A 54369-nucleotide genomic window follows, 5' to 3' on the forward strand; every position below is an offset into this window, starting at 1 on the left:
CATCAATATTCATACCTAATGCTTTAAGTTTTGCAACTTTGTCAGTCATATTGAGGATGTGATCATGAATTTCTCGAGTGCCATCATATTGAGCCGTAGTCAGTTCTTTTATTAGTGTGTCAACCAATGACTTATCAGCAGATTTAAATATATATTCAATATCCTTTAAATATTCCTTTGCGCTAGTTGCAATCGGTAATGAAGTCTTTATGTTATTTGCAATCATCATTCTTATGAACATTAAACTAAGCCTATCAGATCTTTTCCAAGCTTTTATTTCATTAACTTATTCCATAGTACTTTCATTAGTCAACTCTACGAGCTTTTCAACAAGTAATGCTAAGTCAAGATATAATACACCCAATGTAAATTGGATATGCTCTAACCATTCTAAATAATTTGATCTAAAGAGTACATGGACACTAGAAGCATAATAATATATGGATGGAAGTACCACTATAAAATATAAAATAATATTAATATTTTGATTTTTTTTAATTTGATAAACAATTGATATTATCTATATTATACCTTTGGGTGAAATATTGACATATCTAGTATTCACTCAAGATCATCTATGGATGATCGATATCATCTTTGTAGAATAGTATTATTACATTTAGGTATACAACCATAAACTGCAAGGATATCCAAAACAATATCATCATATCCCATCACATAATTATTTGAAGTAAATTCTCTTTTGGGATTATCTAAATCTCCTAATTATGTGTGTCATTGTGAATATTATTTTCTTACTATCATTTAGGACTAATTTCTTAATATTATTTTTATAAGTTATTGATGTATATCACTTTGGTGGCTATAAGACCAATATAATAATATAAAATATAATTTAAAATATCCTATAAATGATAAAACTTTTATTATAATTCACATCACAAAAACCTATCATCCCAAGCCACTTTGGCAACTATAAGTTAGATAAAACTTAGAGAGAAGAGTTACGAATAATATTTATCAATTTTTTTTAATTTAATTTATGCTAAGTAGTTCAATAATAGAATAACAACCATAATAATTATTGAACATTAATCAGTAAAAGAAAAAAGTCATATGATAATCATGATAACATATAAATCATGCCTTCATGTGAAAGATGAACATTATTTCATAATTTCAAATATATACATGTGAATAACCAAATGAATATCCAAGAATAATAATTAGATTTTATTTACTACATGTAAAAATATAATCAATAATTCATATGAGAAAACTATAAAAGTATACTGTGATTTATATTTTTTAATTAAAATTAAATCCAATCAAATAATCAAAATATAATCATCATTAAATTCAATCATAATTATAATAAATCATATTTATTAATTTTATAATTCAAAATATAAATTAAAATTCTCAATTTCATTAGCGTAAAACTATAAATATATTGGTAAGACATATATTGGAATTATGAAATTTACAAAGGGTAGAACTGTAATTTGACAAAACATAGCCTCTAGGGTAAAATCGTAAATATGTCAAAACCCTACTACTTGCGCCGTCGTCGCTTGTGCATGTGGCACTGCTATGCCGCTGTGGCATTGCCTCTACTCGTGCGCGGCCGCTATGGCGGTTCCTAACCGCATGTGATTGTCGTTGGTGTGCGGCTTGTGCTTGCGCGTAGCTACCACGGGGTTGTATGCCTTCGTGCGACCGCCGTATAGACGCGGGTTCTGCCCGTGTGCGGCCGTCGCATGGGTGCAGTGTTGCCCACGTATGATTGCGGCCTACTGCGCTACGATTGGCACGTTGCCCAGCGTAGCCTCTACCGCCTACAGATTCACTAGATGTACGTAGCAAGATCGACAACGACCATTGTTGCTTCGCGATCATTGGAGAATATGGATCATTCATGCAACGTAAACAAAAAAATAATAAATCTAATATATTTGATCTGAAGAACCTAGGCTCCGATATCAATTGTTAGCATAAAATCTGTAATATGCTATATTAAATATGAAAACAATTTTTTATGCGAGGATTGAAATTAAATAAAATTAGATATGGTTTTACGATACATACATTTTGATGTCATCTAAAAAGAGATCTCTGTGTGATCTACAAGGGCATCGTCTTTATATCTAAGATCACTGTCAATCTACAAGAGAACTAGATCATTCTCCTCTCTTCCTATCATTTTAGAGGACCACTTAGATTGATGATTCGGGAGAAGAGTTGAGAGAAAGACTATAATCCCTCAACTGAATCTTTATGAGATGCATAATCTCTATTATACAGTTTCTAGAGATCATCTATTTATAAGTGAGAGCAAAAGGTCTAAGATAAATAATTATGAGAGTTCCTCCCATTAATGACATCTCCTAACGAATCATACTGAACTTCTTTTTTATTGATCAATATATGTCATAAGAATCTAATTAGTTATATATATATATATATATATATATCTTATCTAATTATATAAAGGACTATAAAATGTAACAATAAGTGTAAACGTTCGCCTCGTATTGTACTTACCATTATCAACGATGATATAATAAAAACAACAAAATTCTTTGATCAAATTCCAAAAGAAAACATATATATATATATATATATATATATATATATATATATATATATATATATATATATATATATATATATATATATATATATATATATATATATATATATTCTTAAATACTCAGGACTATATTTGGTTTAGCTAATTCAATCAAATATATTCGATCCCGCTCCAAAATTTACAAAATAATTTAGAATATATATTAACATAAATTATAGATATTTTAAAATAAATTATTGTGTAATATTTTTAAACATTAAAGTAATCATAAAATAAACTAAAAAAGGATAAATTGATAGCATATATGACTAAATGGAGATTTTTAAATCAAAATATTAAATTTTAATATATATCGATTTAAATATTATTTAAAAATAAGAACTTGGATTATATTTTTCATGTCATTCATAATATTTTTCTAATTTTTATAATTTTAATAGAATTTTAATTTTTACATATTATTGTTATTAATTTGGTATGGTTCAATTTGTTGTTCCAATCCTTGATGTATCAAACTAAATTTATAAAAAAGAAAAAAAATACCGTAAAGATAGAAAAGGAAACGTAAAGGAAGGATAATATTAAATTCAAAAACTGAATCAAATGTAAATGATCATGTTAGAAATTCGATAATGAGTCTTAGGTCTCTTGAATCTTGAATTTTGATAATGAAACCAATTGATAATGTTATGATCTAATGTGCATTTAAGTGACACAAGACTAGTTTCGATCAAGGAGAGGCAAATTGATTGATGCAAGAGGAATCAGATGTTGGGCCGGAGTTGAACATGTTAGAAGATTGGACGTTAGACCGGAGGAATAGTCGACGTGTCGGCAGAAGGCTTTATGTCGTGAATTTGGGCATCGAACCAAATGATCGGACATTGCGCCAAGGAGATCGGAAGTTACGAGTGTCAACATGCCGATTGGGCAATACGCCAAAGGAGAGAACGATGTGCTAGAAGAACCAATGATATGCCGGACAACAAATAATTCATATTTTATAATAATTTGTCTAGATTAAGTTAATTTAGGTCATAATTGGGTTGATTTAGAATGTAATTAAGCCAACTCAATTAGTGGCTAACTAGGCCCAAAGTGGGGCTATTTTGTGTTAAGAGAAAGGCTCATTCAGTGATCCAAAAGTTGGGTCAGGCGGTGGTACCGCTAGTGGCTCAGTCTTCAAGACACGATCTCCAAGATTGTGTCAAGCGGTAGTATCGCCAAGCTAGGTGGTGGTACCGCCTAATGTCAGGTGGTGGTACCGCTAGGTTGGGTGGTGGTACCGCCTAGTGTTAAGCGGTGGTATCACTAGGCTAGATGGTGGAACCACTTGGATATAGTCTTCCAGACTACGTCAGGCGGTGGTACCATCCAATGTCAGTGTTGTAGGCGATGGTACCACTAGTACCCCGAAAATAGGGTATGAGACACTTTTAAGCTCCAAGTTTGAATCCATTTGGGGCTTATAAATACCCCACTCATCCCTGCTCAGATACACAAGAACTTATAACAAAAACAAAGAAAAATTCTATTATAATCTTGTGAGAGTTCTTCTCCTCTAGTCTAAGTGTGATTTCTGTTTAGAGAGGAGTGAGTGGGGGTATAAAAGTTCTCTCCTGAGCCTATCAAAAGGAGAATAGAGTTGTAAGGATAGTTGGTCTTTGCCCATTGAAGGAAGACCGTTAGTGGATGTCGGTGGTCTCGACGGAAGAGGAATCGGGAGTGAACGTAGGTCACGACAACGGAAATAACATGCAAGGCACATGATGAACTTGATGAACATGAGAATAGCCTTCCAAAGGACAGGAAGGATTCTGCACTTAGAACAAAAGAAGACCACTCGAGCGAAAGTTCATGTGATGATGATCTTGAACTACTAACAACAAAATTTAAAAATTTTATAAAATAAGAATAAAAAAGTAAACTTAAAAGAAGAAGTTGCCAAAGAATAAGAAAGTATTCAAGATAGTTTGGGATAAATCGAGCTCATCCGAAGACGAAAAGCAAACTAACAAAGACAAGATGACAAACTATACCTTAATGGGTTTCGACGATGAGGTAACCAAAACCCTTTTAGTTTATTATGAAATTACTTAATACATTTCATAAGTTGTTTTTAAATTAGTATATAAAATATTTAAAAAAAGGGATCATGCTTTTCTTTCTAGTAAATTCGAAAAATTAAAAAATTGACCATGACAATTATATTTCTTTATGATAAAGGAATAAAATGTTAGATTTAAATCTAATACTTAAACCTAATAAGATTAATCCTATGTATGTTTTTAAGAAGCAATAATGTGTATCTTGATGATTTTCATATTGCTTTTTTATTTTGATTTTGATTGAAAATGCTTTATGTTTAATGAAATCATGCTTGATGTTTTAATGATGTAATGAAGTAATAATGTGTATCTTGATGATTATAAATGATGATGCATGGCCTTTGTATGAAAAACTAGAGTATAAAATCAATCATAAAATTTGGAACTAAAAGAACTTGAGCTATGTTTAATCTTATAGGAATCTATCTATGTTACTTTCATTGAATTTTTTGAAAAGTGATTTTAATGATGATTTTAGATTTTTTTCATATGATTCATTTTAATAATGAGATAATATATCCAATCGAATCATTTATCGATATTTATGACTTGAGATGTATTTTATATGAAATATTTTTCTTGATTCACGTATGATTTACTCCTCTAAGAGAAGATTTATCCAAACAAATCTTGATTCTTGACATTAATAATTTAAGATTTATTTGAATCAAGATATCTTATTTGATCTCCTATGATTCTATTCATTATTTACTAAAAAGGAGATTTATCAAGATGAATCATTCACGAATTGATATTTCATATTGATATCTTTCGTGTCATCATTTTTATATGACTCCTTTATAATTATGATTTGTATATCTCATGATATAATTGAATAATTGATGAAAAAAAATGAGAGATTAATGAATGTCTTTTTTTTATGAATCTCTTGAAAATATTTTTGATGATTTGACAATTTGAATTTGAATGAGTCTTATCTATAACATGATCTTGATTTCTTTTGAAATTATAACATGAGATTTTTTATAAATCAAGATCATTTACTATGATTCTTCTTTTCGCTATTTGAGTCCTAAAAAGAATCATAATTTTTCTCTTAGTTTTTTGATATTTATAATTTGAAATTTGGTTCATGACTCCCTTGTATTAATGAAGTATATATCTCATCCCCAATTAATTTTTCTTAATATTCTTCATGTGATGATATGAAATTATGTATGAAATACTCGTGATATTATGTTAATGCATACAAATGAGAATTTATGTGGTAAGATATAATATAATTTGACATTTTGATACTATAATAAATATTTATGATTTAGAATGATGTATACAATACTTATGATTTTTTGACGAAATGATGTGAAAGTCAACAACCATCATTTTCTGAAATGATACCTTATTTCAATATGTTATATTGAAATAAGATTGATACTTTATCCTTGTCATGATTTGAAAATTGATGTAAAGGAAAAATAATTATAATATTATATTCTTTCCTTCTTTTTGATAATGACAAAGCATAAGATAAAATTGCTAGCTTGCATATTTTAAAATATTATAAAATTTGCTAGCTTGCATATTTGAAAATGATGTAAAGCTTGCTAAATTTGCTAGCTTATATATTGCAAAAGGAAGAAAAACTTGCTAGGAAGCAAAATTACTAGCTTGCACTTCTCAAAAGAGAAAAAGAACTTGATATCTTAAACATCACCAAAAATTACTAGCTTACAATCTCAAGAAAAGCAAAAGTGTCATATTGCCTATCTCAAGAAGCAAAACTTGTAAACTTGTATATCTAAAAAAAGAAGCTAATTTTGTAAACTTGTACAACTTAAAATTGTTGCTAGCTTGTGTGTTGTAAAACTTGCATATCTCAAAAACTTGCTAGATGCACTTCTCATTTTTCTTGATGACAAAATGGGAGAAGTAATGATGATAATTTAAATCATATGTGGTATGATGTATTTTTATATTTTGAAACATTGCATGATTTTCTGAATTTAAAGATTCTATCAATATGGCATATTGATAGGGGGAGTTAAGGTTAACTCCGTCATCAATTGGTTGTCATCATGAAAAACAAAGAGATTGTTGAATCTCAGATTTTGATGATGAAACCAATTAATAATGGTATGATCTAATGTGCATTTAAGTGATGCAGGACTAGCTTCGATCAAGAAGAGGCAAATTGATTGAAGCAAGAGGAATCAGTTGTTGGGCCGGAGTTGAACATGTCAGAAGATTGGACATCGTACCAGAGGAATGGTCGACATGTTGGCAGAAGGCTTCATGCCATGAATTTGGACATTAGACCGAAGGATCGAACATTGCACCAAGGAGATCAAAATTTGCGGGTGTCAACATGCCGATTGGGCAATACGCCGAAGGAGAGGATGATGTGCCGAAGGATCGGACGAAGTGCCGGAAGAACCAATGACATGCCGGACAATAGATAATTTATACTTTGTAATAATTTGTCTAGATCGAGTTAGTTTAGGTCTAATTGGGTTGGTTTAGAAAATAATTAAGCGAACTCAATTAGAGGTCAACTAGGCCTAAAGTGGAGCTATTTGGGGCCAAGAGAAAGGCTTACTCAATGACCCAAAAGTTGGGCCAGGTGGTGACGCCGCTAGTGGCTCAGTCTCCGAGACACAATCTCTAAGACTATGTCAGGCGGTAGTACCACCAAGCTGTGCGGTAGTACTGTCCATTGTCAAGCTGTGGTACCACCAATTTGGGTGATGGTACCGCTCGAACACAGTCTTCTAAACTGTGTCAAGCAGTGGTATCGCTAGATTAGACGATGGTACTGCCCGGACATAGTCTTCCAGATTGTATCAAGCATTGGTATCGCCATACTAGGTGATGATACCGCCCAGTGTCAGTGCTGCAGGCGGTGGTACCGCCTAACACATACTAACATGGACTTAGCTGGTTTTGCCTAACTCGTGCGGCACCCTTGCGTGTCCGTCCGCAAAGGTCAGCCTCCCCGAAGCCTCCCATTGTCCCTTAGGACCACCAAAAGAGAGAACGGGTTAGAGAGAATGCCTCAATCGGGATCCACAAGCAAACTTGTCCGAAAAAATATTTCATAGACAATGCAAATTACAAACAGACTTTACAAGCTCTGAACAGTGGCACAACAAAGGGTAAAATGGTCCATTATAGACCGAAAATCTCTCGCACATGTCCACATGACACAACCTTTATTTACAAGCCTAAAGAGGCCACCAACCCAACTAGAATGGGACTATTAAGCCTTCGGCCGCCCCTTTACATTATGTACAAGGCATGAACATACCAAAAGACACGGACATACATAAGCATTACATCAAACACCCTGTTTCGAAGTTTGTCCGTGACATTCTCCCCCACTTATCCCTTCGACGTCCTCGTCGATGCCTTTGTGAACATTGCAACTCTTCGCCTTTGCTGAGTCTTCAATCTTCTACTCCAGCTGCAATGCGCCTCCTGGCTCCCAGCTGCTCTCCGCTACTGTTTTTGAGTAGTCGAACCTTTAATCCGCCATGCTGCTTCAACTCGCCAATGACTTTGACTCTGGTGTGGGGTTGGCTGAGTTGTGTTGATCCTCGTTGATTCCTGCGGATCCACCAAATGAAGGAAAAAGACCATTCTTACTGCGCTAGTTTCTCAAAATTTCCACATGCTGCTTGAACTGGTTGGATGCTTGTTGGAGCTTTAACGAGCATCGCCTCGCAAACTTCTGAAGTTTTGGGTCCTTCCTCCACAAAATCTGCTCATTGACTCTTCTTTCAGTTAGTTGTCACATCCAAGTAGGTTCGCATCACTTCCGCTTTCGATTGGCATTTCGTTGGGAAATGAAGCGGACAATCTACTCTCAGTAGCACTGATCACCGTTGGTGAGGATTTGACAACTATTGTCTTCCATTATCCTCGAAGGGTCTTTGAACTTGTGCAGAGCTCCTCTGCTGGATAAATAAGAGAACCAGGGTACTCGGTTTCGCCCATTCTCTTAAGAGTTGAGAAGGCAAAGGTTACTTGACTTCGCCCGCCTCCTCGAGGTTGTACTTCATGCATCGAGCTGGTTACTGGCCTTCGCCTGCTCTTTGCTCACACTTCTGAAGTACTTGAAGTGTTTGCACTCCTTGCGTTGAGTTAGCTACTGTGATTCACCTTCTCAATGCCATTGAACTTCTGGAATGCAAGAAGTTTTCACCCCAACTTGGAGTAATTCTCTAATAGATGAGGTCGCCTCTGGGATTGTACCGTCTTCTCTATCAACCCTGCCGCCTACTCCACTGAGTAGCAAAGGTACAGCACTGCGTACTGCCTGCTTCGTTCCTTGGTCGTGCACTCTTGCATAACCCGAAGTCCTTCACTTACGGCTATCTTGATAAGAAGCTCCTTGACACTGGTCTTACGAAGTTCCTTGGCCTCTGCCCTTCAGCCTTGTCTCGGTACTTGGAGATTGCCTCTGCATGCTCCACCTCCTTGGCCCCTTTCACGACCAAGCGCTCTCCCTCCATGAGAGCAAGGGATCAATGACTTTTACGGAAGTCCCGCCTCTACGGTACCATGGCACTGTCATGCTCATGGCACTACTATCCGTCGCCTCGCATCTGCATCCATTTTCTTCATGATCAGTAGATATGTTTCCGTGGCACTCCTTTGAGTCCACCTCCATTCTAACTGATGCTTGATTTTGGGTAGCTAAGTCCCTCTGGACCCGTCGTCGCTTCCTCGCCCCTTTCGACCCCCTGCTTCAACACCTCTGTGTTCTCCAAGCAGTCTGTTTGGTCGATGGAAAGACAGACTGCAACTCCCATGCATGGCCTCTGCCATCGCGTTGTAGGGTTTGCACCAATTCTGTTCTCCTTAGCTTCCTTGGTAGCAACGTTCGCTTACACGACCTTGTCCTCTAACTTGTCGGTTTCCCTTAAGCGAATATGAGCTCTGGAGCAGTCCAACTCTCCAACTGCTTCGATCATACCTCTGCATGATCAAGTCCCTCCCCTGGAACTCACTAGTACTTACATTCGAACTTTTCCCTTGGTGGAACCCAGCCCCCATATGTTGATGACCAAGGTTTTCATCCGATGCAAAATTCGGTGCACGCCCGGAAGACCCGCCTCTATGGTACCATGGCCTTCACTCCTTGAATCCATAGCCCTTCTTGTCGTCGTGTTGTTCACCAAAGCGGAGCTCCCAGTAGCTCCCGATCATACCTCCATATGATCTCATCCCTCACGGGACAAAGTCGTGTGTATCGCATTACCACGAACTGTTCCACCACGATCCGCTGCACCATGTCGCCTCCTGGTGACATCTCTATTGCATTTTGATCCTTGTGGAATAAACTCGAATTGTGAACCCTCCATGTGTGGCCTCTGCCAATACATCGCAGGGTCTCTTCCACCTTCGATTTTGTTCGCTCCTTTGGCAATCGACCTTCATCCACCCACTCTTGGGTTACACCTAGATGAAGCACCACTCTAAGATAGTCCGTCGCCTAGTAGCTCCCGAAGTCCACCGACTTCACTGTAATTTGTGCACCATTGTCTGGATCCTGGGTCTCTGCCCCTACCAGCACAATCTCCACTGCGCATTGCTTCCTTTATGGCAACTTGAATGGCAACACTGTGGCATATTCTTCAAGAGTACCCACCTCTGCATCCTCTTGCCCCGTGCTAAGGCCTTCTGTACCCAACTTCACCTCCGCAAATTGAGTCGCCTTAGTTCCTCCATCAAATGCTTCTCCGAGATAAGGTGCATGTGCCCCGAAGCTCCCTTCTTCTTTGGCACCATGCAAGATGAGTCTGCTCCATCAGAATGAAGAACCCCTGGAACAACATAATCCTACTCTTGCCTCTGCAAGGGTTCATGTCCTTGACCTCTGTCTAAGGAAAGCACTATGCCTCTGCTCCACGTTCCAACTTCTATGCTAGCTCCCTTCATGCGGCTTGAGTACTTCGCCAAGTTACACCCAAGTTGCTCCGCTCCTCGTTTTCACATTGAGTTGATGGTGGCCCTCGCGCCCACCATTCCACGGGTCAACCCTCCCTTGAGTCCGATCTCCACATCGACTCCAAGTGTGCCTTCATTTAAGTTGCTTTAGGTCGCTCCCCCACTTGATCTCGCAATGCATCCACCAATGCATTCTCTCGAGCGAGATCATGCGACAACTCATCGCCGCTTGCTCAGTCCATCGAGCTTCGTGGAGTTGTTGTTTGTTGAGGTACTCCTCCTCAACATGTGAGGTCCGTCTCACATGATTCTCCCTTTGGAGAGCCGGGACTTATCCCTCCTGGATAACTATCCCGTTGGAGCAACATCTCTCTTCATTTTGGAGACCACCATCCCCTTGGACTACTCCGATCTGCTGAACAAAATGTGCACTGTTCTGCCTCCTGCAAACGCACTTGCTATATTGCGACTCCATGTCAATACAGCCCCTGCTGCACCCCTCAAGGCCTAGCAACATGCTGAACTCGTTGCACACTTTAGCCTCCGACGGACGTATCCTTCACATGCCGAAGAGAAAGTTTCAATGCTCCATGGCGCCGAGTTTCGGTCGCCTTGGGATGGCCACGAACATTCCGTCGTCCACATACAAGCCCATGCATGAGTACCAAATTCTTCGAGTTAGCAATTCCCCTCACCTCTATGAGCTTTGCATAACTCTTTTGGTCGTTGAGCAACTCATTCCACCTTGCATGGTCTCATTCTTGCCAAGTGCCTCGCTTGCCTAGAGCACCATCAAGTATAGTTGTCAACGTTGACCCGTAGCTCAAACTCAACCATCCCAACCTTTGTGCGCTCCAAATTCTTCCAAGCTTGCCTGTTCTCGTGGTGCCTCTTGCGCGAAGGATCGGCCGTTCCTCTGAATGCCAATCTCAGATGCCCGCTCCTCTGAGCGACTCTTTTCCCTACATCTCCATGCCCGTTTTCCCTCAAACGGTCGCGCGTGTGCTGACTGCCCTCAACGCAGCCCCGCTAGGTCCCCCAAGTTTGCATGTCAAGTGTTTCTATGAGTGCTTGTCTCGCTCTAATACCATATGACACGGACTTAGCTGGTTTTGCCTAAGTCGTGCGGCACCCTTGCGTGTCCGTCCGCAAAGGTCAGCCTCCCCGAAGCCTCCCATTGTCCCTTAGGACCACCAAAAGAGAGAACGGGTTAGAGAGAACGCCTCAATCGGGATCCACAAGCAAACTTGTCCGAAAAAACACTTCATAGACAATGCAAATTACAAACAGACTTTACAAGCTATGAACAGTGGCACAACAAAGGGTAAAATGGTTTATTAAAGATCGAAAATCTCTCGCACATGTCCACATGACACAACCTTTATTTACAAGCCTAAAGAGGCCACCAACCCAACTAGAATGGGACTATTAAGCCTTCGGTCGCCCCTTTACATTCTGTACAAGACATGAACATGCCAAAAGACATGGACATACATAAGCATTACATCAAACACCCTATTTCGAAGTTTGTCCGTGACAATACGGTACCCCAAAAACCGAGGATGAGACACTTTTAGGCTCCAAGTTTGAATCTATTTAGGGCATACAAATACCTCTCTCATCCTTGCTCATATGACACGAGAACTAAGAACAAAAATAAAGGAAAATTATGTTGCAATGTTGTGAGAGTTCTCATTCTCTAGTCTAAGTGTGATTTCTGTTTAGAGAGGAGTGAGTGGGGATATAAAAGGTTCTCTCTTAGCCCTATTAAAAGAAGAATAGAGTTGTAAGGGTAGTTGGTCTTCGCCCATTGAAGGAAGTGCTAGTCATAGGTGCCCAGCAAGCCAATCACGTGAGTGATGGCACGTGTGACTTGATACAGAATCTTTTTGCTTATTATATTTTGGCGTATATCACTTTATAATTATTGCATAAATGCATACATATATTGTGATGTCCTTGGATTTGTGCAATGGGAATCGGATCGTGATGAGATCACGATAATGAGATCGATTCACCTTTAAATACATATCCTAAATAATCCCGGTCATAGGTTACTCGAGAGGGACATCGTGATAACCGGATAGACTGGTGTGCTGTATACCCGTTCATATGATGGATGCAGCTGGTCTCATAGCTACTCGTGTAGGGACACTACGGATATAGTATAGGTGCTCATTGGAGAATGAGTTCACTGATTGATCCGCTTATGGAATGCTGGATGGTTGATGATGCCTTATTGTCAGACAACGATTCCGTAGTCCTAGTGGTGTATCTGGTCCTTAGAATTGAGACACCAAGGATGTCCTGTATGAGTGCTCCACTCTTTGATACCAGACTTATAGGTTTGGCTGTCCCAGATCTAGTACAACTGGTCATTGGGAGTGGTAGTCGACCTTACGAGGGCTATTGAGTGTCGATAGAGGATCATCCACACTCGGCGTCATGAGAGGAATATCTCATGTGTTCTTGCTCAAACAAATCTCTGGCCAGGGTCATTCGGGTTGAGAGAGAAAGAGTTCTCCGGGAGAATCCGATTAGAGCGAGACTTGAGTAGAAACCGTATGGGTCTGACAGTACCATGCTCGATATACGGTCTCTGAGATATTAGATGGATGAGGGACTATAGGTACATGGTAACTGAGGACAGACATGTCCAATGGATTGGATTCCCCTGTATCGTCTAGGGACTACGGCGTAGTGGCCTAGTACGTCCGTAGTCGATGAGTCGAGTGAATTATTACAGAGATAATAATTCACCGAGTTAGAAGGAGTTCTGACAGGTATGACTCACGGCCAGCTCGATATTGGGCCTAGAGGGTCACACACATATGGTAGGCATTGCGATGAGTAGAGGTTCGGATATGAGATATCCGACGGAGACCTTGTCTTATTGGATGCAGATCCAATACCCACTAGGGAAGGACCCATTAGGGTTTGACGCGGGATCTCTATAAATAGGAGGGATTCACAGCCTCATAGGCTAGAGTCTTTGCTTGCCTTTCCTATTCTCCTCTTCCTCTCCACCTCAGAGCAGGCCTGGAGTCTTGAGGAGCGTCGTCGCAACCCTGCTGTGTGGATCACCGCTAGAGAGGAGGACGCTTGACCTCCTTCACCCTCTCCTAAGGATCTGCAAGGAAACAGGGATATACGATCTCCCTAGGTAACACAATCTCTATACGCAGTTTTGTGTTTTGCGGATTTTTTGCGCACCAATCTTCGCACGACGACGAACATCTTTTTGGGAATTGGGGATTTTTGTTTTCTTGTTCTTCCGCTGCACATATGATGTCGCCCCCCATGATTTCCCAACAGTGGTATCAGAGCCAGGTTGTTCGTGCGAATGATTGATTTTGAACTGCGTGTGTTGTGTTTAGGAAGAATATTGACGTCAAAATCGTTGACGCAAAAGCGAGAAAGGGCAGCAACAGTTGCTGCCCTCGATCTGCGTGCGTGCAGCGCAGGGGCTGCGTCTGCAGCAATCGGTCGGCGGCCTGCTTGCAGCAGGCTTGCTGCCGGCGGGGCTGGCAACCCACGGGCAGAGGCGCCGCAGGGCAGCGACGCGCGACGCTTGCCGCCGCTGCTCCCGCGGGCGAAACCCCCCCACAGGGGCGGCTGCCCGGCGGTACAGCACCGCCTGTGGAGGCAGCGGCGCCCGAAAGGGGCACCCACCCGTAGCGGCATCGCCGCCAACGGGCGTGCCGCCTACAGGCGAGGGCAGTGCCCTCGCCCCGCCGCACAGGCCGTCGCCGGCAGGGTGGCGGCGGCGGCAGTAGCGAAAGGGGGAAAGGGTATTAGGGTTTTGGGCAAAAGACAGTTTTGCCCCTCGGAATTTGAGAAATTCCAGTTTCTGTCTTTTTTTGTCCAAATTACGAAAATACCCCTATAAATTCAGAAATTCCCTACATGTCCTTGATTTCAGAAAATATTAATTAATTAAAAGGTTTAGTTGATTATTATTTTTATTATTATCTAGTAGTCCTACATGATGATGATTATTTATACATGTGATGTATGATGTGTGGACGGATGATCATGGACCGTGTGATGTGTGTACTTGTGATTATTATTATTGAGGTCTGGGAACCTCCATTATATTTCTCGTTTATTGTTGGGCTTGCGTGCCTATGATTAAGTTGTAATCACATGAGGAGGCACAGCGGGAGCGTGGATGCAATAGCGGGACCCACGAGACGGACGATCGTGATGCATGGAGATGCATCAAGATGTCGACGGAACCAACGAGGACGAGATGGACGATCACAGGGCATGGAGATGCACCGTTGCACACATAGATCTTGATGTGAGTGATTAGGCCTACTGGCTCGGGCCTAATCATATTAGGTTGTGGTCCATGATCATCTGATGTGATTGCTTATACACATACTAGATATGTATATATATTTGCATGCGATGTAGATATATATTAAATATGTATATGTGTGACATGTCATATTAGGAGACCAAATTATAGAAACATCTCTCGATAATATTAAGTCGGTAAACGTGAGGCAATTAGATTGACCCACGTGGCCTTCCATCGTTATGAGTAGGAACCGATTCCCGGTGTAGGTTGAGTTGGTCGAGTCCCTCGAGACTCACCTATATCACGATTCGCTATCTTGCTTACGACATAGAGATGTCACCAGTGACCTAAGGGCATGGTATGCTTGGTCGAGTCCCTCGAGGGTATATCATCAAATCAGACTCATCTTGTAACGAAGGTGTTGACTTAATCGAGCATCATGGTTGGTCGAGTCCCTCGAGGCCATGGTGATTCGGAGACCGAACAGGACGGGAATCACAAGGAGTTGTGATCGGCAAGAGTTGCCTACCTTTTAGGCTTAGTGTGATTGGTCGAGTCCCTCGAGGTTACACTAAGACGCTGATTGGATCCTGATCCCCACTAGAAGTCTGTCGGAGACTTCCGTTTCACGTGCTGAGGGTGTCGCGTGACTCGTTAGTAAAATAGTGGGAGCATATTAAGATAGAAGTCCATATCTTGATAGTTTATTTCTTGCAAAATCTGCATGTTATTCATTTCTGCTACATCTTTATTTTCAGAAAATGTCGCTTTCAAATCCCTTACGTGGCATACTTGATGTCAACCGCCTCACTAGTCCAAATTATACGGATTGGTTCCGTAACTTGAGAATTGTTCTCACAGCGGAGAAAATCGTGTACGTCCTTGATACAGTGATGCCTACGCCCGAAGAAGGGGCAAGCGAGGATGAAATCGCTCGCTACGTGAAGTACATTGATGACTCCACTCTTGCTCAGTGCTATATGTTGGGCTCTATGACTCCAGAGTTACAGAGACAACATGAAAAGATGGATGCCAGATCCATTCTCCTATATGTCCGTAAATTGTTTGAGGAACAGGGAAGGACTCAACGATATGAGATATCCAAGAGCCTTTTCCGCGCTAGGATGATTGAGGGGACACCGGTTCAGAACCATGTCCTAAAGATGATTGAGTGGATAGAGAAACTCACAGGTCTAGGAATGGTCCTAGGAGGATAACTTGTGTGTGGACATTGTGCTTCAGTCCCTACCAGATTCCTTTTCAAAGTTCATAATAAATTTTAATATCAGCAAGCTTGAGGTGACTCTCCCAGAGCTCCTCAATATGTTGAGGGAGGCAGAGAGTACTATTAAGAAAGAGAAGCCAGTTCTCTACACTGGTGAGACCAGAAAGAAAAGGAAAGCAGAAAGGTCCCTTAAGAAGGGAAAGGGCAAGGGCAAACAAGGTAAAGCAAAGATTGCTAAGAAAGACCCAGCAAAGGACAAAGGCCAGTGCTTCCACTATAGTAAAGATGGGCATTGGAAGAGAAACTGCAAAGAGTACATTGCAGAAAGGGCAAAACAAGAAGCTTGGTGAAGCTTCAAGTACATTCATGATCAATCTCCAATTGTTAGATTTTTGTGATAGTGCATTGGTATTGGATACCAATATTGCTTATCACATCTACAATTTATTATAAATTCTAGCAAAGCTAAGGGGAGATTGACGAGAGGAATATTGCATAAAGGTTTGTTTATGCAAGACACTACTCCACATATCATGAATGTAAGTGTTTAAGAGGAAACGAGATGAGGTGAATAGTGCATACCTGTGGCATTGTAGGCTAGGTCACATCCATGAAAGAAGGATTCAAAAGTTGCTAAATGATGGATATATAGATCCATTCGACTACGTGTCATATGCAACTTGTGAACCTTGCATTCGTGGAAAATTGACCAACTCTCCATTTAGTGGAACCGGAGAGAGAGCCACTGAGTTGTTGGAACTCATACATAGTGATGTATGTGGACCCATGTCAACTCATGCCATTGGAGGTTACTCCTACTTCATTACATTTACTGATGATTTCTCAAGGTATGGATATGTGTACTTAATGAAGTACAAGTCCGAGGCCTTTGAGAAATTCAGAGAGTATAAGAATGAGGTGGAGAACCAGACAGGAAAGAGTATCAAAACTCTTCGATCAGATCGAGGAGGTGAATACTTAAGTACAGAGTTTACTCAGTTCCTCAAGGACCATGGGATATTATCCCAATGGACACCTCATTATACACCACAGCTCAATGGTATCTTTGGAAGGAGAAATTGTACGTTATTAGATATGGTACGGTCCATGATGAGTTTCGCTGACCTACCCATCTCATTCTGGGGATATGCCCTAGAAACCGCAGCTTACCTTCTGAACAGAGTTTCAACTAAGTCAGTAGTGTCTACACCATATGAGATATGGAAAAAGAAGAAGCATGATCTTAAGGTTGTTAAGATTTGGGGCTGCCCTACCCATGTTAAAAGATACAACCCCGATAAGTTAGAATCAAGGACAGAGCGATGCAAATTTGTGGGATACCCCAAGGAAACTTGTGGGTATTATTTCTATCATTTCGAGGACCAAAAGGTCTTTGTAGCTAAGAGAGCAGTGTTCCTTTAGAAGGAACACATTCTTGGCGGAGATAGTGGGAGAATGATAGAGTTGAGCGAGGTTGGAGAACCAAGCTCAAGCACCACTCTACAGCCCGAGTCTGTTCAGGTACCTAATACACAAGTTTCAACTTTACGCATGTCTGATAGAGTATCCCATCCTCCTGAAAGATATGTGGGACATATTAAAGCAGAGGATGTAGAGGATATTGATCCTCAGACCTACGAGGAGGCTATTATGCGTATAGACTCCGGGAAGTGGAAAGAAGCCATGAATTCTGAGATGGATTCTATGTACTCCAATAAGGTTTGGAACCTAGTTGATGCGCCCGAAGGTATTATACCCATCGGTTGCAAGTGGATCTTTAAGAAAAAGATCGGAGTAGATGGAAAGGTAGAGACCTATAAAGCAAGGCTAGTGGCTAAGGGGTATCGTCAAAGGCAAGATGTTGACTACGACGAAGCTTTCTCACCCGTAGCAATGCTAAAATCCATCAGAATTCTACAGCACACTATGATTATGAGATCTGGCAGATGGATGTGAAAATCGCATTCCTTAACGGGAACCTCGAGGAGGAGGTGTATATGATGCAACCTGAGGGATTCGTGTCCAAGAACTGCCCTAATAAGGTGTGTAGGTTGCTTAGATCCATTTATGGACTAAAGCAACCTTCCCGAAGTTGGAACATAAGATTTGATGAGGCAATCAGATGTTATGACTTCGTTAAGAACGAAGATGAGCCTTGTGTATACAGGAAGGTAAGTGGGAGCACTATCACCTTTTTGGTGTTATATGTGGATGACATCCTCATCATTGGGAATGACATAGGAATGCTATCCACAGTAAAGGCTTGGTTATCTAGACACTTCTCCATAAAGGACTTAGGGGAAGCATCCTATATCTTGGGGATTAGAATCTATAGAGATAGATCCAAGAGGATGCTTGGCTTGTCCCAGTCCAGGTACATAGAAACCATTGTCAAAAAGGTTTGGCATGGAAAATTCCAAAGGGCAAACATGAATATGATACCTTATGCCTCAGCAATAGGGTCTATCATGTATGCCATGCTATGTACTAGGCCTGATATAGCGCATGCTCTGAGTGTCACGAGCAGGTATCAAGCGGATCCAGGCTTGGAGAACTGGAAAGCAGTAAAGTGTATCCTTAAGTACTTGAGAAGGACTAAGGATCTTTTACTAGTATATGGAGGTAATAGCCTTAAGGTTGAAGGCTTCACTAACTCAAGTTTTCAGTCTGATGTCGATGATAGCAAGTCGAATTCAGGGTATGTGTACATCTTGAATGGAGGAGCAGTGTGCTGGAAGAGTTCCAAGCAAGATACCACTGCTGACTCGACCACAGAGGCGGAGTACATTGCTGCATCGGGTGCAGTAAAGGAGGGAGTCTGGATGAAGAAGTTCATCACAGATTTGGGAGTCGTGCCGGGTAGCGAGGAGCCGATCTCCTTATATTGCGACAACAAGGGGCGATTACTTAAATAAGGGAACCCGGGTCTCATCAGAAGTGTTCTGAGGAGGTTCCAACTTATAAGAGAGATCGTAACCCGAGGAGATGTAGCAGTGGAAAGAGTTCCATCCGAAGATAACATTGCAGATCCACTGACAAAGCCGTTGTCTCAGATTGTCTATGAGCATCACAAGAGTCTGATGGGGATCAGACACATAGGTGATTGACTTTAGGTCAAGTGGGAGATTGCTAGTCATAGGTGCCCAGCAAGCCAATCACATGAGTGATGGCACGTGTGACTTGATACAGAATCTTTTTGCTTATTATATTTTGGCGTATATCACTTTATAACTATTGCATAAATGCATACATATATTGTGATGTCCTTGGATTTGTGTAATGGGAATCAGATCGTGATGAGATCACGATAATGAGATCGATTCACCTTTAAATATATATCCTAAATAATCCCGGTCATAGGTTACTCGAGAGGGACATCGTGATAATCGGATAGACTGGTGTGCTGTATACCCGTCCATATGATGGATGCAGCTGGTCTCATAGCTGCTCGTGTAGGGACACTAGGGATACAGTACAAGTGCTCATTGGAGAATGAGTTCACTGATTGATCCGCTTACGGAATGCTGGATGGTTGATGATGCCTTATTGTCAGACAGCGATTCCGTAGTCCTAGTGGTGTATCTGGTCCTTAGACTTGAGACACCAAGGATGTTCTGTATGAGTGCTCCACTCTTTGATACCAGACTTATAGGTTTGGCTGTCCCAGATCTAGTACAACTGGTCATTGGGAGTGGTAGTCGACCTTACGAGGGCTATTGAGTGTCGATAGAGGATCATCCACTCTCGGCGTCATGAGAGGAATATCTCATGTGTTCTTGCTCAGACAAATCCCTAGCCAGGGTCATTCGGGTTGAGAGAGAAAGAGTTCTCCGGGAGAATCCGATTAGAGCGAGACTTGAGTAGAAACCGTATGGGTCTGACAGCACCATGCTCGATATACGGTCTCTGGGATATTAGATGGATGAGGGACTATAGGTACATGGTAACTGAGGACAAACAGGTCCAATGGATTGGATTCCCCTGTATCGTCTAGGGACTACGGCGTAGTGGCCTATTACGTCCGTAGTCGATGAGTCGAGTGAATTATTACAGAGATAATAATTCACTGAGTTAGAAGGAGTTCTGACAGGTATGACTCACGGCCAGCTCGATATTGGGCCTAGAGGGTCACACACATATGGTAGGCATTGCGATGAGTAGAGGTTCGGATATGAGATATCCGACGGAGCCATTGTCTTATTGGATACAGATCCAATACCCACTAGGGAAGGAACCATTAGGGTTTGACACGAGATCTCTATAAATAGGAGGGATTCACAGCCTCATAGGCTAGAGTCTTTGCTTGCCTTTCCTATTCTCCTCTTCCTCTCCACCTCAGAGCAGGCCTGGAGTCTTGAGGAGCGTCGTCGCAACCCTGCTGTGTGGATCACCGCTAGAGAGGAGGACGCTTGACCTCCTTCACCCTCTCCTAAGGATCTGCAAGGAAACAGGGATATACGATCTCCCTAGGTAACACAATCTCTATACGCAGTTTTGTGTTTTGCGGATTTTTTGCGCACCAATCTTCGCACGACGACGAACATCTTTTTGGGAATTGGGGATTTTTGTTTTCTTGTTCTTTTGCTGCGCATATGATGTCGCCCCCCATGATTTCCCAACAGGAAGATCGTTAGTGGATACTGATATCCTCAACGGAAGAGGAATCGAGAGTGGACATAGGTCACGACGACTGAATCACTATAAACTCGATTTGCATTTTTATTGTTGTCATTTATTTACTTTGCAACTACTTTACTTATTAATTACTACTGCACACTCTTACGAACATTTTCAAAGTTAAACATTATCGAAACGAATTTTATAGTACGAAGATTTTCGATTCAACGTGATTTTTAGGAACGCACTAATTCACCCTCCTCTAAGTTAACAATCGTGCTTAATACATATCAATTTAGATATTAAGTGGACTCAAAAGCTTAAACTTATTCCGATGTGGACTAAATCCATTCCAACTCTTTCAATTTTTATCAATTTAAAATTACTTTTTAGTTTCTTGTAAATCTCTTCAATATTTCCTAGTATCTCCTCGTATTTATGTTTGACTTCCCCCCTTATTTATAAGGGTAGATCGATCTTCTAATTAATCTTTTCTCTTCCTATTCATGTGACTACAGCCGACATTTAACTTTTCTTTCGAAGCTTTTTAACTGATTTTTTTTTTGTCCCTATGAAGCTTGACTATGATGATATGAGAGAAATGGACGATGAGTCTGAGTCAAATTAATCAAAGTCAACATATATAAGTTTATGTATTAATTCAATCCAAAAACCTAAGTTTATTTATGGATCAAACTTAATATATTTGAGCGTAATCTCTCGATTTTTACTATTGTGAAACTATTCTCTTACTCTTCATTTCAATCTTTTCTCAAACATCAATATTCACCTACACAATGTAATATTTAGTCAAACGTGACTTATAAAAGATGTAACAACCTAATCCAGTTTCAAATAAAAAATATTTCATTATCCTGTTGGAAAAGGTTTTGAATCGTATCAAACTGAAAATATTATTTTATTAGATGGATGAAGGCAGATCATGTCTCCCACCTAAGTTTGTGTGTCACATAATGGATATGCTCAACTTTGTTGGCATAATTCTTTGATACACTAAAGAACAATGATCACAGTTATTGAACACAGGCCACAGATTACAAGAACATTGCAGCCAAACAAGTTCAATGACCATAACTTCTCTCTTCTGACGAGACATGGAAGTATCACAGTTGAGTTCAGTTGTTGCTTATGTAGGTGTGTGTTGGTGCAGCTATTAATGTGGCAAAGCCACCAAAAAAAAAAGGTTCAACTGTGGCTGTGCTTGGGATATGTTGTTGGTCTTTGCCCTCACTGCTTTCTCCTTCTAACTTATTTGATACTTTTGGGGAAATGGCCCACTTGCATTGTTCTTTTTTCTTTTCCAAGAGAAAAAACCTATGATCCCAAAATTATACAAAAGGAATTGTACAAAATGTAGGTAAATTTGTACACCCACCAAAGATTGTTCATAGTGTGCCCATCAAAAGTGACATTTGCAACAAGCATAATGGCTAGTATGGGAAAGAGTATGACATTGTTCTTGTTACTTGAATTAATGTCACTTTAATCCATAAAACTATGAACTAGTACTTCTCATGTAATTCTCAATCAAGGAGAGTTCTTGTTACATTAATATGACATACCATAATCTCAAACCATTTGAAAGAGAAAGGGGCTTATCAACAATCTAATGAAAGATCTTGAGAATTTTGATATGGAAGAGAAATTTAAAATTTTGATGTATAACTTTAGAATTTAAATGAATTGCTAAGTTGTAATATTTTGAAACTCTAATCCAAAATTTTTGAACTCAAGTTACTAATACTACACTCATCTTGATTTTTATACCATTTATTAGGACCCAATTAATTTGTCGAGTTAAATTTTTTTTTTTTTTTAAATGCTTATACTCGATGATAAGAGGAGTATCTTATAAAGTTCATTCAAGTCTTTATAGAATTAAATTAAGATATTAATTATTCAATCCTATTTTTGAATTGAAAAACAAGCAAAATAGTTAAAATTAAACAAATCTAAAGAATGATAAGATTTACTCACTAAACCAATCATTTGGGATCCCTGAAATTGTAGTAAACATCATATTCAAGGGGTATTGGATCCTTTTCAATGATGGATGAGAACACAGAGTGTATAATAAACTCAACATTCTTGAAATATGATGGATCCACTGGGACATTGATTATATCTTCTCCAATATGGGAGAGCATGGGGAAGCATCTCATTGCCATGGATGGAGGTGGCACTATTTAGAATGGAAATAAAGCATGCTGCTCTCCACACTGACAACAGCTGAACTCAGTAATTTCCTTTTCATTCTACCTTCATTTTTGCAAGTTTCCTTCCCATGCTGTTCTCCTTTGGTAATTGCCTTTTTTATTGTCTCCTGTGAGATAGCTTGATCTTCTGAAAATAAAAATATGATATATGTATTTATATTTACATAAAAGAGACAGATGGATCTCTTTTGTGTTATCAGTCCTCCAACATTTATTAGTTTGGTAGAACTCATGCATCCTCTTGTCAAATATATCTACATCAAAATCTATCACTTTTTCATCACTCTGGTGTGCAACAAACAAAGTTATCTTTCAAATTCCAGAACTGAAATGGCATCTATTTTCAACTTTGAATAAGAACACCTCTTCTTAAAAAAAATAAAAATGATTAGATAATATTTAAGAGACTAATTTTGATTATCAACTCAACATGATAAGATTGATAATATCTATGTCATCATGTTTGGAAGTATCTATCCATTCTTTCAATATTGTTCAGAAGAGAAGAGGAAAAGAATTTTGATGGGTCTAACATGCCAAATTTTCTTGAGTATAAAAAAATATTTACATATTTTATATCTCACTTCAATAGTGGTAGAAAAAGTTAATTTTTAATATTTCATATATTATCTCAATTTAAAGATAAAAAATACCCATACTTATTTTAGTTAATTTTATAAAGACGATATCGAAAATATATCTGGTAATAAGAAATGTCTATATTATGCGATGTTGATTTTAATTAATAATCATTATCGATTCAAAAATTTTAAATAATATCATAATATTTTTCTTTAATATCATACTAATACGATATTTTCGGGTCTGACACTATATCTAAACTCAAGTTCAAGGGTCTCGATTGATAAAATAATAATAATAATAAAAAATTAAGAGGTGATAGATGTAAGAGTAATTTCAGTTTAAGGATAAAAAATATCCATATCCTACATCTTATTTTAGTTAATTTTATAAAAGACGATATCGAAAGTATATATGGTAACATCACTTTTACGGTTAACTTAGTTTTGGCTTGTCACCAGTGAAAAAGAGTCATAAATTAAAATATTCAGATAATATTAATAAATTTAGAATGAAAACATAATAAGAAATATCTATATTATGCAATGTTGATTTTAATTAATAATCAATGTCGGTTCACATATTTAAATAATATCAAAATATTTTTCTTTAATATCATACTAATACGATATTTTTGGGTCTGAGATGACACTATATCTGAACTCAAGTTCAAGTGTCTCAAGTCTTGTCTCAATTGATAAAAAAAATAAAAAAAATAAATTAATAGGTGATGGATGTAAGAGTAATTTCAGTTCAAGGATAAAAAATATCCATATCCTACATCTTATTGTAGTTAATTTTATAAAAGACGATATCGAAAGTATATTCGGTAACATCACTTTGATGATTAACTTAGTTTTGACTTGTCACGGGGAACAAGAGTCATAAATTAAAATATTCAAATAATATTAATAGATTTAGAATGAAAACATAACAAGAAATGTCTATATTATGCAATGTTGATTTTAATTAATAATTATTATCGATTAATTTTTTTAAATAATATCAAAATATTTTTCTTTAATATCATACTAATATGATATTTTCGGGTATGAGATGACACTATATCTGAACTCAAGTTCAAGTGTCTCGGGATTGATAAAAAAAAAAAAAATAATAAATTAATAGATGATGGATGTAAGAGTAAGATATAGTCCTCAGACTAGTTTTAAATTCTTTAAATTATAGCATCATATATTTATGATATTAGATAATGATTTGATCAAATAACGATGGTTTTTGGTTAGATTAATCGATGGAGGTAAGTTCAAACAGATTGACTTCACAAGCATCCCAGCAATGGAAATGCCCCCACAAATGTCTTTTCTTGCAAGGAAATGTAGTTGCGTATTGCCCTCAATCCAAGGCAATGAAGAAGGCTCATCAACTCGTGTACTTGTCCCTCCTTCGTGCTCTCCTTCGGCTACACAGCCTACCGACGACCAAGATTCATCCTGCTCTATTCTAAGATTTACCATCGATTTGTCTTGGCATCGAATCCCACGGACGACTTTCCTGAACCGATCCGCTGCAAACCGAGTCGCACCAGACTACATTATTCGCACTAAAATAATGAACATGGGCCACGTGGAGATATCTGAGACGGAGTGTAAGAAACCATGGGTGCTTCTACTGAGGTAGAGATCGCACGTTACCCCACCTGCGGCTCTTCCCCCCCTCTCTCTCTCTTTCTCGCATCGTCGACTACGATGCCGGAGCGAAGAGGAGAAGATATATACGTGATGAGGAGGCGAATCCAAGCGCAGGAAAAGGGCCAAGTCGTGGAACTGCCCGATTCGAATTCGACTCGCTTTTCTCCCCGTTGATGCCGCGGTTTCTTGGATGATTTCGTCGCTATTCGTAGATTCCCTTCCGCATTTCGCCTCTTGTTGCTCGATTTCGCTCATAATTTTGATCCGTCTTCCGACCTTGAGAACCCTAGCTGGGGTTTGCTCCCTCGGATTCTAGGGTTTTTGCTGCGATTCTGATCGGGTACCGCCCTAGGGTTCCGAATCTTTGGTTCGATTGGAAGCTCCGCCTAGGGTTTCGTGTCCCATGGCGGATTGACGATGGTGCGGCTGCTGGGATTGAGGAGCTTCGGGCTCGATCCGTCCCCCCGCGAGATAACCCGGACGGGGCCCGTCTCCGGGGAGGGAAGCGGCGGCGGTGGCGGGGAGAAGGGGTGGCTGATCCGGTTCTTTGATTCGGCCTTCTTCTGCGAGTGGATCGCCGTGAGCTATCTCTACAAGCACGACCACGATGGCGTCCGGGATTACCTCTGCAACAGGATGTACACCCTCCCCCTTCCGGGAATTGAGAGCTACCTCTTCCAGATCTGTTACATGCTTATTTACAAGCCGAGCCCTTCCCTTGACAAATTCGTCATTGATACGTGCTCTAAGGCCCTCCGGATCGCCCTTAAGGTCCACTGGTTCCTCATGGCGGAGCTCGAGGACTCTGAGGACAGTGAGGGGATCAGCCGGATCCAGGAGAAGTGTCAGATCGCTGCCACACTAATGGGCGAGTGGCCACCGCTGGTCCGGCCGCCACCTCCCCCACCTAGCACTCCATCCAGCCCCAAGAGCAACCCGGTGCTTAATCGGTTACTATCCTCCAAGCAGAAGCTGTTGTCACTGGCATCATCGTCAACATTGGGCTCTAGTCCCTTGGGCGATGAGGCCAGCCGAGGCAACAACGGCAATGATGGTAACAACAAGGGCTTGCTGTCTTCAGAGGAAAACAAGCTTTTAAAGAAACTGATCCCAGGGCCAAAAGTACGAGATGCATTGCTCTTTAGGAAGTCCTTGGAAAGGGACGGGGAGGACGAGCCAGAAAAGGAGGGGTTTTTAAGAAGTCTTCTTAGGGATAGCAAGGGAAAGGAGGAGGATGCAGATAAAGATGGATTCTTTCGGAGACTTCTCAGAGATAGCAAGGATGAAGAAGATGAGCTGACTGCAAGCTCAGAGGGTTTTCTCAAGAGGTTGTTTCGTGATAAAGAAGAGAAGTTAGGCGAGGATGATGAGAAGGAGGGGTTCTTTCGGAGGATTTTCAAAGACAAGAGTGAGGAGAAGAAAGACGGTGGGCATGATAAGAATGAGGGGGAAGATAAGGCCAGTGACAATATTGAGGTCGATGAGAAGGAGAATTTCTTTCATAGGCTTTTCAAAGAGAAGCATGAAGGAAGAAAAGATAATGTCTACGAGAGAAATGAGCAGAAAGATAAGGCTAATGGGAGTATTGAGGAAGAAAAAGATGGTTTTTTCCGTAGGATTTTTAAGGATAAGAATGAAGAAAAAAAAGAGAGTGGGCATGATAAGAGCGAAGAGGGGGTAAAGGTCAATAGGAGTCCTGAGGAAGATGATAAAGATAGGTTCTTCCATAGGTTTTTCAAAGAAAAGAGTGAAGAAAAAAAGGATGGTGGGCATAATAGGGATGAAGAGGACAAGTCCAAGAAAAGTATCGAGGATGACAGTATTTTTCGCAGGCTTTTCAAGGACAAGAATGAAGAAAAAAAGGCTGTTGGACATGATAAGCACGAGAATGATAAATGTAACAGAAGCATAGAGGAAGTGGAAAAGGAGGGTTTCTTTCATAGGCTTTTCAAGGACAAGCATGAGGACAAGAAAGTTGAAGGCCATGATAGAAATGAGGAAGATAGTAAGGGTAGCGAGGTTTTTGAGGGGGAAGAGACTTCAGAAATTTTGTCATTTCGTAGGTTGTTCAGGGTTCATCCTGAAGAGTCAAAGTCTTCAAGTACCAATGACAATGGTACCCTTGAGAACAGTCCTGGTGCAGAGAATTTCTTCCGGCGGTTGTTTCGAGACCGAGATCGATCTATAGAAGATTCCGAGTTACTTGGCGCGAAGATCCAGAAGGATGTAAGAGTTGGGTTTATTTTGACTTAAATTTAATACATTAAGCTTCTAGACAAGTTGTTTGTTTGGTGCAAATGTTAAATTATTTAGTTTCATTCTGGATGTCTCTTGCTTTTCTGATTAATCTACCTAAACTCTGCAAGCTTCGACTCCCAATTTTTTGATAATGTGTTCCCATTGTTGTCATCTCATAATGAGTGGCTTAACTGTAAGGATGAGGCGTTGCATCATTTTTTTGAGTTACTTTCTATTGTATTTTGGAAACCAATATTTCGGCAATTATGCTAACTTTTGTTTTGTTTACCGTGAAATATAAATTTATCCTTTATGCTTTTCATAATATCTACCCTTTATGAGATAAACATTTAGTCCATTTTCTTCCAAAAAATAAATTCTTAATACATTTAATAATATTTTGAATAAATATGCATAATCTGTGGAGCTGATATGCATATCCTTTCTTTACTCTTAGTTTGAGACCAAGAGCATTTGTTAATCTTCAAAAGATGAAAAATTTGATGCGAATATTTTGAACCCATCAGATTCTTTTTGATATGAAGCAACTTTGCTGAGGTTGGTACATGGATTTGGTTTGTTAAGATAGCATACTGTGAAGAATAATGTTCAATTGTTTTTGACATCCAGTGCTAGTCATTTAGTCCTTGATGTTCATATAACTCAAACGGTTAATTTGGGTGCCTGTACTGGACTTTGTTATTGTTATCATGGCAGCAGTTTTTGTTGATTCTCTCTTAAGATATTTTATACGTGTTGGTACCTTATCTTGAAGTGCTAAACTACAGCATGATCATGGTCCACATGATCCGTACTTCTGCTTGTCTAATAATCAGCAAACTTACATATTAGCTGATCTGCTCCAATGTGTATTGATATAACATTTTTTCTTGCTAGCTTTCATATAGATATGTTCTTAAAGGACATGTTGGCTGATGTATAGGAGTTAACTTTTATGCATTGCAGAAATGTCCTGGGTCACCAAGACAGCAGAATGAAAAGTCATATGGAAAACCACCTTTACCTAATAATGTGATATCAGAAATTCGGAAAGGTTCTTACCATGCTTCATTGGAATTTGTTCAGTCATTATGTGAGACATCATACGGCCTGGTGGACATCTATCCCATTGAAGATCGCAAAATTGCACTTCGAGAGGTTGAATCACTTTCTAATGATATTCACATTTACTCTCTATAGACAACCTTTTCTTAATTTGACTTCTGAATACTTTCTTTTTTCATTATTTTTCTTTCAGACTCTCACCGAGATCAATTCTCATATTGCCGAGGCCCAAAAGGATGGAGGTGCTTGCCTTCCTCAAACGTTTTCTCTTTTTTTTGTGGCTTATCTTGTAGGATCTTTGTGTGTGTACATTTTACATTCATATTCTATAGGTTTGAACCTTGAATATTTCTTGGGTTTCATATTTAACATGATTTATCTGTCGTTAAAAGTATGATTCATAATTGCTGTTTTTACATATAATCTGCTTGTACTGCCTATGTATTTGCATTTTATTTGTATCAATCAACAGTTGCTGTGCAACCTGTTACAGGGGAAAAGATTTGGCAGCTTTTTATAATCTGATCAAGCCGAGGGATGGTTGTGGTGTAGATAGTTTTGCTTTACATGAAGTGTGAAGTGCATTAAGGGATTTGAAACTTGTTTTTTTAGTTTTTACACTTACCATATTCTTATTTTGATCCATATAGATGCATAATGGCAAGTATTTGTCCATCTTTGGCTGACACAAGGACTGAGGAGTTCTTGTTGGTTATGAAACTGTTGCAGTTATTGCATTTTGAAGAGTATTATGTGTTTCTAATAAGCTAATATATTCACTATTTTTATATATTAGTTCCATTCTGGAGATATCTCCTTGGTGAGTTTCAAATGTCATTGACAATTGATTCAATGTCATTGGTGAGTTTTTGTTATATGGTGGAGATATCTCCTATCATGTTATGCATAATGTCATGCTTAGATGTTTTTATATATGTTTGTGGTCCATTCTGGAGCCATGTTGGAAATTGTGATAAAGCTCTGGGAATTGGATTTTGTTTCCCTGTGAATGATAGTTTGTGTGCAGATTAATCAAAAAAGGGATTTACAATGATGCATTGAACTTGGGGTTATATTTCAGCCATCTTTTCAAGAGAATGCTACAGAAAATATGCCAATAAATTTGGTTATTCATGGCTGTAAATGATAACATACTAGCTTTATTAGTCTCCTTTTCCTCCCTGAATCTTGTTATTTTGGTTTCATTAATATCCTCCTATCCCTCTTTGCACCTCAGCAAGTGCCAATAATGTTTCCTCTCTTCCTTTGAAGATCCTACATCTTTACTCGTGATTCTGGTGACTAGTGCTGAGATCAAGCCTCCTTTGGCCAAATCTCCGTCTGAAATACCTGCTTCAGAGTCCCCAGAGATTCTGGCCCGGTTGTCAACCACCATCTTAGAGTGATGTGGTTCTCTCTTGATGGTGGTAGCTAGAGGCACCCTATACCGAAGCTACCAGGAGCTTGGGATGGGGGCTGACTTCCATTCTTTTATCCTTTCCTTCTTTCCTGAAAGGGAGTCCTTTCTTACCTTTTTGACTTTCTCTGCTCCATCATTTCAAATGACCCATGCTTCTGCTTTGATGGCATAAATGCCATTCCACTTCTCTATTATTTAAGAAAAAGCTTAGGTGTGCAATGAATAATTGTTTTTGCAAATTTGATCTCACCCATAAAGTAGCAAATACTTTCTTGAATTATGAATAGAGATTATGTACCATAGCAATACTTTATGAAATAGTTCTATATGCTTAAAAAATTGTATGGCATGTGCTACTAAGTTAATAAGCACCTTCAACATGTTTATCCAGCAGAGTACTGCTTACAAACTTGCTCTAATAGATTGAAAATTTTTGTATTGTTGTCAATAATATCAGAAATTAAATAAATCTTGCTTCATAATTCAACTTTCTTATTCATTAATTGTTGTATCCTAGTCCCAACTGATTATATCCTCTCCTACAAGTTGGAGTAACATGATATGCCTGACGGAAGATATTTGACAAGTTTTTAAAAGGTGTACCAGAATGTTTATTTGCTTTAAGTCCGGTTCTGATGTATTTTAGTCTTACTCTTAATTTTATTTAAATATAATATCTACTTCATAAGATTATGAGAGATATTGCTTGATATTTGTTGCTAGATTTCTTTTCCTTGGTTCGGAATTTGTGTAGCCTAAGGTAATGGCTGTTCCATTCAGTCTTTTTTACTTCTAACAATATGTAATGGGCTCATGTATCATTATAGGAGTGTGCTTTCCAATGGGAAAGGGAATGTATCGGGTGGTTCATATACCTGAAGACGAAGCTGTTCTCCTTAACTCCAGGGAGAAGGCACCTTACCTAATATGCGTTGAGGTTTTAAAATGTGAAACACCCAGGTATGTGAGACTTTGGAAAAGGCTACTTGAAATTATCTTTAATTGTCAGAATGCGATCATGCAAATCAAGTTTCAGTGAGTCTTTTAGATGTTATAGTTGGTGCTTCTAAGGACTTGTTTGACTTAGATTTATTTAGCAATTGATGACTATGATCATTTGGTATGTCCTGTAGATGAGTATAGGTTGTGATGTTGCATTCATCTTTGGTATGATTTTCTTTTTCAGTCATACAAAGGCATCTTCTGATGCTCAAAAGCTCTCTAGCAGAGGAATTCCGTTGGCCAATGGAGACGCACAATTGCCAAAGCCTCCTCCATGGGCATATCCTCTATGGAGTAAAAATGACATTTATAGTTATGATGCTGATGGGATGTTAAAGTCTACCTCCCAGGCTATTGATCAAGCAATGGCTAAGTTATGGGAGGCAAAAGTAAAATTTGTCGATGTTCGTTTCTCAATTGAAAATAAGTTGGTTGACCACTCAGAGGCTAGTCAGGAGATTGACTCAGAATGGAAGACCCAACAAGCTACAGTAAATCATGAAAATCTGGCTAGCAAGTCAACCACAGATAACGATCGAACTTTGGAATGGATTACAGTTAATTTATCTGCAGTCCCGGGGATTAACATGGAAGATGTAGAAGATCAAGAGCCATCACGTCCAAAAGATCATCGTCGTGTTCCAAGCACAATTGCCATTGAGGAAGTAAAGGTGGGCCTGTAAGTGAAATGTATTGTTATATGTTCCGTTCATTTGGTTGTTTATAATTGGATCAGATCTTTTGAGAATTTGTACGTGGTTCTCGTTTTTTAATTGTGCTCATGTCAAGAGAACTTATCAATGATTTCACATGTCACATATTTGAATTGAATATGCTGTTGGCAGTTATATTTTATTTATATTTATATTTTTTATTTGATGTTGACAGTTAGTCCTATACAAGTAATATGATGTTGTCTCTGATAATTCACATATTTGGCGTAATAAATTGAATTGAAGTCGAATTGAGCTGCATCAAAAATGGAAATAATAGAAAACGGGTGTGGTGTATGTTATAATTCAATTCAAGTTTTGGATCGACTTTCACTGTTTCATCTTTTTTTTGTTGCACACTGAAAGCCTTTAACTTTAGCTAGAGTGTTTGCATTATCTCTATTACTGATTTCTTGGTCACTATCAGTTCCGTGTTTATATTTCTTCTATTTAATTAGGAAGAACAATTGTCGAAAGACAGCATGTATGTCCATCGTATTTCTTATGAAATATCTATCTGGATGACCTGTTTGGTTCTATTGTGTTATGTGTATTCCAAGCCACCAAATAGGCATATGAAACTCGGTACTTCACTGATAGATTTAATATTCTGCCTTTTGTAGGCAGCAGCAGCAAAGGGACAGACTCCCCCTGGACTTCATCTGAAAGGAGCTGGACAGGATTTGCAGAATGCGGAACCAAAGGTGGTGACTTTTTCTTTTGCTTCTTCATTTTACTTGAAGACCTTCTGAGTGGAGTATGCAATGCCCTATTATAGGTGATGAATGGTTGCATCCCAAAACCAAGTGATGCTTTGTCTGGTGAACTCTGGGAGGTGAAGAAAGAGAGAATTCGGAGGTTATCAGCATATGGAAAGTCACCTGGTTGGGACTTGCGTTCTGTGAGTAACAATCTTTCTTCACTTTTACTTGGTTATGAAGGTTAATTGTGTAGATGAAATCACAGATTGAAATTTCGTACCGTACCGAAGTTTCAAGATTCGCTCGGTACAGTACGATGCTGTATACCAAGTAAAAAAAATGGGCGATTGCCTCATCGCCCTTTTTGGCGCGTGGGGAGAAGAAGGTTTCTTCTCCCCATGTAGATAGAAAATCGAGGCGATGTCGTCTCGTTATATATATATATATATATATATAAGTTAAAAAAAAGGCGATTGGCTCGTCGCCCTTTTTGGCGCGTGGGGAGTAGAAACCGAGGTTTCGCCTCTTTATATATATATATATATATGTATATATATATGTATATATATATATGTATATATATATATACATATATGCACACATATATATATGTATATATATCTATATATATATAAGTTAAAAAAAAAGATCGTTTTCTGCCTGCGACTTCACCACTTTTCGGCCTGCGCGGAAAAGGGAGAAGAAACCATTTCTTCTCCCCGCGCAAAAAAGGGCGACAAGGCGGCCACATCGCCTCGTTGCCTCGTTTCTTCTGCTTTCGTGGGGAGAAGAAACGCTGCCTCGACGCTCGGTTTCTTCTCCCCGCGACGCCGAGGATTCTTCTCCCCGCACGGATGAGGAGAAGTCGTCGACAACGCCGAGGCCTCGTCGCCTCAGACGAGGAGGGAGAGCGGCGTCAATCTCCAAGTTCTCTTCTTCTCCCTCGGTTAATACCACCCAGTAGTGAGCAGTGATGACCAATTTAGAACAGTAACAGGCCGAAAACTGCCCCAATCGACAATACTGCCCATTATCGGACGGTTCATCTACCAGTCTGCTGGTGGACTGGTATGTACTGCCTGCTATGGGCAGTATTATTCGAAATTAAAATCCTTGGATGAAACAATGAAACTGCTATTATATTTTGGAGGTAAAATTTAAGAGCCTACTAATATGTACTTTTGTTTTTTAATGAGTAAACCCATCCACTATGGATACATTTTATTGATAAGTAGCATCATATATTATTCTTGTATCACTTTTTATTACAGGACTCCTAAATCCATATATTCTTGAGTTTTCATGTGAGTGTCCAAAATGATTTTGAGGATGAGCCTTGGTACAACAGCAAGGTTGTTTCTTTACGACCTGGGAACAAGGATCTCGGTTATGAAAACAACTTATAGGATATATTGACCCTTCCAGACCCTGCATTGGTAGGGCGCAGGTGCCTCATGGATAGGGTTCATCTTTTTTTTGTTTGAAATGATTTTGGGAAGGACTTGAGACGTGATTCAGGGTAGAAAATGTGAAAATATTAAAGTGAACCTAAAAGGATGAATGCTAAAGAATTTGGAACCTTACTTGGATACCTCTTTTTCTTAGAGAGGATCGTTAATCATAAATCATGTCATAGTCATAGTCATGACCTTATGATGAGTGGATGATGCATTCACTATGCAGATATTAGAGCCAGTGTAAAACAATTGCTTTTGTTCCAAAGTTGTCCTGACAGTTGAGTTTAGTCTTGATACCATTTTATCATGTGACTTATGTACTGACCATCTTTTAGGACTTCAGTTCTTCTGTTTTGTTAATTTCTGACTCTAATTTTCACCCACACCACACCAATTGCTGGTCAGACTGGTAATGCATGCTGGTATTTACTGATGACAAAAAAAGAATAGAAGAGGAAGGATAGGGAGAATGAAAAGGAAAAAAATGCAGGTAGTGTCATGGGAGATGGCAGTCCATGCTTTGATGAGAAGCCTTTTGTTGGGTTTATTTCTACTTTTGCGCTTTCCTTTTGTTTCGGATTGCAACCCTTAATTAGTGCTTCTCTAGCTCGATTTGAAGGTAAGAAGCCTCTCAGAAGGAAAACTAATATGGAAAAGCAGTGTTTATTGCTGAAAAAATAGGGAACATTGTCCAAAAGATGGGTCTGTGTTACTGTGATGTCATTATTTTGGTGGTGCTACCAATTTGTTATTGTTTCTCCACTGTCCTGCAACCGTCAAGAGAAGGAAAAAGGGAAGAGCAGGAAGGAAATTGAGAACATTGTAACAACTTCCCGTTGTCCATTACTATTAGTGAACTAGATGTTCAGATTGCAATCTTTCACAACTTGTCCTTGTCAGTGATCAACAATTCCCTTAGGTAGATGATGCCAAACTCTAATGAACTGAAGGCAAAACAGTGAAGATTTGGGCTTGCCTCCATAACATGGAAGGTGTCACAGATGCACGTGTCAGGTGGAAGTCTCAACTGATGCACACACACACACACACGCATATATATATATATATATATATATATATATATATATATATATGTATAGTCAATACAATATGCTCTAATACTTCAAAGATCCATAATATTTATTGAGAAAACTTTATATAGGTACTAGGGCTCTCTGTAGACTGTAGATGATGTGGCAGCCAAATTGAAACTGTCACTAGCTGAGAAATCATTATTCTTATGCTCTTATCTTAGACTTGCTTACTCCTACATTGGTCTATAATTATATTTTTCTTATGAGCTTCAGTTACTCATCCTACTTCTCGCAACTCTGTGTCAATAGAACACTACTGCAGAACTGGCTGTATAAATAGGATTAGAGGGTGAAGGTCAACCATACAAGACCTTGTTTAAGGTCATGTCATTCACAAAATTGTATGAGGTGTTATGAGACCATTTGCATTGATAAGAACAATGATCACCTCTATGCTCCATGCTAGTCTAGCACCTCAATTAAGTCTCTACATCACAGTTTAGTGTGTTTTTTCTGTCTGTCATCACATTCATCACATTCATGCACTAGGTTATGCTTTATTGCTTCATACTAGGTATATGGGTCTGATAGAGCAACTAGGTAGTGCATGCTTTGTTGGGAGGTCCATCATCACATTCATGCACTTATGTAACACATGGATGATCTATGGAATCCATGCCAATATTTCCAAAATTGTCTTAAAAATAAGGGGCGCCTGTAGTAGTCTGATAGGCTTGATTGCTTCATACTTTTTCCACTCACATCTATTGCTATGTGAATCATATCTGCATACATCCTTCTGTGCTCTGGGCAAGTAGAAGATTAAATGTAGCCACTTGCAAGTCTTCAAGTTGTCTCCATATGCTTCCACTGGTCTTTCATGAAAATGTGCCAGAACAAATCTGATCTCGTAGCTGGGATAACCTGCCAAGGCACAGAAGGCAGATGGATGACTCTGCAACTACTACAGATGCTAAAAAATGTCAAGGATCCACGCTGTAACCAGCCACTAAATACCACCAAGCAAGGGAAAGGTGGAGAAGATGGAATTGTATAAGAGTGCAGCTCAACCTTTCTAGGAACACTCATGATCCTGCATCTATAGTTGAATGCTTGATCCTATCATGGTACTTAAAATCTCTTTATCATAGCTGAACAATTTTGATAACCATTGTGCTGTGCTGGTGTTGCTACACTTGGTCCGATATGTATTTAAGATGGTTATTATCAGTTCAGATCATCACTCAATGTCCTAGTAAGTATGATCTTCATGTTTGTTCCACAAGATCTCTACCGAAAGCTCTTTGTCTCAGACATGATAATCTATTATTCCCCTGTTATACCTAAAGTAGGCAATAGGATGTCCATCCTGCATCATGTGGCTCCTATTTTGGTATCTGAGGCATCTGATATCATTGCCTTTTTCAGTGCCTCGAACATTGTCATCACCTTTTCTTGCAAAAAACAAGCAGCTAAGAGCATTGGCAATTGGATTTACCTGTAAAATTTTGCAAATTGCTTTTGCTTTAGCCACTACTGGTTGAACTTCTGATTCCAAATTATGGTTGCAAAATGCTTATGATTTAATAGGTTTCCCTTCGTTTACTTTTATTTTGATGAAATACTTAATTTCTTACGTCAAATTATACATTAGTAACTCACTTTTCATGCCTAAGTCATTTCCTTTCTAAAGAACAGATCATTGTGAAGAGTGGGGATGATTGCAGACAGGAGCATCTAGCTGTACAACTAGTTTCACATTTCTATGGTAGTTAATCATGCCTTTTCAATTATTTTTAACTGATGGTTATTCTAGTTGCTCTATTTTTTCTGATATCATGAATGTTTGCAACATATCTAGTTTTCTTTTTGAACATTTAGTTTTTTTCTCCTATGAACAATCATGGGTAACACGTGTCCAAGCTTCTCGAAGTAGGATGCTAATAAACTGCAAAGGGAAAAACTTCCTTTCTTTGATTATCTATTCATTCTTTTGTAAAATGTTCAAGGTTATATATGGTACTCATTAAATGGATAAGGACCACCAAGGAAATGATAAAGAATTTGTCTTTATGCTCAAAATATGTATGAGCTTTTGGTTATGTATTGTTGTCTGAGCTAAGTTTGACATTGGAGAAGAATTCTGCCTGTACTGCATGGTGGCACTGCATACAAAAGTATTAGCAGGGATGAGCTTTGGCCTTCCCGTATTTGTACCTGTATAACTATTAAAAGAATCAGGAGATATTTGTTATTAAAATAAAGTTCAATTTGATTTTAGAAACCTGTCTTTATTTTTCCATTTGACCACCTAAAGGACTTATTTGTAACTTCTGTTCCTTTCTTGTTCTCGATTCCAATGTGTTCAGAACCCATTTTTCATCTAATTTGTGCAGCTTGTAACTGCACAAGAGTAAAATGCTTATTTTGAGTACATATAACATGAGTACTTCAAATTGCTTGTCATATCCGTATTTATACATATTAGATACTCCTCAAACTATCCGATTCATAAATAATTATAAAATTATTATACTGTTGTGATATTTAGAGCAGTTTTACTGCCCAAAATTGACATCTTAGGAATGAGTACAATCACTTCTAGTATTAAAATGGTTTTGTAGTAAAGTTCAAAATGTGTTCGAGGTCTATAATAACCAACCTAGAATTAAAAATCAATTTAACACCCTAGTTAGTTCTACATCAGATATGGGAAAAGATTCGAATAGTATATAGAGCTAAATGAGCCCATCATTAACTTTGATTTAAGTATTTTTGGCTAATATTTTAAGACTATCAAGGCAACGAATCAGTTATCCCACAACAAATGATAGCATACTTGGAATAGGATACAACAAAGGACTTGAATAGGAAAACACTATCGGTGAATGGACCAGAAGAAGGCATGGAGCCACCACTAGATTGGATTGCATGTGCACTATTTTAGATTCTGATGCAAGGCTATGATTTGAGTTTTGAGATGGATGCCAAGCATTAAGTGAGGGAAATTGGGACACCTCAATTTTGCCCATCTTATGTGGGAAGAAATTTGAATAAGTATGTGTACTGCCATTAGCTTGTGCCTAGGTATTTTGGATCAATGGTTTAGGCCTATCAAGTTAATGAGTTAATTATTTTATCAGGCCGGGTCATAATATTAAAATACTTTAGAAAAGACAAACCTGAGAAATTAATTTCTTACTTCCATGGTTTATATTGGGCCTAATATTTCTTAGGGAATGCTTTGTGAACAACTTTGGGAAAAAATTAATTCTTGGTTGTTATTTTTTTATTTGGATGAGATGGATAAACACTTAGGTAGATTGCTTACTTTTTTGTGTATCAAGTATTAGATTAAAACTGTAAAAATTAAAATGATAATTTTACATTGCTGATCATATTCTCGTCTATGATGATTAGGTGAGGAGGAAGAGAGTTGAGTACATTTTTGTTGTTTATCATGATGTGTAACATTTTTCTAAAATTATGATGTTGTCAAGCTTTGTCATATATGATATTTATACATTTAAGCTATTTTTTAGTTGCTGCACACTGCTTTACCAGATCCTACTTTTAATTTTTATTATGTAGGTGTATTAAATTTATTAGTTATCAGTATTTTGTATCTGTATCTGTGCTTCAGAGTTTTTGATTGGTTCTATGAGGTTTTGTAAACTAAAGTTTCTAAGTGTAGGAAACTGGTTAGTAAGACAACTTCTCAAAGAAGCAAGAAATGTGTAATAAATGTTTGTGAAAGAAATCTTGTTGTCATTTCATTTAGTACATGTGATTTTTTACTGGAGAATTCTTACTGTGTTGCTAATGTCAGACATATACCAAGAGGCTGGCCTTCCACTGTGGTTAAGACCTTATGAAGTTCTAGTTACTTCTTCTTATACAGCCCTAATTGAGACTATACCTGATACGGTGATTCTTCTCCCTAGTAGGAACTTGTGTGTTTCTTTCTGCTGGTATATTATGTCATCGTCTTAACAGCATTTTCCTTTTGCAGGCATCAATACATTCAATAAAGAGTAGGTTCCCAAATATCTCAAGTTTGCGTGATTATTTTGTGGCCAAATATGAAGAAAATTCTCCAAACTTTAAGCTTGCCCAGGTTGACGTTTGATAAACTTAGATGCATTAAGCTTGTCTTTTAATAGCATTCGTTTGGTATTCATTATGTACTGAAACAGCACCTGAATTCTCTAAAATGATTTACTGATTTTGGTTCTTTTGACCATTAACTTATGTTAACCCACATCTTTCAAATAAGAAATTTGTTCCATTTCCTTATTTATTGTTTCTTTTACTCAGATAAGCTTGTTCCTATAAATAATGTGGGTACTGGAACATCAATTACAAATCATATTAATATGTAATTTGTGCTGTGAAATATTTAATTTACATGTAAGGTGTGTTTTTAGGTTTATAGGTATCTGCCCAAGGTTGCTCAACCCATAGATATTTTTAGAAGCATAGTGGACTTAGTAAAATGAGGAACTTGAAATGAGGGTGTTTCTTAACTATATTGAATTGTTATCGAGTTCTTTCTCCCGTTGGACATTGTGGTGTGTGTGGAATATACAATCACTGTATGTTGCTTCTACATCATTTGTTGTCTCAAAATTTCATGAAATTCAAATTAAGATCTTAAGGTTTATTTATGTCTGGCATAATATCCATTTTGGTTTCTGCATGTGAGCTTTTCTTTTCCACAGAGAATTGCCACATTCATTTATTGTCTTTGCATGGTCTTCATTATGCTTGCATCCCTTCTGTATACCTTTTTGTTTCTCATTAATAAAACATAATTGGATGTGGTAAGGTCCACTAGGACTAAAAGTTAATGCAACATAAGAGATTAAGAGTCTCTTATTGATTTTACTCATCGGTACTCAAATGGACCTTTCCTGCCTGGCATGGTACTTCCTGCTTTTGCTATAAATAAATTTTGTTTAGAATTCTTTTCAATCATTTTTTAGCATAGATATGCAGTTACTTGGTATGCTTTCTTTAATATGCCATTTGGTGTTGATTTTCTTTCTTTTATGTAAAATGGAATTTAACATGGTCTTCTTATTTGTTTGGTTCAACAGAGGAATTTTGTTGAGAGCATGGCGGGATATTCCATATTATGCTACTTGCTTCAGGTACTATTTTCATCATTTTGATTGCTTGATCTTTGGTTCAGAACCAATGGATAAATTTCAAGTCCGTTTGCAGTTGTTGCAGTTTTGATTTAATAACCACAGTCTAGTGGTTTCCTTAAATAACTTAAGCCTCAGGAAGCCAGTTTGCTTCTGAGCTCCTGAGAGATCCCATCTTTCTCTGTCGAAAGAAGAGCTCATGAAGTAATGACCGTCTTTAAAAGCTCTGAAGTCCATGGGAGATTTAAGCTGGAAGTAGAAGAAAGAGAGAAGAATGTCTAGTATAGAAGGCCTTTTTGTAGCATTATTTGTTATGTTTGACATCGTATTTTCATGACATTTTTATCTTTCTTTTCTTCCTTACACTTAATAGCTTCCTTTTTATGCATGAAACTAGGTGAGCTTTCCTAGATCAGTTGGAGAAAGTGGAACAATGTTATCTGACTTTTTTTTCCTTGAGAGGGTGTTTGCTGACTGATTTAAATTTTAGGACTGTTTAATGGTCTCAATTATCTATGTAAAAAACCTGTATGTTATCATTATATGCACCTGGTTAGGCAAAACAGGCTGAATTAATTAGGACTATGACAAACAAGGGCAGTCAGTCCAATGAAGAAGGGTAGTCAATTAACCTTGGACATATGAAGCACAGTCCATCTTGGATTTGTCATGAATGAAACAGAATGGCATTTTAATGGCCCTTGGTCGTCCACAAAAGTGCTCATCAGAACAATGATAGGTCTAAGATGTGGAGAGGCTGCACCCATGGGCCTGCATTGAGATGAGTCCACCATCTAAGGCACCAACTTCATTTTGGCAAGCTGTCCATTACTTTCCCTGGAAGTCCTGGAACTTTTCCTTCTCTAGCCAAGTGAGGCATGGAAAAGTCTGACAAGGCTCTCTCTCTCTCTCTCTCTCTCTCTCTCTCACACACACACACACACACACACACACACAACCTTGATGGAGTGGTTTTGTCACTAACCCTCATTCTCTCTCTCTCACACACAACCTTGGTGCAGTGGTGTTGTCACTAAACCTTGAGGTTGAGTATACCCATGGCTCCCTTTAAATCAAGATCATGTAGCTGCTAAAAGACTGACTGTGGACCAAAACAAACTATAATTAAGTCATGGGCCTCATCTGCACGAAGTACACTGAAAGGGGCCCCATAGGCCTGCACTCCAAACAGTTCCAACAACCACCACAAAACAAATTTAGGCAGAAACCATATTTTTCACCTGAAACTTGAATTCATGCTATTGGATATAGAAATTTCATTGTTCTGCTGACTCAAATATTTGATGTTACTATTTTTTTCCTTAGCTTGAATTTATATTTCAAGTTAATGTAAAAGTTCATCTTATTTTCACCTTTTGGATTGTTTTGTTTTGATGATTTTGGACTTTTCTGTAGATGGACATAAATAATGTTAAACCTTTCATTTCATTAATTATTTGTTGAACAGTTGTTTAATGACTACAAACGTCCTTATCAGCTTTGATACTTAAGTTGTAATCTCTACTTTTCGTTGCTTTCCTTTAAAATTGGTTGAATTATCTTTATTACCTTTGATTCTCCAGGTGAAGGATAGACACAATGGAAACATTTTATTGGATGAAGAAGGGCATATCATTCATATTGATTTTGGTTTCATGCTTTCTAATTCTCCTGGTGGTGTGAATTTTGAAAGTGCTCCCTTTAAGTTGACTCGGGAGCTTCTTGAGGTTAGATAAGTGAAATTGCTTTATTATAAGATATCTTTACTGCTAGGTAATAGACTCCAATGCAGGAGTCCGATGATGCTTTACTGCTAGGTGTATGATGTACAGTTCTCTTATATGTATATGATGCTTTACTACTAGGTAATGGACTCCGATGCAGAAGGAACTCCAAGCGAGTTCTTTGACTATTTTAAGGTGATAAACTTCAAGTCTTTTTTGATACTGGCCTCTGGTGCAGCTGTAGTTGTCATTTACTGTTTACATGACTTGTTCAGGTTCTCTGCATTCAAGGTTTTCTTACTTGCCGTAAGCATGCAGAGCGTATAATACTTCTTGTTGAGATGCTGCAGGTAAATAAGTTTGCTACCATTGTTGTACATTTTGCTTAAATGTTTTTTTAGTTTAAGGACATTGACCATTAAGATCCCGCATATGGTGGCAGTCTTATGCTTCGACTTCTTTTTCCATAAGCTCTCTTTCATTTCCGTGTTCTTTCACTTTTTTAATAGGCTTCTCTTTTTCTTTCTTTTCATTGCTTTTTTTCCATAAGCTCTCTTTAATACTTCAGTTTGCCCATTCATATGTTGTGGTTCTGCATGAAGAAGATGTTCAATTTTTTGTGTTTTTTCAGCTTAAGAAAGGACAAAGGTCTTAGTGAACGAAGGCATTTTTGACATTATTAATTATGTTTTGTGAGATACACCATTATTTTCATAAGTTTCTTGTTCAAGTGTCCTTTTATGGTTTCTGAAATGTCTTTGCTCATATGGATAGAGTTATTTATCTTGCATGAGAAATGATGTTTATCTGATTTGATCTTCAACAATGGATTGTGGGTGTTAGAGCTTGGTGCCAAACATATGAAGATGTCGGATTCCTTATTCTCCTGAAACCAGCCATTTTAATAAAGGTTTTCTTGGTAGTTATTCTGATAATTGTTATAATATGAAACAAAAAAAACTTTTCCATGTTTGTATTCCATTGACAAATAGTGAATCTGAAGTATTTAAGTTATACAGTTTATTGTTGACTCGACTTAAAAAAATCAAGCATGGAAAGATTTTTGTGAATAGGATGTTTAGAAGAAAACCACATCTGTCCAATTTGTGCATGCATCACCAAGCATGGACCTTATAGTTTTATCTATAAGTGAAACTCATCTTTAAACACTGTTAATAGAAAATACTGAAATTGGATGCAAAGAATAGGATTGCTAGCTCATATGATTCAAGTGAACATTTCTTAATACTGTAAGATTACACATTGATTATAAAATCGAGTGTGGATCGTATTGCTGTATAGATGAATATGATGTGAACTCTTTTAGATGATTGAATTTATACTGTCGAGCACAATGCCAGAAATTTTTATTACAATACATGTTCGTCTCACACTGATTGCAGGACTCTGGATTCCCTTGCTTTAAAGGCGGAATTCGGACAATACAAAATTTGAGGAAGAGGTTCCATCTAAGTCTTACTGAAGAGGTCTGAATCCAAAAATTCTACCTGCTTTCTCAATCCAGTCTCTAGACATTTTCTGTTTCTGACTATATTGCCTAATGTTCAAGCAGCAATGTGTCTCCTTGGTGCTTTCCTTGATCAGTAGCAGCTTAGATGCATGGCGAACAAGGCAATATGATTACTACCAGCGAGTACTTAATGGAATACTGTGAGGCGAAATCGTATTACAACTTGCAGTTTCTCCTGCTGGAAAGAAAATCTTGGGAAACATGCTAAAGCAAACGAAGCGTATGAAGCTCACCTCAGGCTAACTGTTGTAGCTCATCACTTCTTACGTCTTGGTGACTACCTCAAGGAAGATTAAGAAAGTTTCAGTGCCATTATCATGGGAAAAGAAAGTGTCTAGGTCAGTCCAGCTGCAGTATGGAAACTTAAGATGGCCAAAATGCTCTGGAAATATTGTTTTGGGTTAGAGTGAAAGCTGAATTCGTGCTTTGTTGTAGATAGTGAAGTAGCATCATGAAGATAGAAATTGTAGAAGTCAGTGACTGTACAGAAGATGATATCAGGGCCATTAAGGATTACAAATTGCTCCACTTGTTAGCCTCATGTGACTAAATCCAAGATGACAAGTTGAGGTTGCAAGATTAGATTTATTTTTTTTCTTCACGGAGTCCAGAAGGAAGGTGGCAAGCGATGGACAAGTAGCTTCTCGTCTGTGCTTTCTCTGGGTGGTTGTCATTTCTCGTGTTACCAGCCTTGTTCAATCTGCAATTCCTTGTTAGCATCACATCCCTGATGCTTGCGGCAGATTTTTGGGATACAGTTTTTAAATACCTTGTACAAGTTCTCATCTCTGTTTGTTTGTACACCAGTATATTGTGTTCTTGACTTTTGTCAGTTGATACTCTAAAGCCGTTTTCGACTGGGGGTGGTGGGGGTTAAAACCTTGAGAGATGGCGAAACCTTTCTATTGGTAACTTGTCAAGATATACCTTGATGGTAATTTGCAAATATGTAGTAGTATTAAAGTGTTCTGCGTACACATATATCCTCTTAATCCTCCTTTCAAATTCCTCATTGTACGGTTTGATCAAATCCAGAGTGGAGACTATCTCATCAAATTTGGAAGCTAAAATCCATGTTTTGGATGAGTTTGGTTTACTCCTTTTTTCTTTATCCCGGTAGTTGACGCATTATTTAGTGTTGAGGATGTTGTGCAGTGACTAGGCTAAAATTTCTTCCTTTCTTTTTTGTTTTTGGTATCGATATTGTATCTGCAAGAAACCGGCATAGCATGGAGGAGCCAAATTTGCATTGGAGCTCTTTTATTTCAACCAAGGATGAGTCCTGGAGGAGGAGGAATCACAGACCAGATGGGGCATTCATTGTCCCATTCTCCGGTGTTGATTGATGCACACAAAAGATCTCGGCCACCGTTGGAGGTTTCCCCGGATAAGGTGGTAAAAATGGCCGAATCGGGTTGGTGACGGTCGATCCGTGATGGATGGCCACGAGAGCCTTTCTCGATGGTGAACAAAAATCACATGATTTGATCGGCATCGCAGGAGCTTCGATGCTGCTTGCGGTCGGTCATTCGATCCATGTCTCTGCCGTAGGAGCCATGGCCACCAAAGCCCCGTCTATTCTCTTGTCGATCTCCCGTCTTCGCCACAGCTCCGGGACCCTCGAATCCGGACCCGGTTGGAAGAGGAGAAGCCTCCTGCTCTCCGCCGCCGCCGCCTCCCTCCTCGATTGTCGGAACTCGGTCGCCGCCGGCCCGTCCTTCGACCCCGTCACGGACCGCGAGAGGGAGGCGAGCGCCGTCGTCTCCCGCCGCGTCTCCGACGCCATCCGCTTGCTCGACCTTGCCCGCGACCTCCAGGCCAAGGGTGACTACTCCCAAGCCCTAGACTACTTCACTCTGGTTCGCTTCTCTCCCCGTCTTTACGTTATCGATTGGCCATATCTTTCTTGTTATGTTCTCCATTCTTCTTTACCGACATATCGACTAAAACCGCTAAAGATGTAGTTTCTTGTTTCATTCTCTGACTTGGTGATAGTTAGGATTCTAAGGCTGCATTTTTTCCTATAAATCTCAGACTGTTTCTCCGGGAGCTATATGCCACCTTTTGATCATTCGGGCATCCGATAATTTCCTATATGGTTTATCTTTTGCAATAAATCATGCATTATCTTCCCAGTATAGTTTCTTGTTTCATTCTTTGGCTTGATAACAGCTGGTTTCTTTTGTAAAGATCTTATGTTTTTTCTCCAGGAGCCAAATGCCATCTTCTGGTCCTTCGGAACATCGGAGATCAATTTCCTGTATTGTTTATCCTCTCAAACTTTACCGATTATTTTTTTGGGTAAATCATGCATTTGTCTTTCCAAATACTTTGGTAAAAATACGCTTCCATTTTGTTCCATCAAGTAACTAGGCATGTGCGTATGGTTCTTGTTATGTTCTCCAAGTTCATGGTTGCTATGGTGATTTCTTTCTTTTTGTGAACTTTATACTTCATTATTTTCTTCTATTTATCACTTTGGCTAGCTCAAGTTTACATTTATTTCTTGTTTTGTTCTCTGATTCCACAATTGGACTATATTGTTCATTATTTTCTTCTGTTCATAGCTTTGGCGGGTTCAAGTTTACGTCTATTTCTTGTTTTGTTCTCTGATTCCTCTCCAAAGTTCATTATTTCTGTACATTTTTATTCCAAAGTTCACATCTATTTCTTTTTATCTATTCATAGCTTTGGCGAGTTCAAGTTTACGCTTGATTCCTCTCCAGAGTTTGTTATTTTTGTAAATTTTGAAATCTGTCATTATAAATCTTAGCTGAAAATTGCCTCTTTGTGATTCCAGGTGATTAGAGATTACAAGGACTTTGCTTTCGCAGACTATGCTAGAGTAGGAAGGGCGTTGGTGCTGTATGAGATCGGGGACAGAGATGAAGCCATTGCTGAAATGGAGGATGTTTCGATATCCCTAAAGGGCTACCCAGGTTCTCTTTTTTGGAGATAGGGCTTTTATTCTTTTTGGTGAAAACAAATGATGACTTTTGTAAGGTTTTACTTCATCCATAACTTGCCACTTGCAGAGATACATGCAGCTCTTGCTGCAGCATTGTATGTTGACAAGCATGCTGCGCTGCTGGCCGAGAACCAGTTTGCAATTGCTACTCTTCTGGATCCTCACTATACTGATCTCTCGTATGTCAGGGAGACCAAGCATTGGCCTCCTAGCTTGGTTAGTTCCCTACAACACTTCATCACTCTTTCATAATGAAAGGAAGATTTTATATCTTCGTCAGACCTGTCAGCTAGTTTCTATTATGCTTGGATGTTGAACAGTTATGCATTGGGTCTTTGCATGCTCTTAACACGAGTATTGTTGGTGTAATAGAAGCAAATTTTGTTTGCCATTGATATAAGATGTTTTCAAATACAAGTAATACATACACTTGTTTCATTACATCGAATAGCTTGTGCATATGTTTTACTCGGTTTTGCTCAAAGTAAAGGGTTACTTTTACCTCAAAAACATTGCAATGCGTATTTTCCACCATGGAATGACAGCAACAACAGCAAGTTACTACGACTATCTGGAGTTGGCTACATGTCTGTCATCTTAGTTATGTTAAATGAAATGCAACCATGTAACTGAGGGATGTGCTAATGACCGTGGTCCATAAAGTGGCACTTCTGTTCTTGTTTGTGACCATTGTGTTCGACCTATTCCTTGCTTTTTCTTTTTTCTGCTTAGCTAAATGCACAGCTGCAAGCTTCCATTTCAAATGTCTGAAGAATAGTCTTAGTTATGTATGGTCATAAAAACTGTATGCTAAGTTGTATAGAAATACTCTTGTTTTTCAGTCACCAGCAATTTCATTTGCTTTTGTTCAGGTGGTCATTATTTTCGGAGTACTTTGTTCTTTTTCTTGAAGTAATTAATTTTGAACTAGATAATATTACCCTTTTTTACATATTAAGATTATTGCTCTTAGTTCTGATGAATCTCTTTTCACGTGTATTTCAGTCTTTTTTTTTATCCATCTTTGTGATCAAGTTGCCTTTTTCAAGATGACCTCAAAATTTAATTTTCTTTTCTTCTTCTTGCTTTCTAAATAATTTGCCTTCTTATTCTTAGCCAGACCCTACTATACTAACTCCGACTTCTAATATCTTTTGTTTTTAGTATGAATAGTCCTCAAAACTCTTAGAAGATCTGAGAGTTCTTGTTTTAAAAATCTCTTTCCCCAAGTACTGATGATGGAACTGTGTTAGTTTTTAATCTTGTAAATTTTGAGCTACACAATTCTCAATTTCCATTCGAGTGTTTCCAATGATACTACATATTACCAGAAATTTGAATGAGTTAAAGTTTGTTATGAACATTACTACGTATTTGTCGTTTTGCCTCGCAGCGCACGGATCCTTTTCTTCGAGCGTTTCCGATCCCTGCTCTCTCTCTCTCTCTCTCTATCTCTCTCCCTCTCTCCCTCTCTCCCTCTCTTTCTTGTTTTCCCCCTCCGTTGAAGGAGAGGGAGAATTAGAGTTCGATTCCGATCGCATAATGTTCGATGACTCGTTAAAGTATGTTATGAACATTACATTCAAAAGCTGTGTTGTCCTCTATGCTATGACATTTTCCACATTGATGGTATCAAAATTCAGTAAGATATAATTGTGCCAGAATTTAGAATCAGGATTATCTATGCCTGGACACTTGTTTGCAGCAAATTGTTTGTTAACTCATGCAAAAGCTTTGATCATGGAATAGAAATTAATTTTCTTTTGAAGGATTTCCAATCTATCAAGTTTATTTCACTACATTTTCTCCCTTTGTGCTTTTCCAGTTGTTTCAGTTTCCTTAGGTATCAATCATAAAACTCTTTTCTATTTGTTTCAGATTGCTTAGTAATCAAACATAAAACATGAAAAGATAGTGGTGAAATATATAATTAACAATGACAAGATTTATCTGTAGCCCTCTTATAATTGACAATGAAAAGATAGTACTAATACTGGATTGGATTATATATATATATATATATATATATATATATATATATGAGGCACAATGATAGACTAAAAAGTTCGCATTGTTGGGAATATAATCCAATCCAATCAGTATTAGTACTATCTTTTCATTGTCAATTATATATATATATATATATGGAGCCACTTGCAGGACGGATACATGATTGGCTATCCACCCCCATAAGAGATCGATTATATCGAATTAAAATTAAGTGGATTAGCGAAAATACGTTATATGTAGGTTTGTGCCTCATAGCGAATGAATTATTTTCTCCAACCAAGATAGGGTTTGAAATGACACTTATGATTGAAAGTAGCACGGAGCCCGCAGCGGAGCCACTTGTTTTGCTAACCATGACTCCAATCATAGGACGGGTGCATAATCCTGGTCAGATATCTGACAGCGCAAGTGGTAGATTTAATCGAATTAAAACTAATCTTCATTAAGGAGAGGTATTAAGGAGATTACAGAGAGAACATTACGTATTTGTCATTTTGCCTCGCAGCACAGATCTTTTTCTTCCAGCGTTTTCGATCCCTCTTGCTCTCTCTCTCTCTCTCTCTTTCTCTCTCTCTCGTTTTCCCCCTCCGTTGAAGGAGATGGAGAATTAGGGTTCGATTCCGATCGCATAATGCTCGATGACTCGTTAAAGTTTGTTATAAACATTACAATCAAAAGCTGTGTTGTCCTCTTTGGTATGATTCATTTTCCACTTTGATGGTATCAAATTTCAGTAAGATATAATTGTACAAGAATTTAGAATCAGGAATATCTATGCCTGGACACTTGTTTTCTGCAAATTGTTTGTTAACTCAAGCAAAAGCTTTGATTATGGAATGGAAATTAATTTTCTTTTAAAGGATTTCAAATCTATCAAGTATATTTCACTACTTTTTCTACCTTTGTGCTTTTCCAGTTGTTTCTATTTCCTTAGGTATCAATAATAAAACTGTTTTCTATTTGTTTCAGATTGCTTAGTAATCAAACATAAATCATGAAAAGATAGCGGTGAAATATATAATTAACAATGACAAGATTTATCTGTAGCCCTCTTATAATTGACAATGAAAAGATAGTATTAATACTGCTTGGATTGGATTATGTATATATATATATATATATATATCTCATATGAGGCACAATGATAGACTAAAAAGTTTGCATTTTGGGAATATAATCCAATCCAATCAGTATTAGTACTATCTTTTCATTGTCAATTATATATATATATATGGATCCAGTTGCCGGACGGATACATGATTGGGTATCCGCCCCCACAAGGGATCGATTAGATCGAACTAAAATTAAGAGGATTAGCGAAAACACGTTATATAAAGGTTTCTGCCTCTTAGCGAATGAATTATTTTCTCCAACCAAGATTGGGTTTGCACTGACACTTATGATTGGAAGCAGCACGGAGCTCGCAGCGGACCCACTTGTTGGGTCGATCGTGATTCCAGTCATAGGACGGGTGCATAATCCTGGTATCTGACAGTGCAAGTGGTACATTTAATCGAATTAAAACTAATCATCTTTAAGGAGAGGGATTAAGGATATTACAGAGAGAATATTACGTATTTGTCGTTTTGCCTCGCAGCGCACGGATCTTTTTCTTCGAGCGTTTTCGATCCCTCTTGCTCTCTCTCTCTCTCTTTTTCTCTCTCTCGTTTTCTCCCTCCGTTGAAGGAGATGGAGAATTAGGGTTCGATTCCGATCGCATAATGCTCGATGACTCGTTAAAGTTTGTTATGAATATTACATTCAAAAGCTGTGTTGTCCTCTTTGCTATGATTCATTTTTCCACTTTGATGGTATCAAATTTCTGTAAGATATAATTGTGCATGAATTTAGAATCAGGATTATCTATGCTTGGACACTTGTTTGCAGCAAATTGTTTGTTAACTCAAGCAAAAGCTTTGATCATGGAATTGAAATTAATATCAAGTATATTTCACAACTTTTTCTCCCTTTGTGCTTTTCCGGTTGTTTCGGTTTCCTTAGGTATCAATCATAAAACTCTTTTCTATTTGTTTCAGATTGCTTAGTAATCAAACATGAAAAGATAGTGGTGAAATATATAATTAACAATGAAAAGATAGTACTAATACTGCTTGGATTGGATTATATATATATATCACATGAGGCATAATGATAGACTAAAAAGTTTGCATTGTTGGTAATACAGTATTAGTACTATCTTTTCATTGTCAATTATATATATATATAGAGCCACTTGCAGGACGATAAATGATTGGATATCCACCCCCACAAGAGATCGATTAGATCAAACTAAAATTAAGTGGATTAGCGAAAACACGTTATATGTTGGTTTGTGCCTCATAGCGAACGAATTATTTTCTCCAATCAAGATAAGGTTTTCAATGACACTTATGATTGGAAGCAGCACGGAGCTCGTAGCGGACCCACTTGTTTTGCTAACCGTGACTCCAATCATAGGACAGGTGCATAATCCTGGTATCTGACAGTGCAAGTGGTAGATTTAATCGAATTAAAACTAATCTTCATTAAGGAGAGGGATTAAGGATATTACAGAGAGAACATTACGTATTTGTTGTTTTGCCTCGCAACGCACGGATCCTTTTCTTCGAGCGTTTCCGATCCCTCTTGCTCACTCTCTCTCTCTCTCTCTCTCTCTCTCTCTATCTCTTGTTTTCCCCCTCCGTTGAAGGAGACGAAGAATTAGGGTTCGATTCTGAACGCATAATGCTCGATGATTCGTTAAAGTTTGTTATGAACATTACATTCAAAAGCTATGTTGTCCACTTTGCTAATATTCATTTTCCACTTTGATTGTATCAAATTTCAGTAAAATATAATTGTGCAAGAATTTAGAATCAGGATTATCTATGCCTGGACACTTGTTTGCAGCAAATTGTTTTTTAACTCATGCAAAAGCTTTGATCATTGAATAGAAATTAATTTTCTTTTGAAGGATTTCCAATCTATCAAGTATATTTCACTACTTTTTCTCCCTTTGTGCTTTTCCAGTTGTTTCAGTTTCCTTAGGTATCAATCATAAAACTCTTTTCTATTTGTTTCAGATTGCTTAGTAATCAAACATAAAACATGAAAAGATAGTGGTGAAATATATAATTAACAATGACAAGATTTATCTATATCCCTCTTATAATTGACAATGAATAGATAGTACTAATACTATTTGGATTGGATTATATATATATATATATATATATATATATATCAGATGAGGTGCAATGATAGACTAAAAAGTTCGCATTGTTGAGAATATAATCCACTCAAATCAGTATTAGTACTATCTTTTCATTGTCAATTATATATATATGGAGCCACTTGCAGGACGGATACATGATTGGGCATCCACCCCCACAAGAGATCGATTAGATCGAACTTAAATTAAGTGGATTAGCGAAAACACGTTATACGTAGGTTTGTGCCTCATAGCGAACGAATTATTTCCTCCTACCAATATAGGGTTTGCAATGACACTTATGATTGGGAGCAGCTCGGAGCCCACAGCGGACCCACTTGTTGGTCCGACCGTGACTCCAATCGTAGGACGGGTGCATAATACGGGTATCTAACACCGCAAGAGGTAGATTTAATCGAATTAGAACTAATCGAGAGGGATTAAGGAGATTACATTGAGAACATTGCGTATTTGTCGTTTTGCCTCGCAACGCATCGATCCTTTTCTTCGAGCGTTTTCAATCCCTCTTGGTCTCTCTCTCTCTCTCTCTATATATCATTTTCCCCCTCCGTTGACGGAGACGGAGAATTAGGGTTTGATTCTGATCGCATAATGCTTGATGACTCGTTAAAGTTTGTTTTGAACATTACATTCAAAAGCTGTGTTGTCCTCTTTGCTATCATTCATTTTCCACTTTGATGGTATCAAATTTCAGTAAGATATAATTGTGAAATAATTTATAATCAGGATTATCTATGCCTGGACACTTTTTTGCAGCAAATTGTTTGTTACCTCAAGCAAAAGCTTTGATCATGGAATAGAAATTAATTTTCTTTTGAATGATTTCCAATCTTTCAAGTATATTTCACTACTTTCTCTACCTTTGTGCTTTTCCAGTTGTTTCAATTTCCTTAGGTATCAATCATAAAACTCTTTTCTATTTGTTTCAGATTTCTTAGTAATCAAACATAAAACATGAAAAGATAGTGGTGAAATATATAATTAACAATGAAAAGATTTATCTATAGCCCGCTTATAATTGACAATGAAAAGATAGTACTAATACTATTTGGATTGGATTATATATATATATATATATATATATATATATATATATATATATATATATATATATATATATATATATATATATATATATATATATATATATATATCAGATGAGACACGATGATAGATTAAAAAGTTCGCATTGTTGGGAATATAATCCAATCCAATCGGTATTAGTACTCTTTTTTCATAGTCAATTATATATATATGGAGCCACTTGCAGGACGGATACATGATTGGGTATCCATCCCCACAAGAGATCGATTAGATCGAACTAAAATTATGTGTATTAGCGAAAACACGTTATATGTAGGTTTGTGCCTCATAGCGTACGAATTATTTTCTTGAACCAAAATACGGTTTGCAATGACACTTATGATTGGAAGTAGCACAGAGCCCGCAGCGGACCCACTTGTTGGACCAACCGTGACTCCAATCATAGGACGGGTGCATAATCCGGGTATCTGATAGTACAAGTGGTAGATTTAATCGAATTAAAACTAATCATCATTAAGGAGAGGGATTAAGGAGATTACAGAGAGAACATTACGTATTTGTCGTTTTGCCTCGCAGCACATGGATCCTTTTCTTTGAGCGTTTCCGATCCCTCTTGCTCTCTCTCTCTCTCTCTCGTTTTCCCCCTCCGTTGAAGGAGACCGAGAATTAGGGTTCGATTTCGATCGCATAATGCTCAATGACTCGTTAAAGTTTGTTAGGAACATTACATTCAAAAGCTGTGTTGTCCTCTTTGCTATGATTCATTTTCCACTTTGATGGTATCAAATTTCAGTAAGATATAATTGTGCAAGAATTTAGAATTAAGAACTAAAAAGTTCGCATTGTTGGGAATATAATCCAATCCAATTATTATTAGTACTATTTTTTTATTGTAAATTATATATATATGGAGCCACTTGCAAGACGGATACATGATTGGGTATCCGCCCCCACAAGATATCGATTAGATCGAACTAAAATTAAGAGGATTAGCGAAAACACGTTATATGAAGATTTTTGCCTCATAGCGAACGAATTATTTTCTACAACCAATATCTGGTTTGCAATGACACTTATGATTGGATGCAGCACGGAGCCCGCAGTGGACCCACTTGTTGGGCCGACCGTGACTCCAGTCGTAGGACGGGTGCATAATCTGGGTATTTGACAGCGCAAGTGGTAGATTTAATCGAATTACGACTAAGCATCATTAAGGAGAGGGATTAAGGAGATTACATAGAGAACATTACGTATTTATCGTTTTGCCTCGCAACGCACGGATCCTTTTCTTCTAGCGTTTCCGATCCCTCTTGCTCTCTCTCTCTCTCTCTCTTATTTTCCCCCTCCGTTGAAGGAGACGGAGAATTAGGGTTCGATTCCGATCGCATGATGTTCGATGACACGTTAAAGTTTGTTATGAACATTACATTCAAAAGCTGTGTTGTCCTCTTTGCTATGATTCATTTTCCACTTTGTTGGTATCAAATTCTAGTAAGGTATAATTGTGCAAGAATTTAGAATCAGGATTATCTATGCCTAGACACATGTTTGCAGCAAATTGTTTGTTAACTCATGCAAAAGCTTTGATCATGGAATAGAAATTAATTTTCTTTTGAACGATTTCCAATCTATTAAGTATATTTCACTACTTTTTCTCCCTTTGTGCTTTTCCAGTTGTTTAAGTTTCCTTAGGTATCAATCATAAAACTCTTTTCTATTTGTTTCATATTGCTTTGTAATCAAACATAAAACATGAAAAGATAGTGGTGAAATATATAATTAACAATGACAAGATTTATCTATAGCCCTCTTATAATTGACAATGAAAAGATAGTACTAATACTGCTTGGATTGGATTATATATATATATATATATATATATATATATATGTATATATATATATATATAT

At 38.1% G+C, this 54369-nt stretch overlaps 2 protein-coding genes across 5 annotated transcripts; both read left to right on the plus strand.

Moving 5' to 3' along the window:
* Positions 1-25221: 25221 nt before the first annotated feature.
* Positions 25222-44203, plus strand: LOC135619498 (phosphatidylinositol 4-kinase beta 1-like). 3 transcript variants are annotated; one of them, XM_065121577.1, is made up of 16 exons: positions 25222-27423; positions 28396-28587; positions 28688-28736; positions 30742-30874; positions 31101-31587; positions 32253-32333; positions 32408-32530; positions 36520-36589; positions 38651-38748; positions 38834-38938; positions 39921-39974; positions 41555-41698; positions 41837-41890; positions 41971-42045; positions 43099-43182; positions 43269-44203. In XM_065121577.1, exons 1-16 carry the CDS (start codon positions 25609-25611, stop codon positions 43368-43370), a joined length of 3666 nt encoding a protein of 1221 aa, XP_064977649.1. In that variant the 5' UTR covers positions 25222-25608; the 3' UTR covers positions 43371-44203. The 3 variants fall into 3 exon arrangements, with proteins under 3 accessions (XP_064977649.1, XP_064977651.1, XP_064977650.1); XM_065121579.1 differs by having other exon boundaries at positions 31143-31587; XM_065121578.1 differs by having other exon boundaries at positions 25223-27417.
* Positions 44204-44584: 381 nt separating this feature from the next.
* On the plus strand, positions 44585-46635 carry LOC103994722 (uncharacterized). Of its 2 annotated transcripts, XM_018830362.2 has the most exons (4): positions 44585-45050; positions 45437-45486; positions 46027-46165; positions 46262-46635. In XM_018830362.2, exons 1-4 carry the CDS (start codon positions 44666-44668, stop codon positions 46444-46446), a joined length of 759 nt encoding a protein of 252 aa, XP_018685907.2. In that variant the 5' UTR covers positions 44585-44665; the 3' UTR covers positions 46447-46635. The 2 variants fall into 2 exon arrangements, with proteins under 2 accessions (XP_018685907.2, XP_009413416.1); XM_009415141.3 differs by lacking the exon at positions 45437-45486 and having other exon boundaries at positions 44598-45085.
* Positions 46636-54369: the final 7734 nt, after the last annotated feature.

The sequence above is a fragment of the Musa acuminata genome, chromosome BXJ2-8, assembly GCF_036884655.1.
Source record: "Musa acuminata AAA Group cultivar baxijiao chromosome BXJ2-8, Cavendish_Baxijiao_AAA, whole genome shotgun sequence".
Lineage (NCBI taxonomy): Eukaryota > Viridiplantae > Streptophyta > Magnoliopsida > Zingiberales > Musaceae > Musa > Musa acuminata.

What these genes read in the sequence shown, in the direction of transcription:
- LOC103994722 (XM_018830362.2), top strand. Translation starts at nt 44,666, where the DNA reads ATGGCCACGAGAGCCTTTCTCGATGGTGAACAAAAATCACATGATTTG. An exon ending in CCGCGACCTCCAGGCCAAGG is followed by an intron (nt 45,051 to 45,436) that starts GTGACTACTCCC and finishes TTTTTTCTCCAG; the next exon opens with GAGCCAAATGCCATCTTCTG. An exon ending in ACATCGGAGATCAATTTCCT is followed by an intron (nt 45,487 to 46,026) that starts GTATTGTTTATC and finishes TTGTGATTCCAG; the next exon opens with GTGATTAGAGATTACAAGGA.
- LOC135619498 (XM_065121577.1), top strand. Translation starts at nt 25,609, where the DNA reads ATGGTGCGGCTGCTGGGATTGAGGAGCTTCGGGCTCGATCCGTCCCCC. An exon ending in AGATCCAGAAGGATGTAAGA is followed by an intron (nt 27,424 to 28,395) that starts GTTGGGTTTATT and finishes TATGCATTGCAG; the next exon opens with AAATGTCCTGGGTCACCAAG. An exon ending in AGTTCTTTGACTATTTTAAG is followed by an intron (nt 41,891 to 41,970) that starts GTGATAAACTTC and finishes TGACTTGTTCAG; the next exon opens with GTTCTCTGCATTCAAGGTTT.